The 72,089-nt window shown below is 32.8% G+C and overlaps 3 protein-coding genes and 1 long non-coding RNA gene across 8 annotated transcripts; 1 reads left to right on the forward strand and 3 right to left on the reverse strand.

The window, feature by feature from the left end:
• Positions 1–930: 930 nt before the first annotated feature.
• Positions 931–3,832, reverse strand: LOC148550075 (uncharacterized). Its single transcript, XM_088495924.1, has 2 exons — positions 3,378–3,832; positions 931–3,310 (listed from the first exon to the last, which is right to left on the reverse strand). Exons 1-2 carry the CDS (start codon positions 3,830–3,832, stop codon positions 931–933), a joined length of 2,835 nt encoding a protein of 944 aa, XP_088352050.1.
• A 4,361-nt stretch (positions 3,833–8,193) lies between these two features.
• Positions 8,194–11,705, forward strand: LOC107613603 (patellin-3). Its single transcript, XM_016315684.3, has 4 exons — positions 8,194–9,538; positions 9,945–10,069; positions 10,177–10,312; positions 11,236–11,705. The coding sequence occupies exons 1-4, from the start codon at positions 8,327–8,329 to the stop codon at positions 11,482–11,484; spliced, it is 1,722 nt and encodes a 573-aa protein (XP_016171170.1). The 5' UTR covers positions 8,194–8,326; the 3' UTR covers positions 11,485–11,705.
• A 4,034-nt stretch (positions 11,706–15,739) lies between these two features.
• Positions 15,740–18,944, reverse strand: LOC107613067 (uncharacterized). Of its 5 annotated transcripts, none has more exons than XR_002353121.2 (5): positions 18,654–18,944; positions 18,421–18,455; positions 18,132–18,236; positions 16,354–16,568; positions 15,740–16,053 (listed from the first exon to the last, which is right to left on the reverse strand). It is a non-coding gene; the product is annotated as an uncharacterized LOC107613067 (long non-coding RNA). The 5 variants fall into 5 exon arrangements; XR_002353123.2 differs by lacking the exon at positions 15,740–16,053 and adding an exon at positions 17,395–17,506 and having other exon boundaries at positions 16,109–16,568; XR_001613916.3 differs by lacking the exon at positions 15,740–16,053 and adding an exon at positions 17,342–17,506 and having other exon boundaries at positions 16,109–16,568.
• A 1,136-nt stretch (positions 18,945–20,080) lies between these two features.
• On the reverse strand, positions 20,081–24,971 carry LOC107611755 (amino acid permease 3-like). Its single transcript, XM_088497623.1, has 6 exons — positions 24,941–24,971; positions 24,037–24,270; positions 23,280–23,373; positions 22,820–23,034; positions 21,963–22,096; positions 20,081–20,716 (listed from the first exon to the last, which is right to left on the reverse strand). Exons 2-6 carry the CDS (start codon positions 24,158–24,160, stop codon positions 20,081–20,083), a joined length of 1,203 nt encoding a protein of 400 aa, XP_088353749.1. The 5' UTR covers positions 24,161–24,270; positions 24,941–24,971.
• Positions 24,972–72,089: the final 47,118 nt, after the last annotated feature.

The following is a 72,089-nucleotide window of genomic DNA, read 5'->3' on the forward strand; positions in this document are numbered from 1 at the left end:
ATAACTCACAACCAATAACAAGACACTTCATTGTAATTCCTAGGGAGAACGACCCGAGGTTTGAATACTTCGGTTTATAGATTTTAGGGGTTTGTACTTGTGACAAACAATCTTTTGTATGAAAGGATTATTGTTTGGTTTAGGAACTATACTTGCAACGAGAATTCATTTGTGAAATTCTAAACCATCAAAAATCCAATCGTCAGTTCTCCTCATGTTGAGGTTGAAGCTTAACAATATTCTGGACATCACCCGCCTCATGATGTCTCTTCATATTCTCCGATCCACTTCATTCGTACGTTAATACCTAACTTCTCCTACTGAAACAACCTTCCCTCGTAGCCTCATTTTGTTCATCTCCGCAATAGCCTTCATACCTCTACCCTTCGTTGTATACCAGATGAACGCAAAAATGTATATATTACCATTTTTTTATTTTTGTGAGAGATAGATATCATTTATACATCCAGTCCAGTTGAACAAGTGGTATAACTCCCTCTTTGATATATCTTTAGGAAGATGATCTACAAAAATAGAGAACTAGTTGTTTTCCAAACGACAGTACTCTTCTCAATTCCAAACCCTCGGATCTCTACTAAATTTCCTACTTCTATCCCTCCCGTTGTTTTCCACCCCCTCTCGCTCTCTCGCTCTCATTTTTTGGTTACTATAAATTTTTGACTACACAATTCTATTCTATCATTAAAAAGATAAGGCGCTGTTAATGAATCACAAATATCAAAATAGAGGACCAAATTGAATAAATCAAATATTTGGAAACGAGATTGAAGTTTTTTTTTGAAGTAAACAAGAGCTCAACACAACAGGGTGGAGCAACAGAAAGACAAGTAACGAAGACAACTCAAAGTACAACCCGTCATCGAACAACGCATAAAATAAAGCACCTTCTAGTCATTTTCGGCATTGCCATCAACAACCAAAAGGTTCACCACCACTCCACTCGTCAGAGAGCATAAAGGATCTGTTAGTAATATCCCCCACACCTGAGCCTTGATTATTGAAAACTCTATCATTTCTCTCTAGCCAAACTGCCCAGATGACAGCAAAGAATCCAATCAACCACCGCTTCCTCTCATTCTTTCGTTGTGAAGCATTCGTCCAACTCTCAAAGTGCTGCTTTAATGTGCCTGGCACAGTCCAAGCCTTTCCAAGAGCGAACAACCAAGCGCACCACACCTGCCAAGTGATCTCACAACTAATAAATAGATGGAAGGCAGACTCAACATCCTTACAGCATAAAACATAGATATTATCCAGCTGGTCAATGACACCTAATCTGCACAGTCTTTCCTTAGTATTTACCCTTTCAACCAATACAAACCAGGCAAATAACTCAACCCGTGGCGGAACGAAACCCCTCCAAATAGCACTAGTGAAGCTATAACTTGTTATTTCCTCTGGGAGAACAGCTGCATGCATCACCTGCACAAAGGAGTTAGTCGTAAAAATACCAGTTTTATCAAATTTCCAGATCACCCTGTCCTCTCTCTCATGTGTTAGGCTGATTGACTGCAGGACTTCATGGAGCTGGTTTAAAAGTTCCAACTCCCATTGAAATAACTCTCTCCTCCATTGGAAATTCCATATCCAAGCTAAGCCATCCCAAAACCCGCAGTCGCCTATAACCGATCCTTTCAGGTTTGAAACCGAGAAGAGTCTTGGAAAAGTATCTTGCAACCTACCACTAGGCAACCAGACGTCCTCCCAGAACCGGATTGTTCTACCATTCCCAACATCCATAGCCAAACCTCTGATTATCATTTCCCTAATTTGTGGCTCCCTTATTTGAAGCTGACAGATATCCTTCCACGGACCCCCCCTTGGGGGAATAGGCTGACCGCACAGCATCTGAGAAGGATTCATGCTATTACAAGAGCACACAACTCTCTTCCACAAGGGACAGTCTTCTTTCGAAAATCTCCACCACCACTTAAATAGAAGAGCGGTATTCCTGATCACTGCATCTCCCACTCCCAATCCACCCGCCTTCCGAGGAGCCATCACAACCTCCCATCTCACTAGTGGCATGCCCACCTTGCCATCCTCCTTACTCCACAAGAACCGTCTTTGTAATGAGATCAACTTCTCCGCTACTGCCTTCGGCATCTTATACAAGCTGAGATAGTATATAGGCAAGCTATTGAGGACAGATTTAATGAGTACTAACTTACCCACTTTATTGAGCGTCCTAGCTTTCGACAGACTCAACTTTTCTTCCACCTTCTCAATCACTGGTTTCCAAGTCTTCACTAATCTCGGATTCGCTCCCAAAGAAATGCCAAGGTATCGGACTGGTAAAGCGTCTTCCTTGCATCCCAACAAATAACACATCTGCTGCGTCCATCCCTGGTCACAATTAATTGGAATGAAACTTGACTTCTCAAAATTAATACGCAACCCCGACATCACCTCGAAGCAGCGCAGCAGCCGCTGGTAGTTCCTAATAGTCTCTTCCTCCGGAGGGCAGAAGAGTATAGTATCATCCGCAAACTGCAAGTGCGACAGTTCAATGTTATCCCGTCCAACCAACAGTGGAGAAATGCGCCCATTCCTTACTGCCTCCCCGATCATTCGATGAAGAACATCAACAACTAGCACAAACAGAAAGGGAGACAGAGGGTCTCCTTGCCGTAGACCCCTCTCCATGTTGAATGGCTTAGAGGGGGACCCGTTTATAAGCACCGACATAGACGCAGAGCAAACACACTCCTTGATCCACCCCCGCCATGTCTGGCCAAATCCCATCTTCTGCAAGACTATGTCCACAAAACTCCATTTGACCCGATCATAAGCTTTTTGGAAGTCCAGTTTAATTATGGCCGATCTCCTTTTTCTTGACTTAACCCACTGCACAGTTTCACAGGCGATCAATGCCCCATCATGAATTCTTCTGCCCTGCACAAAAGCACTCTGGGTCTCACCTACTAAACCTGGCATCACATTCCGCATCCTCCAAACTAACACCTTCGAAATGACCTTGTATACACAACCCACCATGCTAATTGGGCGCAAATCTTTTATTTCTGTTGCCCCAACAAACTTTGGCGCCAACGCCACCCAAGTCACATTCGAATCCCTAGGCAGCACAGTTGAACGGAAAAATCCCATCACTGCTTCAATGAATTCCTTGCCAAGTGTGTCCCAACACTTCTTAATGAAGTTCATGTTATATCCATCACACCCGGGTGCTTTTGATGATTCACAATCCCACACAGCACGCTTTATTTCTTCAGCAGTTGGCATCAATTCCAGCCCTGTTGCTTCTTCCTCAGTTATTAGGAGAAGGCTCCTGATGGTACAAGTCCTTATAGAAGTCTCGTATAGCAACCTTGATCCTGGATTGATTCCTCACTAACCTTCCATGAATCCTCAATGCATCAATCCGATTGTTCCTCCTCCTTGCCGAGGCTATATTGTGGAAGTACCTAGTATTTTTGTCCATCTCCTTAGCATGTCTGGATCGGGACATCTGCTTCCAGTGAATCTCCTTCCTGATATACCATGTCTTACAGGAGCTCACAAGCGCCTTCCTCCGAGCTTCCACTGTTCCATCATACACTCCATTACTCACCAATTCATCCACTTTTCTAATCTCCTCTTCAAGCCGATTAATCCTCATGTCCATATCTCTAAAATTTTCTCTGTGCCATTTGCTTAACGGGCCCTTCATCGTCTTCAGCTTTCCAAAGAATTGAGCTTCCCCTAAGTTCCTCCACTCCTCCTTCACCATCCTCAAAAAGCCACCATGAGTAAACCAAGAATCCAGACTCCGAAACGGCCTTGGGCCCCCTCCCATCCTCGCAACATCCATAATCAGGGGACAATGATCTGACAAGCCTCTTGGTCCTCCTCGTAGCCTTGTTTCAGGAAACTCTTCCAACTACTCCAAACTCACCAGAACTCTGTCGATACGACTACATGACTGGCCCCTGAACCATGTGAATCTACGATCAGACAAGGCTAGATCCACTAACTCCATATCTTGAATCCAAAATTTAAAGTCTGCCGCAGACACTGGCAGAGAAGTAGTCCCTTTCCTGTCCTCTATCTGTACAATCTCATTGAAATCTCCCATAAAGCAAACAGGAACTTGACACAATCCAGAGATGAAACTCAACTCTTCCCATAGAACAAGCTTTTCCTCCCTAACATGCTCGCCATACACTAAACAGAAAGCACACCGAAAATTGGTTTTTACCAACACTCCTTCCACACATAACCACCTCACCCCTTTATAACAGTTACTTAAATTAAACACCGTTGCATCCCACATCAACAATAAACCACCAGAAGCCCCCTCTGCTTCCACAAACTCCCAGGCCATTCCATCATTACCCCACAGTTGCATAACATCAAATTTAGTCAGGACCTCTTTTTTTGTCTCTAGCAAACCTAACATATGCAAATTAAACTTCCGCCTAAAGTTCTTCACCATACTAACCTTTCCAACTCCCGCCAACCCCCTGACATTCCAAGATGAAAATTTCATTTTAAACTAGATGTACACACCTTTTTTCGATTTTTTGGACGACTTCTTCTGACTTTCTCCTTATGCTTCGCCTGTTTTTTCCTCAATGCTATTGCTTCATTCTGTTCCTGAAGAATCAACATAATATCATCTTCCTCGTCGTATGGCACAGCTCCAGATTCCATAGCTAGGTTCCAAGCCTTCCTGTTCTCATCCATGTCTTTCGCCCGTTTAATGGTAGACGTTTCAGAGCCAGCCTCACTCTCAGCATCAATTCGGGATTCCCCCAGTTCGGCTAGCACTCCTCCCGTCCCTTCGTTCTCCACTGCCACTGTCTTCTTCAAACCGGAATCATCCCTTGTCCGCTGCCTATCCGCAACCCCCAATTCACCAGTTACAGTACACCACGCCTCACCTTCATCCACGGTTGCCTCTGCTACAACCATCTCACCTTCCCTCCCGAGGTTAATAAGTCCCACCCCCAACGTAAGCGGCCGTCCATCAACAGTCAAAGGGACCAGTGGCGATGAAGTCCACGCCCCACCGTCAGCGTGGTTCATGGCCGAACTACCCTCTTCCCCTGAATCCTTCCGGCGCCCTGGTCCCCCGCATTCTCCCGTAGCATCGACGACAGCCCCTTGCTCCAAGAATGCTCCCTTTCGAATTTCCTGCCCAGCCCTGCCATCAATGGCGTGCACACCGTCTCGAGGGGTCACTCTGATTTCAGTCCTCGTAACCCCTATCGCCCATTCACTGGGTCGGGTTCTGCAAGGCCGCTGCTCCAAGCCACCCACAGGTTGGGCCACCTCCTGCCTTCCCTCTAAGACACCGTGTGGGCTAGAAAGCTTTGAGCCCAAAAGAAGTCCCTCACCGTTGGAGAAATCGTTTTGGGCCTCAAACCCATTAGGATAGGAACAGACCACACTAAGGCCCCCATTCCTCTTAGCATTACTTGTTACTTCTCCTTCATCAGCTCTCTGCCCACCAAGAAGTTCCCATGTAACCGTTCTTTCTGAATCAGCCACCGCACCGTTATCAGGGGATCCCGCAATATCCGCGTGTGACACATTATGATCAACCTCCTTAATTATAGGCTCTACCGTTTTAGAATTTAAAAGTTCGGTACTCCACTCATTTAATTCTTCCAATGATATTACAACTCTACCCTCACTCTGCGCATCCTCCCTTTCCGGCGTCATCAAGACCTCCGCCGCTGCATCTCCCCTGTCCCGCTGCCCATGAGCACAACTATCATCAACAAAAGTTGATCGACCCATAAAATTAGAGCTCTCTCCGATGAAGATTCCCCGATTCCATTCTACCATACCATTCATAGTACAGTCCAAAGAAGTAGAACCCCCGCTCCCTACCTCTGAAACAATCACGTGAAATCTAGCCGTACCTACACAGACGCAAATCTTTTCACGAATGACATCAAACCCGCTTGTATCAATCAAAACCCGGCCAGCATTGAACGATGAGCATGAAGTAGTGCCTTGATCACATCCCACTACGTCTCCCCACTGTGCACCAATCAACCGGAACGTAGCTTCTGACCAGACATGTAGCGGGACACCAATGCACTCAAGCCATACCCTTCTCTTGTCAATTCGAGTATTCTCACTCCATCGTTCTACTTGGGAGAAGACCTTCAACAGACCATCAATGTTAAGAGTGAGCGCCTCGGCCGCACTGTGCGCACTATCAAACACTAACAATGCTTTGTAAGCCCCCAACTCACACACCTTTACTACGTTATGCCATTCTGTTCGAGCTATGGTGTTCAATAATCGGAAGTCAATAGCCTGCACGGTGCTCCCAACAATACTCCTCTGCAACCAGTCCCAGTTCTTCTCTGCCACCAATGCATGTATTTCCTTCATCCCCAATCTCTCTGTATCATTCAAAACACAATTACCGTGAGTAGCAGGCTCCACTTCCAAAGCTTTGCTCCCAGCCGGTTGATCCTGGATCTTAGCAAAACGTCTTCCTTGATCATCCATCCTTGCTTTCCACGGATTCCCATCGACACCATGAGACTTCCCACTATCAACTTTATTAGTCTCAGAGTCCCTCCTTGTGCCTTCGCTTTCTAGTGCCTTCTTCCCCGTGGAGATATCCCTCCTGTATTTAGCCTCTCCTACAAAAATTTCCTTCCCCCGTAAGCATAGTTGATTCATCTCTGAAATGGCTTTTAGAGCTCCTCCCTTTGTGGTATATCTAATGAAAGCAAACAGATAGACTGCTCCACCCCTCATCTTCCTGGCCAGGTAAATGTCATTGATCCTCCCCGTCCATGCAAACAAACGAAACAATTCCTGCTTCGAGATGTCCCCCGGTAGCCTGTCTACAAAAACGGTAAAAGAATCTTGTTCCAAACGAAAAAACTTGTCTCGGTTCCAAACCCTTGGATCGTTGCCATGATACTGCATCTGCCTAAACCCATCTCGGCTGGTGGTTCCCCACCCCTCGCTCACTCTCCCTCCCATGTTTTTAGATCATTTTTAAGTTGCTCTCTGATGAAACCACTTTAGAAAGAAAACAAAACTAACGTTAGTCACCAACATTAAGTTAAAGAACTAAATTGAATAAATCAAAACTTTAGAAACAAAATTCAGGAACTAATATAAGGAGTACTCATATTTTTCATAAAACTTTCTACTAATAATATTATTTGCTAGTAAAATCCTTATTAATTACTTTGAAAAAAAAATGGGGAAGCATTAAATTCAAAATTTTAAACCACAAGGGTTGTCAATCACCATGAAAATAAAATGTTAGAGTGGCCTGTGATAGTTGGAAATTGTAATAATCGTCCTTGTAATCCGTTTGGTAGGGCCTAAACCAAAGACTGTTCAACGGCTTAGCTGCAATTTAAAGCAAACGGTACATAAATCCATAATCATAATCAGAACCAAAAAGAGAAACATTGTGGGGTAGGGGGTCACTCTCTATCTCTCTCTCCCTCTCTCAAATCTCATCATAAATTGCCAAATATGCCATTAACGTACTCAAATAGTCAAACATGTGTTTTCCCCCCTAAGTTAACAGAAATTTTGGTTACTCATCAGTCATCAAGACATGAACTTTCTCCACATGGTTACTCAATTGCCAATTATTACCTCTTACCCTAACTAATTTAAACTCTCGTCTTAAAATAACAATTTCAAGAGTTTTTTTTTTCTTCGAAGAAGATTAATCCTTAAATCATGAGTAAACACATGTTTTCTCACGACAATAACGTCACTTTTTTTTGTTCTCACGGTATTTTCTACTTTTAATCCGATAGATTAAGAACTAATTCGTTGCAGATCAGAGTTCTATTTAAGGATTTACCCGATCAATAGAGTGCTACATGTACCAAAAAAAAATAAATCCTTAACACTTACTTAAATAAACTAATGAACTATAATCACTAGAACAACTCAACTTGGTTAACAATAACATCACTTTACCACCACAATCAACACAAGTTGGAGAATGAAAAGAAGTGTGAATGATAGTATGATACCGTTGGGCTGTGTAAACTTGCAGGCAGTAAGGCCCACAGTTTTGGGCCCATTAATTTCGGTAAACAATAACACCGTTACATCCAGGCCATTGGGGCCACAATATTGGGCCCACTGGCCCATATTCCAAGTTGGCACAGTCTGTCCCCCCTGTCTTTCTTGTTTCTTTATAACTTGCTTCTCCCCACTTACCCCCTCTCCATTCACGGTTCACACCACTATCTCCATTCTCTCCCTTTCTCTCTCTACTAACAAATTTTGAATTTGAGTTTGTTGTAACTTGTAACTGTCATTTTCATTCACACTTAGCTTAAAATTGAATTCAACAATGGCAGAGGAAGCTCCAAAGACATCACCATCACCACCACAAGAGGAAGCAGTGTTGCATGTGGAACAAGTTATGGTCACTGACGTTGACGAGAAAGAACACTCCACCAACGCCATTGTTGAGAATGAGAAGGAGACAGAGAAAGAGCATGTTGTTGAAGATGAAAAGAAAGAAGAAGAAGCTTCTGTAGCTGCAAATGAAAATAATGCTGGCGAGGATTCAAAAGCATGTGATGATGAGAAGGTTCCAGAATCAGGTTCGTTCAAGGAAGAGAGCACGAAGGTTTCTGAACTTGCTGAGACTGAGAAGAAGGCACTTCAAGAGCTCAAAACCCTAATCCAAACTGCACTCAACAATCGTGAATTCTCTGCACCAAAAGAAGAAAAGCCTGCAGTTGAATCTGATGTAGCAGAAGAAAAGAAGAAGGAAGAAGAAGAAGAAGAAGAAGAAGCAGAGGAAAACCACCTAATTGAGGAGAACAAGGATTCATCAGAAGAAAAAGAAGCTGCAGCAGAAGTGAAAGAAGCAACAACAACAGCAGAAGCTTTATCTTCTTCTGTGGATGATGACGAAGCAAAAACCGTTGAGGCCATTGAAGAAACCGTGGTGGCAGTTTCTTCCACAACTGAAGCTGAAGAACTAGCTCCAAAGAAGGAAGAAGAGTGTTCGCCATTGTTGGCGCCAGAAGAAGTCTCAATCTGGGGAGTGCCGCTCCTCGCCGACGAAAGAACAGACGTGATCCTCTTGAAGTTCCTCCGCGCACGTGATTTCAGGGTAAAAGAAGCGTTCACCATGATCAGGAACACGATCAAGTGGCGAAAGGAGTTCAAGATCGACGAATTACTGGAACAAGAAGAAGAAGATAATATTTTCATTAATACAATGGATTTTGAAAAGGCGGTATACATGCACGGATACGACAAAGAAGGGCACCCCGTGTGTTACAACATCTATGGCGAGTTCCAGAACAAGGAGCTGTATAAGAAGGCATTCTCTGATGAGGAGAAGAGGGAGAGGTTCTTGAAATGGAGGATTAGGTTCCTTGAGAGGAGTATTAGGAAGCTTGATTTCTGGCCTGGTGGGATATCCACCATTGTTCAGGTTAATGATCTCAAGAATTCACCTGGTCCTGCTAAGTGGGAACTTAGACAAGCAACCAAACAGGCCCTTCAATTGCTTCAAGATAATTACCCTGAATTTGTTGCCAAACAGGTATACACCATTGCTCTTCTTAGATCTTTTCTTTTAATTCTTTATCTTAGAAATTGTATGCATAGGAATCTACAAAATTTCCTGTGTGTTATCGGAACAAATGCACCATTTATTTTGGGGGTTCGATTCAACTCATTTGCCAGCTGCAAACTCTTAAATGGAGTTCTAATTCATGACGGATTAGTCCTTTGGGAATCCAAAAGATCTATAATTATGACTTAGAAGACAAAACAATTAATGAATAAGTGAAGTTGCTCCCGGAGCAATTAAGAATTTCTTGTCTTGTCTATTTTCTACTTATGCTAAAATTATATGTTTATTTTAAGAAATGTGACTAATAAAGATCAAATTCTATGATCTATAATCAAAGATTATAAAAGTTTTGATGTGTGTTTGTGGTTTGTAGGTGTTTATCAATGTGCCATGGTGGTACTTGGCAGTGAACAGGATGATAAGTCCATTTCTGACACAGAGAACAAAGAGCAAGTTTGTGTTTGCTGGTCCTTCCAAAACAGCCGAGACCCTTCTAAGGTGGGAAGCCATGCATAATAAACACTATTCAATCTTTTCCTTCTTCCTTAGTTACTATGGTTTTGCTATGTTTGTATATCTGATTTAATTCTTTGTATTATTTTCAGGTACATTGCAGCTGAGCAACTTTCTGTGAAGTATGGAGGACTAAGTAAAGATGGGGAATTCGGAAATAACGATGCTGTTACCGAGATAACTGTGAGACCAGCTGCTAAACATTCTGTGGAGTTTCCAGTTACTGAGGTGGGTCTCATGCATTGTTATTGTCCTTTCTTTCTGTCTTTTGTTTTTCGTTCAGAACATGAGAATCCAAAGCATTGTACCATTGGAATGCGTTACCTCTCTTGGCCTAGGATTCCTCTTTTCTCAACACTTTTATGTTCAAACATCTCATGTGAAAATAAATGTATGTGCATTCAACCCCTCTTTAGACTCAAAATTCATATTTGTGGCATTTAAAATTGGCTTTTCATTTTTGTATATATACTTGGATAAAATGGGGACACCAATTTTAAGATACAAATGAATACTTTTAGTGAATGAAATATATTAATACCAATTTAAATGTGCAATTATTGTTACTCTTTTAAATTTATTTTGAGGGTTTGAATTTGCATTCTTAATTCTCATATTTTATGCAACAAAGGGTGCAGACAGAGTAGGCCCATGCTCTAGGAACAAAAAAGTGTAAAGCAATACCCCCATAGAATACTAAACTATGAATAATTGAATAGTCATTTAATATAGTAAGTATAGGATTTGGATTCATGAAAAATACAATAATCTTTTATTATCTTTTTGTCTGTATTAGAAGGCAATAATTGGATTTTTTTAGATCTTGATCTCTAATACTAGCCATGTTTTGTTGTCTTGGTCCATGTCTGTAGCTACCCAATAAAATACAATAGGATCTATGTGTTGTGATACTATTAATTTGTTAGGTTGATAAAATGATGAAATTACCTCCAATATAAACTTTGTCATGTATTATATATTATATTACTAACTAAGAAAATATTATTGTTGAATCAAGATCATGCAGCATTTAAATTTTAAACCAATTATTTAGTTTTATTATTAAACACATTGTTATTATTAGATGATCATAGTACTATGTATAGAAATACATTAATTAATTATGACTTGGAATTTTGTAAAAAATGCAGAATTGTGTATTGTCTTGGGAGATGAGAGTAATAGGGTGGGATATAAGTTATGGTGCTGAATTTGTGCCAAACTCAGAAGGAAGCTACACAGTAATAATTCAAAAAGCTAGAAAGGTTGCACCATCAGAAGAACCTGTTCTTTGCAACAGTTTCAAGATTGGTGAACCTGGCAAAGTGGTTCTCACCATTGAAAACCAAAGCTCCAAGAAGAAGAAGCTCTTGTACCGCTTGAAGACCAAACCTGAATGAGAACAAACTTTTCAGTTTTCAGCTCTTTATATGAATAGGAAAAGTGCTACTTTCATTTTGATAATTATTATTTTTACTATTATTAATTATGTGTTCTTCTTTTCTCTTTTTCCATTATTACTATTATTGGAGGGCATCTTTTTGTTTTTTGAATTCTTATTATTCACATTGATGGAGAGACATATATTAATTACATGTGTAAATTTTGTTTTAATTATTTTGTAAATTTTGGTGGGGACGTGGGGTCTATTTTTATTTATTTATTTATATACTGTTCTATATCTTAGCTGTTTATGGTGGCTGTGTCATAAAAGTGTTGGACATTACATGATCTGTGTTTTCTTGCAATGAAAAAGGAAAAAAGGTTGATATGAATATGTAATGGCTTTAACATATCTGCCTTGGAATTTTCCTGCACTTATTCTTTGAACAACTTGAAAGACAGCTAGTTACATAATTACATTACATGGCCAATTTCTACTTGAAATAAAATAAAAATAAATAAATAAACTATTAAAATGGTACGTCATTAACAAAAACAAATTCTTAAAAGATGTTAACGATAAAATATATGGCCTAGTTACATATTACCATAGAATTAAAATATTTTTATTACTCATATTAAAATATATGCTAGGATATATAAATATCTTGACCAAAATATAATTTTTATTTATTTATCTTTTAATACATTCATTTTGACAGAGGGAGGGGACAATGTCAATGGCAATGTTATTTGAAGGATTTTACAAAAGGAATTTCTTACTATTTACTATTTAGAGGAACTAAGTAGTAATAATTTGAAAGATAATTTTAGGGATAATTACTGTTTGATTCTTAAGGTTTAGAGTCAAAATCAAAATTGTTTCTAATCTTATTTTGAATTTAAAATCGTTCTAAACATTTTATTTAATATTAAAATCGTCTGTAAAACAATTATACCCTCAAATCTTCGTCTGCATCACAACCTCTTCTTCTCACTCACATCTTTAAAAGAGAGAGAAACAGAGATAAATATCTATCTATTTAAAATAAATATCTATCTATTTATAAGAATGAATCTTTATCTCGTTATCTTTTTTTTTTTTCTCACTATAACATGCACTTAATTTAGATATGCTAAATATATATGTCTGCCATTTCTTGAGAAGACCATGAATTCACAAATTATTAGTATTAAGACATTAAAGGGACCATAACTTATTCAATGTTTCACTTTTAACTTTTTGCACCCAAACCCCACTCATTACTCTCGGGTGTCTTTCAACACAACTTTTGAGCCTTTTAAGGCATGAACATCATTTTAGACCAACAATAAGGCTTTGCCTTAATAAATAATAATTGAAATTTCAAATTACAGTAAACATGTAAAATTAACTCTTAAAAAATTTTACTTAGATATTTTGTTTATTTCAAAGGATTTTTATTGTTTAAAAATTTTCAAAAATTATTTTCATCAGAAAGATTTTTCCATTATTTGAAATAGATTAATTTATCGTATAGTGATATTTTTTAGAATATAATTATTTTATAATAAACTCAGTAAAAACTTATTTATCCAATATAATATATTAAAAATTTAATTTGAAATCAAAACTTGGAAATTTTGTTTAAAATTAAAGCATTCGATTTAAAATTCGTTTGGAACTAACTCCAATGTTTACTCTTGAAATTAACTCAAGGTAGTCCACATGTCCGAATATATGTTTATTTGGAAGCAATTTCCAACTAGTTAGGAAAACAAGACCAATGTTTGTCAAGGGCATGGGTTAATTACTTAATTGTAAGGTAAGCATTAATTTAGGGAGTTCAAATTAATCATTACTCTATTTATTAGTATTTATTCTTAGAGATGAGGGATCAAATCATTGTTGGAATCTTTGAAAAATTTAACAATTTAGTAATGATCTAATATTTATTCGAATTATTATTGTGGAGGTTTAGCCAACATGTGTTCTAAAAATATATAATAAATTTATTATTAATAAAAAAGTTTTAAATGTTTTTATATTTTTAATTAAAAAATTTTTAATTTATAAATTTAACATGTATACTTAAGACACAAAATAAATAAATTTTTATTATATGTTTTTTATTTGTATCAATTAAGTACTTATATTACATATATTCTATATTCTGACCATCCTCGTGAAAATAGAGATAGAAACAAAAGAGAAAAGACAAGACATAATGAGATTTGAGAGGAATTGAGTTTTATTCAACGTATTTGGCAATGGAAATTGGAATATCTGAAATATGAAAAAGAAATGTGACATGCCCCCCACCATTCATATTTAGAGTAATTGACAATTGTTGACTTGGAATGTATGTAGTGCCAGCTTGATTGTAGGGTCAATAGTCAAGAGCACTTTTTAATTTAGTTTCACTTTAACTTTAAATTAAAATACTTATTTTATTTTAAACTATAAATTATAAAATCAAATTAATATTTTAAAATTATATTAATTTTTAATAATATTTTTAAATAACTTTTATAATTGAATAATTATTGGATAATATTTTATTTATTTGAGAATAAAATTTTCTAATTATTCAATTTTATAAAAATTTATTTAATTAGTGTTTTTCTAAAGGCGGTTATTTTAGGAGAAAAAGAAACAAAAGTATCTAGATATATACCAGTAAAAAATAAGCACATTATTATATGCTCTTGAACTTTGAATCATAATATAAAATCTAGTATCTAAGGTAGAAACTAGAAACAAATATTTAACTGATATTTTTGCTCACCATATGTTTAAGTCTAAGCCCTAAAACGGTACTAGATGTGGAAAAAAACACATCAAAAATAGTATCTCATTTTTTTATTATTATGTATAATTTAAAATTTTGAAAAGATGTTGAAGTGATAATGTTTGACACCTAAATTCTTAAAAGTCTGTAGAGTTGAAAAAACTTTCAAGTGTACTGGTATATTTACGTTTCAGTAAATTTTAAATATTAATCTTAATTATAAAAAATATAATATAATATATATATAATTAAAATTGATGGTTAAAAATTATTGAAACACCGATATACTGATATATTTAAAAACTTTTCGGTTGTATATATGATTTTGTCCAAAATCTTAGTGCCTAACCAGTACTTTGCTATACTTTGTACCTATGGATTATTTTAGTCATAAATTAGTATAGCAGTTTTGCTTTTAGACATTAAACAATCAACAAAATCAATATGAACAAAGATCAACATAGAGTAAAATGATAATTTCATGTATCCTATTTGCTTTCTGATTTACTAGACAAAAAAAAAAAAAAAAAGTAGGAGTTATTGTAAAGTGGCTGGTATTGGTGGAAGTAAAGTTCAATCCCTCTCTGTGATGATCTAAAAATAAAATCCAAAAGAGATTACCTTAGTTTTTTTTATCTAATTTTGGTGCTTTCATTTGGGAAACGTAACACTCAATTTCTTTCTAATCATTTGCTTTAGGAGTTATTTTACGCAAAGATGACCTTAGCTTTACCTAATTTTGGTGCTTTAATTGTATTCTTTTTTAATATTTGTTGAAATGATTAGGGTTACTATTTTCCACTTTGCATTGATCTAAAATCTAAATCATATCTTTAATATGACATTTATTTTTTATGCAATGTGCAAATTTTCTCTCTATAAGAAATCGTATTTAATTAGTCCCTTATAAAGAAGAAAATGAAAGTAATAACAAGAAATTACCCACACTACAAAAAAAAAAGGCCTATGGTCACGGTAAAAAACCGTGACCATAGCTAGTGAAAAGGGTGACCATAGATCTATGGTCACGGTTTTGGACCTATGGTCACGGTTTTTTACCGTGGCCTATTCTGCCGTGGCCATAGGTCTATGGTCACGGTTTTTTTACCTATGGTCACGGTTTCTATGGTCACAGTTATAATTTTCAAATTCCGACACTTTAGGCCACGGTTTTTAACCGTGACCATAGGGAAATCTATGGTCACGCATAAAAACCGTGACCATAGCCATATCTATGGTCACGGTTTTGGCCGTGACCATAGCCTCTATGGTCACCCTTTCTTAAAACCATGACCATAGCCTTATCTATGGTCACGGTTTTGGCCGTGACCATAGCCTCTATGGTCACCCTTCCTCAAAACCGTGACCATAGCCTTATGTATGGTCACGGTTTTGGCCGTGACCATAGAGCCTATGGTCACCCCTACGCAAAACCGTGACCATAGCCATATCTATGGTCACGGTTTTGGCCGTGACCATAGCCTCTATGGTCACCCTTACTCAAAACCGTGACCATAGCCATATCTATGGTCACGGTTTTGGCCGTGACCATAGCCTCTATGGTCACCCTTTGTTAAAACCGTGACCATAGCCTTATCTATGGTCACGGTTTTGGCCGTGAGCATAGCCTCTATGGTCACCCTTCCTCAAAACCGTGACCATAGCCTTATCTATGGTCACGGTTTTGGCCGTGAGCATAGCCTCTATGGTCACCCTTACGCAACACATAAGAAAAATTACATTTAGATAACTAAAGTGTGAGACCCATTCCATGTGATATTTGTATAGAACATATTTTCTTCACATCATGTCTTCCTGCTAGCAAAAGAAATAAACATGTTAAAACAGAGAAAAATTGCTTATGATAATGCAATACATATGTAGCAAACTTTAATAAGTCAGTTAACTTAAAAATTTCAACTACTAAACAGCAAGGAGTATTTGCTAGGGTTTTGATGAGCCACATAACAAGAAAATCTTAGCCAAAACTTATACATACATGTCCCTTTTTTTTAAAAAACAAAGTCCAATTGATATAAACCTACCTATAACACAAGCGACAAACCTAAATAATAATTGTTGAAAAAAAATTCTAAATTATATGCGGTACCAAACTTGTTAGCCTTCAACTTGTTAAACAAAAAATGCTTATTTGCTTTACTGTAGCGCATCATTCAACGGTTAAATATTGCATGCACTTAGCCCATCTTATCAAGCTCCATTACCAGTGCAGCTAAAAAATTAACGCTTGCTGTCAACTTGGTCTTCACCTTTCTCTTCTCCACTTGAAATCCATCTCCACCCTTATTACAAAGTGTAGAACTATTTTCCTGAAAGAAATTTAAGAGCTAGTGATATTTGAAGAGGAAGTAATGAATAAGAATTTAAATATGAATTTTGTCCTATATATGCTTGTCATATGATTCAAATTAGGAAGTCAGGCTATAAGTCTCTCTTTATGATTAACGGTTTTCTTTTTTTAATTCTGGAATCAATTTATTAATTGGAACATTTATTTTATTATAATAATTAATTATCATGGTGTTTAAAAGATAATCTTTAACTTACTAAAAAAATAAAAAAATTAATATTTACTTTTTAAAATACGAATATACATAATTTAAAAGAAATTAAAATTTATTATAAAACATAAATTAGACAAAAATTAAATACTAATTCATAAATATTATAAAATTTGCCTTGATTATGTCAATAACAGATATTTATCGTCTTATTTATTATTTTAGTGATGATTTTAATATTTATACGAAATTAATTTCTAGTGATGAAAAAATATGTGAGGGAGAGGGAGAGAGGAAAGGGTTGAACATGCTTTTTTGTGCTATAAAGATCCAAAGCTGGGGCCTGATGGGTAAAGAGGGAACAAGCGACGTGGATGCCACTTGAAAATGTTATCCTATATTAAAAATGTTATCAGCAACTTTACTTCATATTTTTCAGTAGAAAATAATAATTAGATATTTATAAACTGTAAATGCTTCTCAATAACAATCATGCAACTTGAACCAATAGAAAGCAAATGCATTGCAGAGGGCTTAGAAAACAAGTGATTCGATTTTAATATGCTTCACAAAACCTGTACCAATTTCTGTTACAGCAGAATATTAGACAATGCTAATTTTCTACTCATAATACTTGTAGGGGTGTTTTACTGCCGGATGCCAGTGTTAGCAACGGAGTTAAAGAAGCTATCACTTGAGATAAGCCACAACACAACTACACGTTTCAACATTCACAACGAGTATTCCTGAAATGCGGAATAATATTTAAACAACTTTAATTCATTTTTCTGTACTTATCAATTAAATGATTCAAAGGGGAAATTGAGAAATATTATGAAAATAATGTCATTTGCGTAACTAAGGTAAAAAACTAAAAATATAGTAATAAGCAAAAACAGAACATTTCATTGAACCAGGTCCAATTTTCCAAATTCCAACAAAGTTTCTTAGGAGCATAACAAATTCCAGCATTGTGAAGAAACCATGTGAAGGGTCATGCAATTCACACACAGCACAGTTGGAAGAACAAGATTCAAGATGCAAGAATTCAGCGTAAAAGTTAAAGAACACACAGCACCAGACAAATCTGAAAAGCATGATACTACTCAATTTCCAAACATATTATAGAGTTCAAAACATCAAGAAGAACAAGATTCAAGATGCAAGAATTCAGCGTAAAAGCTAAAGAACACACAGCACCAGACAAATCTGAAAAGCATGATACTACTCAATTTCCAAACATATTATGGAACACATTCCAAGGACTCCAAAGTCAAACAGGTTCATGCAGCCATGGCAGTTAAGGACCACCCGTAATCTCACCTATCCATAACAAGTTAACAACACACAACTACATAAATTAACACCAACCTAGTTAAGCAATAAAGCTACTGGGTCCATCAAAAACAACAATGACAACACGAACAGTTCTCGCAGTTACAGCAGCAGCCATAATCTTTAAAGGAAACCGGAAATCTACAAAAAATTATAATTGTGTTACCTAATTGAAAAAGAGCACAGGTATTAAATTGAAAAAAGAGCACAGCCCAAAACTCACAGTGTCAAAAATAAGAGCACAAACAATTGAAAAAACTTACCTAATTGCAAAAACTAAGCTACTTAAATTGAAAAGAAAAGAAAAGCAAGAAAAGAAACTCACTTGGAATGAGTAACTGGGTTCAGCATTGAGGGCTCCTGGAAAAACAGAAAAGGACAAAAGAAACCACGCATGAAACCACGCATGAAATCGTGAAATCGTGAAAAAAAAAATGAACCTTAAAAAACAAAAGAAATCGTGAAACCACGCATGAATTTGAACAAAAGAAAACCACACAGGTATTATCAATATAAAAAAATACTGAAACAATTGAAAACCCATGAAAAGAGCTTAACCTTTTTTTGTAGGTATCTGAACGCAATAGAGGTGAGGGATGCGACAGTGAGGGGTTGACAGAGTGAGAGGTTGAGAGAGTGAGAGGCACAGATGAGTGAGGGTTTGGGAGAGTGGGGGTTGAGAGAGTGACAGATCACAGACTGCGGCTGCGATTACGGTGGAGAGGGAGAGAGGATGAAGAGTGAAAGAAAGGGGTTACGTCGGATAGTGAGGGTTCAGAGCTGAGAGGGAGAGAGAGCCGAGAGTGGAACTTACAAGAGGGAAAGGAGAATTTTGGGAGCGGGAATGGGGATTTGGGGGGGGGGGGGGCGACGTCGTTCTGGGCTTCTGGGGAAAGGAATTAAAAAAAAAATTACAAAAAATTGATTTTCGAAAAGGGGGAGGGGAAAACGACGCCGTTTTGGACAGGGTACTCTATGGTCACCCTTTTTCAAAAAACCGTGACCATAGACCCTTTTTGGTCACTGTAAAAAACCGTGACCATAGACCCTTTTAGGCCACCCCCAAAACCGTGACCATAGACCCCTTTAGGTCACCCCCTAAAACCGTGACCATAGACCCTTTTTGGTCACCCTTTTTTGAAAAACCGTGACCATAGCCCCTTTTTGGTCACTGTAAAAAACCGTGACCATAGACCCCTTTAGGTCACCCCCAAAACCGTGACCATAGACCCTTTTAGGCCACCCCCCAAAACCGTGACCATAGACCCCTTTAGGTCACCCCCCAAAACCGTGACCATAGACCCTTTTTGGTCACCCTTTTTTGAAAAATCGTGACCATAGCCCCTTTTTGGTCACTGTAAAAAACCGTGACCATAGACACCTTTAGATCACCCCCAAAACCGTGACCATAGACCGTTTTAGGCCACCCCCCAAAACCGTGACCATAGACCCTTTTAGGCCACCCCCCAAAACCGTGACCATAGACCCTTTTAGGTCACCCTTTTTTGAAAAACCGTGACCATAGACCCTTTTTGGTCACTGTAAAAAACCGTGACCATAGACCTCTTTAGGTCACCCCTCAAAACCGTGACCATAGACCCTTTTAGGCCACCCTTTTTAAAAAAACCGTGACCATAGGTACTCTATGGTCACCCTTTCCAAAAAAACCGTGACCGTAGCTTTTTTTTTTTGGTCACCCTAAAAAACCGTGACCATAGAGGGTCTATGGTCACGGTTTTTTACCGTGACCAAAAAAACCGTGGCCATAGACCCAAAATGTTGTAGTGCCAACACAAAACATTATACAGAGGAAGAAGATATAATTCAATTTAAGTTCTATTGTATCATTTAATTATTTCAATAGCATTAACATACATACAATGTGATAATAATAACAAAATCACTGAATGAGTAAATGAATGAATAATTAAACAAGTAATACAAAAACCAAAGGCATATATAGAGAGAGAGCTTTAATTTGAGTACTATAATTGTGAGCTGAATGGCTTGAATTTGGAAAGGTCAAGCAAGACACCAACCACTGATCCAACAAGAGCAGCAATTGTTACTAAGAGACAAAACATGCTCAAACATTGCAAACCAATCCATTTCCCACTCCATTTTTCGATCTTCATTTGTTTGATATACATCTCCACAGGAAAATAAACTGTCAAGGGCCAAAATCCTAATGCTCCAATCACTCCCAATATGTCATTAAAGAATGGAATCAACATTGATATAAAAGTTGTTACCACCACAAAAATTGATCTCCAAATTAGTCTAAAATTGTTTAGCTTGAAAGAGGGTAAAAAGGGCATTTCCACCGTGCGTTCAATTTCAAGACTTGGCCATCTTTTAGATGCTTGTTGTTCAACAAAGGCAAAGAGGGGTTGGGAATAAACTTGGTATGCTCCCACAAGGTGAATGACTATTGCTAAATTTGCAATGATAATGGGCCAAATTGGTTTATCAAATGCTGTGAGTAAATTTCCTGGTGCTGAATCTCCAAATGCACCATAACCTATGCATCCACATAGGACATAGAATATTGTTGTTGTTGCAACACTTATCTTTGAAGCAACCTTCATTGTTTTTAGTTCATTTGGAGATTTTATGGTGTCCTGTTTAGTCACACCCATATTATTATTAGTATATACTAATAAATTTATAGAGAATAATCAAAAGACATATTAAAATTTGTCCTATAAATTTAGTTAGATCGCTAGTGTTCATAAAAAAATTTGATTATACTGTTTGATTATTCTATTATAATAGATTTTATTATTATTCTATTATCTTTAGTTTGATTATTTTAATAATTAATTATTTTATTAAAAAATATATAAAATAATATATTTATAAATATATACAAATATATAATAAATAATTAAAAATATTTTTTAAAACCATAAATTTTGCATGGCAAAACTAATTCTCTTTGGTTTCAAATATTCTTCCGAAATTATTCTTGTCTTTGTAAATAAACACCACATTAATATATTTAAATATAATTTCACGTAAGATGAAAATTCAGATGCAGTTGGTTTCACATAAAGTTGATACTTAAGAGGCATTAACTTCAGGAAAGGAGCTTAGGAATATTTTTGAATTACAATGTATGTCCCTTCCCTCTACTCTAAATGGTTTTTGGAATCCCCCATCCATTGGTACTTTTAAGATTAATTGTGATGCTAGTTATGTTGGTTCGGGTGATAGTGTTGGTTTTGCTTGTGTTATTAGAGATTGTAATGGAAGCTGGCAAAGGGGGTGTTTGGGAATGATTGAGAGTAATAGTATTCTTCAAGGAGAATTGTTTGCTATTTGGAGAGGATATCTCTTAGCTTGGGATGTGGGTCAACGAGATGTTATTTGTGAGACGGATTGTGTAGAAGCATTTAATCTTGTTACTCAAGATGGTTTTGGGTTTAGTGATTCACTGGTGCTCAAAATAAGAGATATCATGCATTGGAATTGGCGTGTTGACTTTCGTTTGATTATGAGAGATGCAAACACGGTGGCAGATACTATGGCAAAGATGGCGATGAAGTTACAACTTTCGCATGTGGAGCTTCTTTCACCTTGGGAGGAGTTTAAGAGTAGTCTTAAACGGGACTGTCCCTCTATTTAAGCAGTTCCTTGTTTTGTTTGTTTTGTTTTTCTTTGTTTAATTTATTTCAGTCACAAAAAAAGTTGATACTTAAGAGCCGTTAGATGATTTGATTGAATTGACTAAATTTTCATTTAACGACTCTCAGATATCAACTTCACATGAAGTCGACTTCACCTGAAGTCGACTTCACCTGAATTTTCACGTAAAAAAAGACCTTTATTTTAAAAGCGGAGAATAAGAAATTAAAAATGATGTACCTGAATTTCAATGAGAATAGTAGAAAATGCATATGCAAAGGCAATGTTTCCAAGAGCTAGGAATATCCCCCTCACTCTATCCATCGGTGATTCTCCTTTAGCTCCTGTTATGCTACCCATTATGGTGCCATTTCCTGTTTCAAGAACCAACCATAAAAAATTATTAGACAACAATATAATTTTACTATGCTCAGCCAATTTTATTTTTTATGCTATATTATTCATAAACTATATAAACGTTCCAATTCAAGATTTATAAAATTGTAAATATATTTTTATAAAAAAGTAAAGCATCCGGTGACGAATTTAAAAAATTTTAACAGTAATATATATATATAACATAAAATAAAATAAGAGAGATAAAATAATGGGTCAACTTTAATAATATAACGGAGATAATTATAAATTATAAATAATTTTTATTTATTTTTAAAATATTTTTTAATTTTAATAAGAACACTTACTCCCATAATTATATAAGTGTATTAGTTCCTAAAAGTATCAATTTAATTTTTAAAATAATATATTTTTAATCTTTATTTATCAATTTATTATTAATATTTTTCTAATATATCATCTTTAATAATATATTAGTACGCCACGTAAAGTTGACAGATGATATAACATGTTATTCTCAGATAGTAAAATAAAAAATAATTTGGCAAACAAAATTAATACTTTTAAAATTTAAAAAATTCAAATTAATGGCATCTTTCCAAATCAAACCGTATTTTTATTTTTCTTTAAACACAGTTTTTAGTTTAATTTAAGTTTAAATACACCGTGCATTTAATATCATAAGTATATAAAAAAAATAAGGAGAAAAACTTGATGTAGGAAGAAGAGACATATATAACCTGCCATTTTGATAATTCCAAGAATGAGACCAATTATGGAATATGTGAAAGACATGACTGCAGCAAGTACTGAGAGCCATGAAATATTATGAAAATCAGGAAGTTGAGAGAAACCAAGTTGGATTATCCCAAACCCTATTAAGTAACGGTTGCCAGAAATAATGCATGGGTCTTCTCCTTCAGATGAGTATATGCATTGAATCTTTGTTATTGCCCTGCCAACCAAACCAAGTTAAATTTCATTTAAAAAATATTAATTGAAATGATTTTGAAACTACTTACAGCTTTTATATAGTAAAGATTTGATTCCAAAAGAACTCAATAGAGCTATTATGAGCAAGAGCTTCTATGACTAATTGATTTGAGTTGACATAGTAAGTTCAATTTAAATAATTCCAAATCAAAATATTCAAACAATATCAACTCAAAATGAAAAGTTAGGGTTAATAACTGAACTTACATCATGCTAAGAGCAGCCCCAATTGTATATCCTATTGTAATTCCATAAAGATTTGCGTATTGTATTATTCCACAAAAAATAGAATTTTTTCCTCCTGCAATGTTATGGCATATACAACATTTATATATATAACGCATTTCATTAACTTTTTTAATTTAAAAATAACATGAATATAAAAGGAGTGACTATATACAGAGTTTTTAAATTACTCACTCAATATACTCTAAAAAGATGAAAATATTTTTCATATAATCCACTCAAACAAGTAATAAATAATTAATAAAATAATTAATGTGAACTTCATATATAACTATTAGGATAAAATACTATTTTAGTATCTAATATCTGAATCAAGTTTTAAGAGTTCTATTTTAATCCGAAAGTTTTATACATGTTTAATATTAACTCATCGTTAAATTTGACACAAAAATTTAGTAAATTAAACGGTCAATAAAATTTAATTTTAGTACATAAGTAAAATTAATTCACTAATAATTATCATTGTAAAAATTCTTTTTTATTCTGTAACGCTACTCATTTTATTGACTATTTGTGTTAAATTTAACAATGAGATAATATTGAATTTGTTAAAAATATTATTTTTAAATAGAAATAAAATGTTTTAGATATTAGACACCAAATTAGAATTTAATACAAAAATTGAAAATCTAATAGTATTTGATCCTAACTATTATTTTAACATAAAAAATTGTTAAAGTAACTATCATGTATCTAACCTAGTTTTGTTTGTGCTTACCTAGAATGTTGTCAATGGCTTCCATGTAAGTGTAGCTCCTCTTGCCAGTGATGGGGTCTCCAGCACGATAACAATTAGCAAGAAAATATGAAGTATACAAAGTGACGAGACTGAAGAAGATCATAACAATAGGGCCACCAATCCAACCTAATTGTGCTATCGACCATGCTAACGACAAAACTCCAGATCCAATCACTGCTGTTATTATATGAGAACTTGTTGTCCATACAGTTCCTGCATAACAACATTCACATAATGGTGTGTATATATATATACGTATGAAAATATTTTATACTGATGTTTTAGTCGTTTTAACAGTTGATTTCAATTAATATATATTATATATATTTTTTATAATTAAAATCAACAATAAAAACTTTTGGAACATTTAAAAATAGTGAAAACTCAGGTGCAGTCGACTTCACGTAAAGTTGATACCTGAGAATTGTTAGATGATTTGACTAAATTTTTATCTAACGATTCTGAGGTATCAACTTTACGTAAAGTCGACTTCACCTGAGTTTTCACCTTAAAAATAGTGAAAACTCAGGTGCAGTCGACTTCACGTAAAGTTGATACCTGAGAACTGTTACATGATTTGATTGATTTGACTAAATTTTTATCTAACAATTCTGAGGTATCAACTCTATGTAAAGTCGACTTCACCTGAGTTTTCACCTTAAAAATAGTAAAAACTCAGGTGCAGTCGACTTCACGTGAAGTTGATACCTGAGAACTATTAAATAATTTGATTGATTTGACTAAATTTTCATCTAACAATTATGAGGTATCAACTTCACGTAAAGTCGACTTCACCTGAGTTTTCACCTTAAAAAATACTTAGAATTCTTCCTATACATATAAAGATTAGATTTGAAACATGAATTGCGGGATCAATGTGTACCGGTTCGTTGTGGCCGGCCGTCGTCGTCGCAGAGTTCTTTAGCAATGCCAAGGGTGGTGGAAGTGTTTTCCGAAGATTCTACTTTTTCAATCATCGTTGGATGATGATGTATAGAAATAAAGATCAAAATTGACAAGAATCTAAATTCTAAGTCTTCTGTATTGCTTTTGAACAGATGATTCGTAAATTGTAAGTATTGCACTCCTTATTTTATCTGAAATATATTAGCACTCCTTAGGTGTTTAGACTTTCAACAAAAATAAAAATATTTGATAACTTAGAAATATTGAAAAAAGTGAAAACTCAGGTGCAGTCGACTCCACGTGAAGTTGATAGTTGAGAGTCGTTTCAGTTATTAACTTCACATAAAGTCGACTGCACCTGAGTTTTTACCTATTGAAAAAACAAGTTCACATATTTATTCATCACATTTATTATTTAGCAACTGATACTAAAATTTTAAGTATATATTGGTGAATGTATAAGCATGGAAATAGAAATATGAACAATGAATCAGTATGGAACTATAGCTAAGAAGATAAAAAAAAAACCAAAATAAATGAAAAAAAAATAGAAAGAACCTTATTTTGACATATTTATTAATGAGTAAAGTATTTAAAAACTTTTCTCTTTAAATAGAAATAAAATGTTGGCTCTTAAATAAATTTTTAGTCTGTAAAAACTATTACTTTTTGGCTTTAGTGCTTATAATTTTTTTTCATTTGGCTCTTATAAAATTTAAAATTTGTCTGTATTAATCCTTGTTATTAATTCATTTTCTTTTCGGGTAGTGCTAGGGAGCCAATGGCCTAAGTGTACAATGTGTACAATGGGTTAAATATGGCCTAAGTGTACAATGGGTTAAATCTTTAGTCTATGAATAAAATGAACATCACCCGATTTTGGGGTTCACCAAGGATCAAACTCTTAACCTTTCGGATCTAGAATGCTAATACCATATCTGAAACCACTCATCCCAAAAGCGTAACCTGACAGGACAATGTAACACTAATGGTCATATCTCTAATACTTCCTAAACCTCCATTGTACACATTGTACGCTTAGATCATTGGCTCCCTATACTTTCTCTTTTCTTAAATGCTAATGAAATAAATTGAAATGTTAATGTGATAAAATGTGTCACATGAGCATTTAAACTAAAACAGATCACTTTTACATTATACTTGATCAAATTCAAAACCAAACAAATTTTTTTATAAGTATTAAAACAAAAAAAAAAAACACATTTATAATAGAATAATACGCACATAAATTAAAGTACTTGAACATAATACATTTGATCTAAGTTCACACAAATATAATACGTAACAAAAAAAAAACATTGTATAACAAATCCGCAAAAAGTCTTGAATATTAATATAGTTAAAGTCTACAAATTCACAAAGTATATATAATAACAAGAACAATAATATAGTTGTGTACCAATTCCGGAGTTCGTGTTTCTTCATTCCCAATTATTTGATCTTTGCGTGGTTATAGAAATGCAGTAATGGATTGAAATGGCAATAAATTGTAGTTTGGACACAAATGTTGTGTTTGGAACAACGCAAAACTCTTTAGGAATTTATGAATCCCTTTTAATTGATGGAAATTTCAATCAATGAAGCACGTCTTCAATCTTAGCGAAAGAAAGAAAGAAAGAAACACAGTTTCAAAGGAACATTATTAAGTGTTATTTGAAAAAATATATAAGGTGATAATCTTTTGACCAAAGTAAAACTTTATTGTAATTATTTTTTTCAGTGCAATTTCTTGTAATTAAGATGCTAGTTTTTCCTTGCTTTTAGTTTACAGTAGTAGTGGAGTTGCTGATTTTACTCCTTTCCCTTCTTTGTTCCGTTGAGTAGAATAAATTAGTGAAAATAAGTTTATCAACTTAACTATATTTTTGGTTGGCCGAGTCAAGCATTTGAAAACTGTTTTTTTCTTTCTTTAGTAAATAATTATTCTTTGAAGGAAGAGACGTCCTTAATCTGATGCAAAACAACTCTAAAACTATATACTAATTAAAATTACAATTCCGCTACGTTATCAACACCATTTCTGCCAACTTCTACCAACTCTTACTTATAATTGTATTTAATAGAAATATCTTTGTGAATATGTCTAATAAAAATATTTTTTTATGTCTATATTTAATAAAAATGTCTTTATAGATATATTTTTTGGATATATCTCTTTATATATGTGTTTAAAATATAATAATTAATTATTATCGATAATAAGTTGACAGAAAATATGTCATATACTTTTCCTTAAAATTAACATTTGTTTTCTTTAATTTGTTACATGCACAAACAACGTAAACATAAACTATATACTAATTAGAAATGTTATTACAACATTGTATTATTAAGGCTCATCACTTATTTTAGAATATACTATATAATAGAGTATATTAGGTTGCATTTGTTTACTGTCTTGTGTGAGAACAATGAAGATACATCTACGTAAAGGCATACATATATATAAATACATAGATGTATATACATAAAATACATATAATCTATATATTTATTGTTAGCATTGATAAGAAAATATAAGAGTAAATAACTATTTCGATATTCGAAAAATTTTAGTTTGGTTTTTCGGTAAGTCAGAATTTCGTAATTGATTGTGAGTTCAAAATCAACTATACAATAGGTAAAAAGTATTTATAGACATTTATTTTATTTTTCAGCCCTTTGCAATTTAAATTTCAAGCTCCTTTACATTTACAAATAAGAATTTAACAGTCGTGAAGATACTTTTACACTTGACAGCAATGATTTTTTTTTTTATAAATGGTTAAATATAAGTTCGACCTGAAAAGGATAAAAAAAAAAACAACCAATGAGTACTATACCAATTTCCTTTAGCATTGCCATCAGGAATTAGCGGTCTCCAAAGCAAAACATATAATTATATCATGAAACATCCAATTAGCAAAAGATTTTTAATCAAGACCCAGCACATATTCCTAATATATCACATTAACCCCACATGAATCACTTATTAAGTTAGTAATTTTGAAATTTTAGTGACTAAAATACCATCAAACTAAAGCTTTACTCATTAATGCATATAAGGATTTATGTGTTCAACAATAGAGAGTGTTAGTTGTATCAAACAAATTTAAATAGAAAAACAAGTTAAACATAACCTAAAATTTGAGCAGTTCTAAGAGCTAGAGCAATTAAGAAGTAGATAAAGGACAATATGACTGAAACAAGTATTGATGAGAGTCATTCCATTTTATGAAACTGTACCAAATTAAAATAAATTGAAATGAAAGAGAAAAGCTTAGTATACAAGCGATTAGGGCTTGTAACTATTACAAGTTCATTAACGCCTAATCCACTAAAACGCGCTGCAACTTCTACGTCACTTACACGCGTTATACAAAGATCTCGCGTTTGTATAACTACCAAATTTAAAAGATTTGTTTCCTTCTTTGTTTTCTTTCTTTTCAAATTTCATCGTTCTTCTTCTCGCATGTCTTCCCCTGATTTTTCGATCGTTCTTTTCCTCTCCTTTCTCATTGGTTTGTTCTTCGTCATTGACGTTAGTTTTTCTCTCTGTAACTCCAGTTTCGTTTTGACATGGTGTATTTATAGTTTTTGACATGGTGTATTCTGCAACCTCTCTGTTGTTGATGACCAATTTATTCTGAAGGTTGGAATGACCTTTACCACCCTTGAAGATGCTGGAAAATTTTACAGGAACTATACCAAGGTTGTAGGTTTTTCTACAAGAGTTCGGAGCACAAATAGAAAGGAAAACGAGATTAAGAATCAATTGATTACATGTAGCAGAGAGGGAAAATGAAATTCTCATAGCAAAGACTCATTTGATAGGAATTGGAATGATTTTCTGTTAAACTTTGGTCTTGTGGACAACAAGTGGCTTTCATGTAGTGTTGGGTTAAAATCTGCAGCAGAGGTATAAATTTAATTTTTTATCAGGTGTATTTATAGTCTGTGTTTGGGTGTATTATGCAGATCTCTATGCAGACCGTCATATATTGGTTTCAATCTATCTGATCACCACTTCATATTATAGTACCTGTAAATCAGACATTTTGAATACACCAGAGAGAGTTTAATTAATTTTGGACTTGTGGACAACAAGTGGCTTTCAGGTAGTGTTGGGTTAAAATCTGCAGCAGGGGTGTAAATTTAATTTTTTATCGGGTGTATTTATAGTCTGTGTTTGGGTGTATTATGCAGATCTCTATGCAGACCGTCATATATGGGTTCCAATCTATCTGGATCACCACTTCATATTATAGTACCTGTAAATCAGACATTTTGAATACACCAGAGAGAGTTTAATTAATTTTGGTCTTGTGGACAACAAGTGGCTTTCAGGTAGTGTTGGGTTAAAATCTGCAGCAGAGGTGTAAATTTAATTTTTTATCGGGTGTATTTATAGTCTGTGTTTGGGTGTATTATGCAGATCTCTATGCAGACCGTCATATATGGGTTCCAATCTATCTGGATCACCACTTCATATTATAGTACCTGTAAATCAGAAATTTTAAATACACCAGAGAGAGTTTAATTAATTTTGGTCTTGTGGACAACAAGTGGCTTTCAGGTAGTGTTGGGTTAAAATCTGCAGCAGAGGTGTAAATTTAATTTTTTATCGGGTGTATTTATAGTCTGTGTTTGGGTGTATTATGCAGATCTCTATGCAGACCGTCATATATGGGTTCCAATCTATCTGGATCACCACTTCATATTATAGTACCTGTAAATCAGAAATTTTGAATACACTAGAGAGAGTTTAATTAATTTTGGTCTTGTGGACAACAAGTGGCTTTCAGGTAGTGTTGGGTTAAAATCTGCAGCAGAGGTGTAAATTTAATTTTTTATCGGGTGTATTTATAGTCTGTGTTTGGGTGTATTATGCAGATCTCTATGCACACCGTCCTATATGGGTTTCAATCTATCTGATCACCACTTCATATTATAGTACCTATAAATCAGACATTTTGAATACACCAGAGAGAGTTTAATTAATTTTGGACTTGTGGACAACAAGTGACTTTCAGGTAGTGTTGGGTTAAAATCTGCAGCAGGGGTGTAAATTTAATTTTTTATCGGGTGTATTTATAGTCTGTGTTTGGGTGTATTATGCAGATCTCTATGTAGACCGTCATATATGGGTTCCAATCTATCTGGATCACCACTTCATATTATAGTACCTGTAAATCAGACATTTTGAATACACTAGAGAGAGTTTAATTAATTTTGGACTTGTGGACAACAAGTAGCTTTCAGGTAGTGTTGGGCTAAAATCTGCAGCAGAGGTGTAAATTTAATTTTTTATCGGGTGTATTTATAGTCTGTGTTTGGGTGTATTATGCAGATCTCTATGCAGACCGTCATATATGGGTTCCAATCTATCTGGATCATCACTTCATATTATAGTACCTGTAAATCAGACATTTTGAATACACCAGAGAGAGTTTAATTATGGAAAAAAAAATTTACTTATAATTGGATCAAATATATTTACACCATGTGTTCAATTTCTTAGAACAAGAAGATCAATAAAACCTAGAAGAACATAGAAGAACAGTAAAACATAGTTCTTCGATTTCGAAATCAGAAACAGAAATGTGGAAAATGTACAAGATGAGTAAAACAATAACGTACCTTGAATAATATTTTGTTGATGGTTTCTGCTATTATTCGCGACGAGTTCAAATGTCTCTTCAGTTTGGAATGTTGCTCGAAACTTGAGGATTTGTGTTATCTTTAAAGGAGAAGAGGAAGAGTGAGCCATAACGAGCGGTTTTTTCGAAGCGTAATCGTTCGAGTGACGCGCGTGAAATTGACGCTCCATTTAAAGGGAGGGAGTGCGCGTGGATTAAACCTGAGTTGGGCCAACTTGTAAGGATTGTATGCATTATTTGCTTGTATGTGTAGCGGGGCCCAAATTGAAACTCAAGAGTTGAGTTCTTTGACCCGTTAAAATGAATAAGTCGAGTCTTTATTCTAATAAAAATAAAAACTATATTAATTCGTCATTGTTTGAATGATTTTGGTTGAATTCAAATTAAATTATATGCATGTCATTGTTTAACATTAAAGATTAATTTGATTTAAAAATTTATATAAAAATAAAACTAAATATATTGTATTTATAACCAAAATATATTTATTTTAACAAAAATACGTTATGAATAAAGTAGGGGTTTAGTATATTTTGGTTTTTGAAGTTTACCAAAAATTTTAAAAAATACACTTAAGTTTTATATTTTGTTTTAAACTTGTCCTAAAAAAAATTTATTTGCATCAAATTTATTTTTAACAGTTAAATTTTTTAGAAGATTAGGACCAATATAGTAATAATTTTGAGAAAAGGAAGTATAGGGAGCCAATAGAGTATCTATACAATGTGTACAATGGGGTTTAGGGATCTTTAATTTAGTAAAATATCAGATGTTTATTATCCCTGGTATCCGGATGGTTATTCTGGATAGTATAGGTGTATTGTATTTGAGAAATTGGTAGTATTTTATCCTAGATGTCTATTTTTTAACTCATATTGAGGCAAATAAATAGCCCATTGTATACATTGCACAAATATTTCATTGGCTCCCTAGCGGGATTCGAGAAGAGAATTAAAAGTCAATGACAAAACTTTATATTAGTCCTAAATTTCTCGAAAAATTAGTTGTCAGAACAACATTTGATGCAAATAAAAAATTTTTGTGATAAAATTAAAACAAAATAAAATTTAAATTTTTTTTTAAATTTTTGACAAACTTCAAAAAAAAAAAACTTTTAAGTTTTTTTTGACAAAATCATCAACTACTAAAAGAATAAAAAAGTTTACATTAAAAAGCCTCTTTAAAATAGAATAATCAAATATTTTAAAATATCATAATCAAACTTTTTAAGAACACTAAAAATAGCGATCATAACATATATAAACTTTTATTTGTTATGATTATAAATTTTAATATAGATTAATTATGTTATTTGTGAAATTTGATTATATGTGTAAATCAAGTTTGATAGTATTATTTATTAAATTTGATTATAAACGTAAATGTAGTCAATACATATATATTTCAGAATCTATTCCTATAAACAAGTATGGGATAAGTATGATTTTGGTTTCCAACGTAGAGGTCGAAAATTTATTGTCTTCAGTTTTTTTTTTCGCTCTAAAATAATCCCCAAAGTTTCATTTTATTTTAAAATCGTCTTTTTTATCAATTTTATTTTTTTTAATTACCAAATTATTCTTCATTCAAAAAATAATAAAATAAAATAAATATAAAATAAATAAAAAAAGAAAAGAAAGGGGATAGACAGAATCGGGGGAGGAAAGAAAGGGGGGTGGGGCAGTGGCGGAGCCAGGTATAAGAAGAGGGGGGCAACGGCCCCCCCTAATTTTAATTTTTTACATGTAAATTATATGTAAATTTCAGTTTAGCCCCCCCTTAAAATTTTATTTTAGTCTTATTTTATTGTGTAAATATTTTTTGCCCCCCTCTAATATTTCATTTAGCTCCGCCCCTGGGGTGGGGGGCGAGAAGGGGGGGTAGGGGGAAGGGAGAGAGCACCACCGCACCGCCATCCTGCCGCTCCGCCGATCCCGCCACTGCTCGCTTCTTTTTCTTCCTTGCCGTCCCACCGTCTTGCCGCCCTGTATCACCGCACCACCACCATGCAATGTCTTCTTCTTCTGGATTTTTTTGTGAAATTTCTGGATTCTTTGAAAAATTTGTTGTGAAATATTATTGTTGTTGCTGAAATTTGAATTTGGAATATTATTATTGCTGAATTTGTTGATTATTATTTAAAGTTTATGTTGCTTGATTTTTCTGATGATGATGATGATGACCATGATGATAATGATGGTGATTTTTCTGGATTTTTTTATGAAATTTATGGATTCTTTGGAAAATTTTTGGTTGGTTTTGGTTGTTTTTGGAAAAAGTTATGAGGATGATGATGATGACTATGATGATACTGGTGGTGGTGGTGGTTCTGGTTAGGCGTTTCTGTTCTGGTGGTGGTGGTGGTTAATTTTGGTTGATTTTGGGTGAAGGGAGAAGGGTATTTTCGTCCGAAGGACGATTTTAAAACAAACTGAAACCTTGGAGACCATTTTGGAGTGAAAAAAGGCTGAAAACGAAATAAATTTTCAGCCTCTACGTTTGGATCAAAATCATATTTATTCCAACAGATATTGATTAGCTTTTGTATTCATGTAGTCTTTTTATGGTCAGTCCAATAATTCATTTAACGTTTTTGTTTTTCTTTTTTAATGAAAAAAAAAATTAGGTGAATAATTTAAAAAAATATATTTTTAGCTAAAAAATACTTTTTAAGTTAATTGTGTTACTTTTGTTAGAGGGTGGCTTAAATTTCGGGTTGGGTCCATAAAAAAAAGTGTCCAAGTTTATTTTGAAAAAAAAAAAACATCCGTTTAGTTCCAAAATCAATCCGCATAACTCGTTTTTTTTGTTAATCGAACTAAGTCATTTAAGTTAGTTTTTTTACGAGTATAATTTTAGAGACAAAAAATTTATATATTTAAGTCAAATAAACGAGTTGATTCAATAAATTTAGTCCATTTTAACGGTCCTAATAATTAATTTAAGAGTTAATTAACTTAATTTAATCATTATTGAATAAATTTTTAAATAATTCTAATTAATAATAAAACTTATACGATCGTATGTAAATAAATTCTCATGGCAATTTAATTATCTTATTTATTATATATTTTTTAATAAATTTTGTAATTGAGAATTATCTACCTTATGCCCCCATTTTTTAAAATATTGAATTCTTAGACTTATGTTTAAATTATACTAGTTTTAAACTCCAATTCAAATGATTAACAATAGCCTTGCCACTATTTTTCTTTGACTTGCGAGTATTAAGCAATTAATAATATTTATTATATTTTTATTTCGAACACCTAATATCTTAGAGTACTAATTGAACAAATATTGAGTATAATTTAAATATTTGTAGAATTAATAATTAGTTAATAAAAAATTTATTAACTTCTAATAAAAAATTTAAATTCTATAATTATAATAATTGAAATAAATAAAATCTTAATTAAGAAGATTGAATAAATAAAATAATAAATCTTTTTAGGTCATTCACAATTTTTTTTTTTTAATTGTGAACGAGACTTAAATTTTGAAAAAGCAAAAATAACTACATCACTAAGGCTGCATTTGTTTATAGAAATAGAATATTGGGACAGGGATACAGAGACATAAAATTGTGTTTGACAGAGGAGATATGGATAGAGACAATGTGTCAAGAGACACTGAATTTATGTATTTTGTGTCCATCCTGACAAAAAAGACACGGAGACACTAACAAGAGACACAACTTATTTTTATTTTTTCTTTCATTATTCTTGTTAATTTTTCATAATTATATTTTTTATTATTATATTTTTTATCTCAAATTTTTTGAATGAAAAAAAAATGAGAATAAATTGGATTTTCATAATTTGTTCTAGTTTATCACTGTTACGGTGGGTAACCGGAGATTAAATAGATGGATGGCGTTGGGTGGCCCAAATGTATGAAGGAGGAGGACTCCGGATGGATCTGCAACTCGAGAGGCTCCGTCCGACTTGTTCGCGTGGATGAATGGGGGGTGGTACCTGCAAAGACACTCCGATGCCTAAGTTAGCAAGGGTGTGAGCAGGTCTAGAGAGTATTGGGCTTAGAGATACCTGAGGGGTGTCAGTGTACTTATAGTGGTGAGCCAATAACCACCGTTGGTGTAGTGCCGTATCTTTAGGATATTAACCGTCCCATTATCTTGGGGAGGTTAAGATATGGCTTTAGGAAGCGGTTAGAGAGATTTTAGGGGCGGTTACTCATTTGAATGAGTGTTTATCTGCCAGCTAATCTCATACTCGACTTCTTTTAGGCAAGTCGTGGTCGACACCGACTTCTTATGTGAAGGTCGGTACTTAACTAGGCTTAATCCTTTGGATTAGGCCTTTGACTTGGACCTGGGCCTTTGACATTGGGCCAGGGTATGAACAGTGCCCCTACTTGAGCCCGAAGCTTCTTTAGAGCTTGGGTTCAAGTATTTAACTCGGGTTCGTAGCCGACTTATGTGGAGGAAATGCGGGTCTTATAAACCGACGTGATTTTCGCGACCCTTCGCTTCTGACAGTTACGTCAATTCAAGCGTCGTATCCGTTGGGGAAGTGTTGAGGGCTTTGGTAACGGTGCAATCTCATTAATGACTTGCTCCGTTTTTACCATTATGCCCCTTGGCATATTTATAAATATTTTCCCTCTCTTTCCTTTTTTCGTTTCTGCAATCTTTCAAACTTCCTCTTTCTCTGTTCGTGCTGTGTTTAGACGTACTATACTTTCGGGCTTCGGAGACTTCTGCTTCCTCATTTTCGGAAAGAGGTTAGTTTCTTCTCTTCGTCTTTGCATGACTTGACTTCGTAGAGGAGTAGTTTTGTAGATTTTGCTTGGCCCTAGAGACCCTTTTGATTTTTTCTTTTCTTTTTCCTTTTGTAGGTTTTCTTCATTTATCTTTAGAGAAAGAAAATAGCCTCCGTAGATTGGGTTGATGTTACAGTTCTGGGGGAAGAGCCGTTGGTGGATGCGGAGTTTATTACTCACCTTCGCACTCATCATCGGCTCTGTACGTCGGAGGAAGACGAACCTAAATATGAGTTGGTTGTTCCCGGTTTAGAGGACCGGGTTTGTCATGGGAGGGCCAACGACACGGCCCCCCACTTCTTTTTTATGTATGAGTGCATGATCACCCGTCTGGGCGTCTTTCTGCCCTTTTCGGATTTTGAGATGTCTGTTCTACAGCATTGTCGTGTTGCCCCTACCCAGCTTCATCCCAACTCCTGGGGTTTCTTGAAAATTTACCAATTTATTAGCCTTGCTCTGGATTTCCCGACTACTCTGAGGATCTTTTTCCATCTTTTTCATATGACCAAGCCTTTTAGCGGGCTGAATAATAAACAACAATGGGTTTCCTTCCGAGCCATACAAGGTCGGAGGATTTTTACCCTTTTTGATGAGTCCTTCCATGACTTTAAAAATTTCTTTTTCAAAGTGCAAGCCGTAGAGGGTCACCATCCCTTTTTCTTGGACGATAACTCTTTTCCCCGCTTTCCTTTATACTGGCTGGAGGCCACCCCTTGCGAGAAATATAGTTTGGAGGATCTGGATGAGGTAGAGGCTGCTGTCGTGGGGTTCCTCCGAGAAGTTTGGGGGAGGGCCCCCTATTTGGATACCAAAAAGTTTCTTCAAGGGTCTCCGACCTTTGTCCAATCACAACTAGGTAGTTTCTTATAGTATGTTGAATTCCCGACTTGTTGACCTAATATTCCGACTTGTTTGATTCTTTAGCTATCTGTTTTCCTTTTCAGAAATGGCCAAGAAAAACGCTCAAGAATCTTTTCAAAGGGTCCAGGAGGCTAAGGCTAAGTCTCGCGCCCGAGCTGGTGATGCCAGGGTTATCTCTCCTCCTCCTCCTCCTCGTAATATTGGGACTTCCTCCAAGCCTATTGTAATTTCTTCTTCAGCTCCCCCTCAGTCGCTTCCCGCCGTCCGACCTTCCCCCGATCCGAAGAAGCGCAAGACTTTGGAGTCTGGTGCTTCTGAGGCTAGGGGGGATGCCCTTGAGTTTGTCCGGAAGAATATCTATCCCCATGTTCGTATAGGCATGGATGATATATCTGTTCGGAGCCACCTCACCACCATGGTCGAGGAAAGTCTCAAGGCGGCGGGGGTATGTGGTAAGCTCTTGGATATTTTTGAGAAGGCTCCCCTCAGCTCTTTAGGGACGACCTCGAAGGTCGAGGAGCTGGAAGGGAGGCTTCGCTCTTATCATGAGCATGAGGGAGAGTTGAAGAAAGAAATTGCTAAGTTGAGGGAGGAGAGAGATACCTTTCGAGAGAAGGGGAAGGCTTTACAGGCCCAGTACAACATGGAGGTGGAGCTGAGGAAAACGGCGCAGGCCAGTTATCAAAGCTTATTCAAGGACCTTGTGTCTGTGAAGAACGATCTGTTGAACTCTCGGAAGGCATACGATGAGTTGGAGGACTCAATTGCCGATGGCGCCGAGGAGTCTTGGAGGATTTTCTTGGAGCAGGTCAGAGTTATCGCTCCTGACTTGGATCTGTCTCTTTTGCATCCTGATAAAGTTGTTATTGACGGTACCATCGTTGATCCTCCTGTCCCCGAGGTCATTTCTGAGTCAGACCTGAAGACTCGGGGTCAGAGAATTATTGAGTCTCCTCCTCGTTCCAAAGATGCTCCGAGTTCTTCAGATGTTCCTCCAATTCCTTCATCTCCCATGGATGCTTCTGGTGCTCCTCCCGACTCTGGCAGTGGTGGCCCGTCCTTGAAAAAATGATCTTTGGCTATTTTGGGGGCCCGGCCTGTGGGCCCCCTATTTTTTAAACACTTTATTTATGTTTGTGTGATCTGAACAATTTCTTTTGGCCTTTTAAGGCCATTAACAAAATATTTTGGCGAGCGCCCTTTTTGGATAAGGGCTTTAGATTAACAAAATAAATACCCTTTTTTGGATAAGGGTTTTAAGTTACCTTGTGCGTGTATGCTTTTCTGAATTCCCCTTAGCTTTTTCTTGAAAACCTTTCTTTTTGGCTTGTTTTTCGTTTTTAAGGATTTTTGGGAAATCCTTTAAACTTCTTCCTAGGTTTTCCTATCTCTTTTTGTTATCCCTTATACTCAACTTTGTTTTAGCGAGTTCTTATGACTTAGGTTATTTTTGCGATGCGTTTTTCTTCTACTCGGTATTACACTCCGATTTATGAATCGAAGTGTTTCCGAGTTTGGTACTCGGGATCTCGTTTCGACTTATGAGTCGGATTGGTTCCGAGTTTTTACGATCGACTTATATAACCTCTTTACACCGACTTGTACCTCGTCGTTTTATCCTGACGACCATCTAGGTCGGTTCATGGGATTTTTACGTTTTGTCGAGCTTAAGTCGGCGCGTTTCGTAGAAAGACTTAAAAGAATAAAGAAGTATATTATAAGAGATATTATGAATGAAAAAGATCTTTATTGATTGGGGAGGTACCTTCTTTTGCTACTAAGGGTCTTGATAGCCTAGTTTTCCCTTAGTCTCTACTATGATGCCTCTTTAAAAACCCTTCTCCAGAAAAAACCCTTTTTTGGGAAAAAATCGTGAAGTTGGGAAAAGAGTACATCAGGGAGTAGAGTTCACTTTTAACTGTAGTACCTTTTCATATTACAAGCATGCCACGACCTTGGTAGCTCAGTGCCGTTCAGGTCGGTTACTTTATAATAACCTTTCCCTAACACTTCTTTGATTTTGTATGGCCCCTTCCAATTTGCGGCGAGCTTTCCTTCTCCTGATTTGTTGACTCCAATGTCGTTTCTGATTAGGACCAAGTCATCTAGGGCAAATGTTCTTCGAATGACTTTCTTGTTGTACCTGGCAGTCATCCTTTGTTTCAATGCCGCTTCTTTTATTTGGGCACTTTCTTGGATTTCGGGGAGTAAGTCGAGCTCCTCTTTGCGCCCCTGTATGTTTCCGATCTCGTCATGGAGAATTACCCTTGGGCTTTGCTCATTGATTTCTATTGGAATCATGGCTTCTACGCCATAGACTAATCTGAAGGGTGTTTCTCCTGTGGCGGATTGGGGAGTTGTCCTATAAGCCCATAGTACCTGAGGGAGCTCTTCAGCCCAAGCTCCCTTTGCTTCCTGTAGTCTCTTTTTTAATCCTGCCAGTATGACCTTGTTGGCTGCCTCGGCTTGCCCATTGGCTTGTGGGTGTTCCACCGAGGTGAATTGGTGCTTGATTTTCAGACTGGCTACTAGATTTCTGAAGGTGGCATCGGTAAATTGGGTACCATTGTCTGTAGTGATGGAATAAGGTATCCCATACCTTGTGATGATGTTTTTGTAGAGGAATCTGCGACTTCTTTGAGCGGTGATAGTGGCTAATGGTTCTGCTTCTATCCACTTTGTGAAATAATCTATTCCCACGATCAGGTATTTGACTTGTCCTGGTGCTTGGGGAAAAGGACCTAGCAAATCCATTCCCCATTTTGCAAAAGGCCATGGAGAAGTAATACTGATAAGCTCTTCGGGTGGAGCTACGTGGAAATTTGCATGCATCTGACACGGTTGGCATCTTTTCACAAATTCTGTGGCATCTCTCTGCAAGGTCGGCCAATAGAATCCTGCTCGGATTACTTTCCTGGCTAGTGACCTTGCTCCCAGGTGGTTTCCGCAGATCCCACTATGTACTTCCTCCAACACCTCGGTGGTTCTTGAGGTCGGTACGCACTTTAGTAATGGCGTTGATATCCCTCTTCTGTAATTATAATGTTGTGCTTCCCTTCGGATCTTTTTAGCTTCTTTTTCCTCTTTAGGGAGGATGTCGAATTTCAGGTATTCGACTAAGGGATTCATCCATCCGAGGTTTAAACCGACTACCTCAAGCGTCTCTTGTTTATCTTCTGTTTTTGCTACCGAGGGTTCTTGGAGGGTTTCTTGAATCAGGCTTCTATTGTTCCCTCCTGGTTTGGTACTTGCTAATTTGGATAGGGCATCCGCTCTGCTATTTAGGTCCCTAGTTATGTGTTTGACCTCGGTTTCCGCAAAGTGCCCAAGGTGTTCCAAGGTTTTTTCCAAGTACCTCTTCATATTGGGGTCCTTTGCCTGATACTCTCCGCTTATTTGGGAGGTCACCACCTGTGAGTCGCTGTAGATCGTCACCTTTGTAGCACCAACTTCTTCTGCTAACTTTAATCCGGCAATCAAGGCTTCATATTCTGCCTGATTGTTTGAAGCCGGAAATTCAAATTTTAAGGAGACCTCTATCTGGGTTCCTTTTTCATCTACCAATATTATGCCTGCGCCGCTCCCTGTTTTGTTGGAGGATCCGTCTACATAGAGTTCCCATGTAGTCGGCTTTTCCTCTTGTTCTCCTGCATATTCTGCAACGAAGTCGGCGAGACATTGGGCTTTAATTGCTGTCCGAGTTTCATATCTCAAATCAAACTCGGAGAGCTCTATCGCCCACTGAACCATTCTCCCTGCAACATCCGTTTTTTGGAGGATTTGCTTCATGGGTTGGTTTGTGCAGACTCTTATTGTATGAGCCTGAAAGTAAGGTCGTAACCTTCGTGAGGCTATCACTAAGGAGTAGGCAAACTTCTCTAGTTTGTGGTACCTTAGTTCAGGGCCTTGTAGGACCTTACTGATGAAGTAGACCGGGTGTTGTCCGTCCTCGTCTTCTCTTATCAGGGCTGACGAGACAGCCCTGTTTGCTACGGATAGGTATAGGACGAGGTCTTTTCCCGGTATTGGTCGGGTCAAGATAGGAGGTTGGCTTAAGAATTTTTTGAACTCTTGGAACGCCTCCTCGCATTTCAGAGTCCATTCGAATTGGCATCCCTTCCTTAATAAGGAAAATAGTGGAAGGGATTTTAGTGCCGAGCCTGCCAAAAATCTGGAGAGGGCTGCAAGTCGGCCATTGAGCTGTTGAACCTCTCTCAAACAAGTCGGGCTTTTCATTTCTAAGACGGCTTTGCATTTATCGGGATTGGCCTCAATTCCCCTCTGTGTTAGCATGAACCCTAGAAATTTCCCTGCCTCGACCGCGAAGGCGCACTTTGCAGGATTTAGCCTCATCCCATGCGACCTTATAGTGTCAAAGACTTGTGAGAGGTCGGTTAAGAGGTCGACTTCTTCCTTGGTTTTTACTAGCATGTCGTCGACATATACTTTCATCAAGCTCCCTAGGTGGGGAGAAAACACTTTATTCATCAATCTTTGATACGTGGCTCCTGCATTCTTTAGTCCGAATGGCATGACCACGTAGCAATAATTGGCTCTCGGCGTGATGAAAGATGTTTTCTCCTGGTCGGGTTCATACATCGGGATTTGGTTATATCCCGAGTAGGCGTCCATGAATGATAAGTATTGATACCCCGAGCTGGAGTCCACCAGGGTATCAATACTTGGTAGGGGATAAGGGTCCTTAGGACATGCCTTATTCAAGTCGGTATAGTCGACGCACATTCTCCATTTACCATTCTGTTTTTTGACTAGCACTACATTGGCTAGCCATGTTGGGTATTTGACCTCTCTAATAAAGCCGGCTTCCAGGAGCGCCTGTACTTGCTCTTCTACTATTAGGGCTCGTTCCGGGCCGAGCTTGCGTCTTCTTTGTTGCACAGGTCGGGACCCTGGGTAAACCGAGAGCTTGTGGGACATGAGCTCGGGATCAATCCCGGGCATGTCGGAAGCCTTCCATGCGAAGAGGTTAGAATTAACTCTCAGGAGTTCACCCAACCTTTGTTTTAGGGTTTTCCCTAGGTTGGCTCCTATGTAAGTGTTTTTTCCTTCCTCCTCTCCGACTTGTATCTCCTCGGTTTTTCCTCCTGGTTGGGGTCGCAGCTCTTCTCTGGTCCTTGTGCCGCCTAACTCTATGGTGTGGACTTCTTTGCCCTTTCCTCTCAGATTTAGGCTTTCGTTGTAGCACTTTCTTGCCAATTTTTGATCTCCCCTCACCGTTGCTATTCCTCCTGGGGTTGGGAATTTCATGCAAAGGTGGGGAGTAGATACCACTGCTCCAAGGCGATTAAGGGTAGTCCTGCCGATTAAGGCATTGTAGGCTGACCCTTCATCGATGACTATGAAGTCTATGCTCAGAGTCCTTGATTTTTCCCCTTTCCCAAAAGTGGTGTGAAGGGGTAAGAATCCCAGTGGTTTTATTGGCGTATCCCCTAATCCATATAGGGTGTCGGGGTAGGCTCTCAATTCTTTTTCATCTAACCCTAGCTTGTCGAAGGCAGGCTTGAAAAGGATGTCCGCCGAGCTTCCTTGGTCTACTAAGGTTCTGTGGAGATGGGCATTGGCTAGGATCATAGTTATCACCACGGGATCATCATGCCCGGGGATTATCCCTTGTCCATCTTCTTTTGTGAACGAGATAGTGGGGAGGTCGGGTGTCTCTTCCCCGACTTGATAGACTCTTTTGAGATGTCTTTTGCGAGAGGATTTAGTGAGCCCTCCTCCCGCAAATCCTCCTGAGATCATATGGATATGTCTCTCTGGAGTCTGCGGCGGTGGATCTCTTCTATCCATATCATCTCGCTTTCTTTTTCCATGGGTGTCCGACCTTTCCATGAGATATCTATCAAGCTGACCTTCTCTGGCCAGCTTTTCTATCACATTTTTGAGGTCGTAACAGTCGTTGGTGGAGTGACCATATATTTTATGGTACTCGCAATAATCGTTGCGGCTTCCCCCTTTTTATTTTTAATAGGTCTCGGGGGTGGCAGCCTTTCGGTGTGGCAAATCTCTCTGTATACATCCACTATAGAAGCTTTTAGAGGAGTATAAGAGTGATACTTCCTGGGCCTCTCGAAACCGAGTTCTTCCTTCTTCTTGGCTTCCCTTTCCCTCTCCTTAGATGAGGGAGGGGGTCCAGGTCGCCAACTCAAGTCTCTTAATTTTGCATTCTCTTCCATGTTGATGTACTTTTCGGCCCTTTCTTGTACATCACTTAGAGAAACGGGGTGCCTTTTAGATATGGACTGTGAGAAGGGACCTTCTCTGAGCCCATTGACTAGCCCCATTATGACTGCCTCTGTGGGCAGGTCTTGGATCTCCAAACATGCCTTATTGAACCTTTCCATATAGGCTCGTAAAGACTCTCCGACCTCCTGTTTTATTCCCAGGAGGCTCGGTGCATGTTTTACTTTATCTTTCTGAATTGAGAACCTCATCAAAAACTTCCTTGAGAGGTCTTCAAAGCTAGTGATTGATCTCGGGGGGAGGCTATCGAACCACTTCATCGCTGCTTTCGATAAAGTGGTCGGGAAAGCCTTGCATCTCGTAGCGTCGGAGGCATCAGCTAGATACATCCGACTTTTAAAGTTACTTAGGTGATGCTTAGGATCTGTGGTTCCATCATAGAGGTCCATATCAGGGCTTTTAAAGTTTCTCGGAACTTTTGCCCTCATTATGTCCTCGCTGAAAGGATCCTCTTCACCTAAGGGTGACTCTTTTTGGTCGTCGCGGGAATTATGACTCTTGAGGGAGGATTCCAGCTTTGAGAGTTTCCTTTCTAACTATTTTAGTAGTTTGTGTACTAAGTTAATTTTCGAGGACGAAAATTTTTATAAGTGTGGTAAGATGTAAGACCCAAGACTTTTGAAAAGGCTTATTTTGAGTCGATCTCAAATTATATATTTATTTATGGTTTTAATTTCGAAAAATATTTTTATTAAAAATAATTAAAGGTAATTAATTGGATTTGAAATAAATTAAGGTTTTTATCCAAACTCTATATCTATGAATTATTTTCCTATTTATGATTTAAAGTTCTGGAAATTCGAAAATAATGAGGTTTGGTAATTTAAATTAGAATTTTTGTCTGATTTTATAATTATGAATTATTTTCTATATTTAAATTATAAAATTGGTGGTTATAAAATAATAAGAATTTTATATGATTTGATTTTAGATAATTTAATTTATATCATTTAATACTTTAAGTTAAAGATAAAGAAAAAAATTAATTATATTACCATGAATTTTTAATTAGGGTAATTTATTGAAAATCAATTAGTATTTTCAAATAATATTTTTTAGAATAATTTTAAAGATCAAATTAGATTTCAAATTAATATTCTATATCCTAATTTGATTAAATTAAAAACAAAACCCTAACTTTCCTAATACTACCCGCCGCCAGTAACCTTCCTTCCCCAAAACCCACTACTTAGCAGCTTCAGGAAAATCAAAGAAAGAAATAAAGAAAAGAAAGGAAAGAAAGGGAAGAGGGAAACAGATCCACAGAGGAAGAGGAACGGGGAAGAGAGAGAGATCTGAGGGGAGAGGGAGACCGTGACTGGCGCCGCCGCTGCCTCGCCCAGTTGCCGTGCTTCTCATCGTCGCCGCCGAAGGGAAGAGGGAGAGAGAGCGCCGTCGAACAGAACGCGAGAAGGGAGAGGAGCTGTGTTCTATTGTTGACGTTGCACCACCGCCACGCCGTCGTTTGTGCTCGTTGCCGTCGAGGGTCCATCCACGCCGTCGCTGGAGCCTGAACACCACTGCAACCACCGCGTGTTATTATCTTCAGATCCGCCGCCGTTTGAGTCGCGAACAGGGGAACGCGCGCGAAGGAAACCGTCGCAGAGCTACCGTCGCCGCCGCGTTGATGGGCTCGCCGTTGTTCTGCTCGCGTGGCTGCTGCGTTGCCGAAGCTCCTCGTCGCTGCTGCTGGCGTCAGAAATCGCCTTTCAAGCCAATATCTGTTGCTGAGCCCTAACTCTACTTCAGCTTTTTCATCCGTTAAGTTTACCTTTATCGTGAGAGTTGTTGCTGCTGTTGGGTTCGCCGCAGGGAGGAGTCCGAGCAAGAAAAGGAAGAAGGTGGCGATGGATACCTCCACTGCTGCTGTTGTTACTATCGGTGTTCTGGAGCTTGTAGTTACTGCCATTTTTGGGTGATGAACCTAGCTGTGTCCTTGCTGCTGATTGATTGTAGTGAGAGACGTTGTAGCCATTACTTTTTATCTTGGTAAGTTCATGGGTAAGATCGCTTTGGTTATTCTTTGTGCCATTTTATTTACGCAGCTAGTTCTGATCCGTTTAATTTACCAGAGTCACCATTGTCATATCTCGGTGCTGCTGCCCTTGTTTGGAACTACAGAATGTTGTCTCCGGTAGCACTATTCTTCCCATTTTAATTTTAACTCCTTTAATTCTGAAATTTATAATGTTTCTGCCTTTATCCTACTGCTATTTGGTTTCCTTGTGCCACCCTTACTCTAATTATAGAAATACGTTTCCATTTTAGCCACTGTCGATTTATCTATTGCAAAGTCATAATTGATAATGGAGCTGCTAAGATTGCTGCTACTGCCATGAACTGGGGATAAAAGGGGTTATTGAGTTAAATTCTGTGATTGAGACATTGAGGTAGGGGTTTTTCTTAAAATCTAATTTATATTACAGAGTTGTGATAAATAGATATTAATGTGAGAGAACATATGTCTGTGATTAAAATTTCCTTCTAAATGTGGTTGTTTGCTGGACTGAATGACTGATTGCTTGACTGCTTGAGTAGTTTGTGATTGCTGAAAAGAAATTAGTTTGAAAGGTTATTTAGTTGATTATTATGAGAAATGGCTTTTCTTGGTTTTGAAGTTATTTTTGATTATGTAAAGGAATTGGCTTTGGAAATGGTTTAATTTTGAGTTAGTGACTTTATAAATGATTTAGTATTTGAGCTGGTTTGATTTTAAAAAGAGATTTATTACGGGCACTGATTCACTTTGAAAATTATTTGATATTGGAACTAGCCGAATCTGGGAAAATGATCGAGGTTTTGAAAAGGTTTGAGAAATGTTTGGATGGGACCCGAAAAGGGTGGCAGAATCCGAGTTTTAGAGGAGATGCTGCCGAAATTTTATAAAATTAGAAGTTTCATTTGAAGTAGTTATTTTAAAAGGTTTAGTTTTAAGCATTATATGATTTAAGAATACTTCATTTATCAAAGAAAAAGTTATGTTTTGGATTGAGAATTGTTAATGAACGAAACAGAAAGAAGAATGACGAGGATTGATTTGAAATATGATTTTTGAATGAATTTGGAAATGGGTGTGGATTGACGAATGATGATGATATTGAGAATGGTTTAGATATTGATGAATGATGAATGAATTATTTATATGGCTTATGAATTTGAAATATCTGAGATACGAGGTTCCCTGGATTAAGTGCCGTGGCTTGCCACCACGTGTACCAGGTTGAAAACTCGATACTCTGTTGACCCTACGATGTAAGTGTGTGACCGGGCACTATATAAATTCCCGGGAATGTTACCCCCATTGAGTAATATTGATTATTTGAGAAAAAGCTATGCATAGACTCTTGGGGATGCACGTCGGGGGACAGTCTAAGTACAATTCAAACTTGTCGGGTTGGCTGGATAACCGACAGATGAGCCTCATCAGCCATAGGACAGGCATGCATCATATGCATTTGTATGCTTTGCTTGGGTTTGAACTTGTTTTGGTTTGCCTAATTGTTAAACTGTTCTTAACTGCTACTTGAACTATTTGCTGTAACTGCTACCTACTTGTGCTTTCCTTGTTTGTCTTGCCTGTGTTTGTCCTGGTGTGCTACATTTGAGAATGAACCTTGGTGCTGAATTAATGACTATGTTGTTTGATTGTGTGGTTGGTTTCTGATTGAGATTTGCTTATGAGAAAGGAAAGACTTTGAATTTCTGAAAATGCTAAACACTGCCTCTTTGAAAAGGTTTTAAACGATTAGCTATTGAATTTTAGAAGTATTTATAAGACAATGATAATCACAGAATCTGAAAACAGTTTTCTTATTGAATATCCTCTTATGACAACTTTGAAACTCCGTGGTGAGACCGTGTGGTTAGGTTCTCATCCCCCTACAGCTTTACCTTTTCAGGAATCGGATGAAGAAGCGTTAAGAAGAGTTATACTGCGTTTGGTTGATATGTTGTTGTATTAATTAGATTATTTTATTCCCTCGTCTTTGTTATTACAAATTTGTAAGAGGGATAGGAATTGTATGTTTTATATGTATATTATATTATGAGTTATTATGTAAGGAGTCTTGTATATGAATCTATGCCTGTTTGTATTTCTATTAAGATAAAGTGTTTATTTCCCGTTTTCAAGGAAATCAGCGATACAATGTCGAGTCACAGGCTCCTATTTTAGTATTTAGTATGTAAAGTAGTCGTAATACTCCTTGCTATCAGAGTAGCGCAGCCGGAAGCGTGACTTCTGATAGTGAGGGTGTTACAACAAACGCAGCCTAAGGACTTGTTTAGGTGAGCTTTTAAGAAAATATCTTTTTTTGAGTTATCTTTTTTTAAAAGATCTTATCAAAAAAGTAAAAGTAATTTTATGTTTGGGTATCTCATCCAAAAAGATCTTTTTGTCTATCAATTATGTTTAGGTATAACAATATAAAAATACTTTTTTGTTTATTTATTATAGAAAAATAACTTTTTTTTAAAAGAAAAAAGATCTTTAAAAAAAATATGTAAATTACAACTTCTCAAAAAAAATATTTTTTATTTTTCTAATGCTTTTATTTTTACTACTAAAAATTTACAAACATACTAACAAATAAAAAAGATCTTTTTTTATTTTTTTTATCAAAATAATATCCAAACAAACATTAAAACTCTTGAAAAAATAGTACCCTGAACATAAGCTCGCAGAGCATGACTCAAAGAGGAAATTGGCACACTTGGAATCTGACTGGATGGTGAGATTGGGAATTTTCAGCTCAACCGCTATTTCGCACCCACATACAATTCCCATAACTCTGCCATTCTGATTAGGGGTGTTTATAAAAAAATCAAAATATGGTTAATCGGTTAAAAAATTATAACTACATTTTGGTTAATCAGTTTAATAAAACAATTTTTAAAACTATATTCATATTTTTTAGAATTGGTTAACTAAAACCAAATTAAAAAAACGATTTTTAACTGGTTAACCAAAACCAAAACCAAATTAAAATCAAAACCTAATGTCAAAACTAAATTACATACTCTTTCTCTCTCTTTCTCTCTTTCTCTCTCTCTCTCTTTCTTTTCTTTCTCTCTCTCTCCCTCCCTCTCCCCTTTCCTCTCTCTTTCTCTCTCCCTCCCTTCTTTCTCTTCTTCTCTCTCTCTCTCCTCTTTCTCTCCCTTCTCTCTCTCCTCATATCGCTCTTTTTCCTTCTCTCCCTCCTCTCTCTCTCTCTCTCTCTCTCTCTCCCACTCCTCTCTCTATTATCTCTCTTCTTTTCCCCTATTTCTCTCCCCTCTCCCTCTCTCTCCCCCTTCCTTCCCCCCTCTCTCTCACTCATTTTTCTCTTTCTCTCTCTCCTTTCTCTCTCTCTCTCTCTCTCTCTGCTTCTCTCTCCCTCTTTCTCCCCTTCTCTCTCTCTCTCTCTCTCCCCTTCCCTTCCATCATCTCTTCCTCCTCTCCTTTTTATCTCTCTCTCTCTCTCTCTCTCTCTCTCCTTTTTCTCTCTTTCTCTCCTCCTATCTCTCCCCTATCTCTCTCTTTTCCTTTCTTCCTCTCTTTCTCTCTCTCTCTCCCCTCTCCCCCCTCTCTCTCTCTCTCCTTCTCCTCTTTCTCCACCTTGTCTTTCTTTCTCTATCCCTTGTCTCTATATCCTTCTCTCCCTCTCTCTCCCCTTCCCTCTCTCCTTCTCTCATTCTCTCCCTCTCTTTCTGTCTCTCTCTCCTTCTCTCTGCTCTCTCACTTCCTCTGTCTCTCTCTCTCTCTCTCTCCTTGCCCTCTTTCTCCCCTCCTTTCTCCCCCTTCCTCTCTCTCCTCCCATTCCTCTCTCTAATCATCTCTCCCCTCTTATCTCTCTCTCTCCTCTCGTTCTCTCTCTCTCTCTCTCTTGTATCTCTCTCCTTTCTCCTCTCTCTCTCCTTTTTCTTTCCTCTCTCTCTCTCTCTTTTTTTCTTTTCTCTCTTTCTCTCTCGCTCCTCTCTCTTTCTCTTTCTTTTTTTTCTCTCTCTCATTTTCTCTCTCTCCTCCTCTTCCTCTCTTCCTTTTTTCTCCTTCTCCACTTTCTTTTCTTATTCTCTATTTTCTCTTTCTCTCTCAACCTTTTCTCAATATCTATCCATCTTCTATCTCTTCTCTCCTATTCTCTCTAAAGTGAGAGAGAAGAGAGAGGAGGAGAAAGAAAAAAAGAAGAGAGATAAGAAGAGAGAAGAAGGATAGGAGAGAGATAAAAAGAGATATAAAGAGGACAAAGAGAGAGAACGAGAGAGGAGAGAGAGGATGGGTAGAGAGAAGGAGAGAGACAAAAAAAAGAGAAGGAGAAAGAGAAAAGAGAGGAGGGGAGAAAGAAAGAGGGAAGGGGAGAGAGAGAGCATGGAGAGAGAGAGAGAAGGATAGAGAGAAAGAAAGGAGAATGGGAGAAATAGAGGAAGGGGAGAGAGAGATAGATAGAGAGAAGGGGGAGAGAGAGAGAAAAGAAAGAGAGGAGGAGAGAGAAAAATGGGAGAAAGAGAGAGAGAAAAGGAAGAGAAGAGGGGGAGAGAGAGATAAATGGGTGAGAGGGGAGAGACTGAGGAAGAGAAAGAGAAGAGAGGGAGAGAAAGAGGGGAAGCGGAGAAAGAGAGAGAGAAGGAAGAGAGAAGAGGAGGGGGAGAGAAAAGGAGAGAGATGGAAAGAAGGAGATAAGAAAAAGTTACTTGTATCATTTAAAAAGAAAATTATTTATATTAGAAAAAACTATTTATAGAAAATGCTGAAAAGAGTTAAGAAAGAAAAAGGAACAAAGCAATGGAAGGAATTTCATTATTTACAAATGTTACTCGTATCATTTAAAAAGAAAAAAAAATTTAGATTAAAAAAATTCAATTAAAAAAATGTTTAAAAATTTGGATTTTTGTATGTAAAAATATTAACTTTTGTGTAAAAATTTATTTTTACATGTAAAAATCAATTTTATGGTATAAAAACTAATTTTTTACTATAAAAATTGGTTTTTGGTGTAAAAACCGATTTTTACTATAAAACCGATTTTTGCTTTAATAACCGGTTTTAAATTTCACTAGCCGGTTAATAACCGGTTTCATCATGTAAAATTAATTTGGTTAATTAATTAATACTATATTTTTGGTTAACAAAAAAATTGGTTTGACTTTTGGATTAACCAAATCATGAACACCCTAATTTTACTTTTATAATTCAATTAATCAACAAATATATAACAAAATATTCTTTATTTTTACGTACTTCTTATGTACTCTTTCAATCTTAATAAAATCTTTTGCTAATTAGATATTTCATGATATAATTTTTTTATTTTTATAAAAACAACTTTAGAGTTGGCAATTCTTAATGGCAACACTGAAAGATATTTCATGATATAGTTTTTTTGTTTTTATAAAAACAACTTTAGAGTTGGCAATTCTTAATGGCAACGCTGAAAGAGATTGACAGCATTTATTAGTTGTTTTTTTCCTCTCTTTCCGATTGAATTTGTATTAAACCATAAAAAAAATCATTACCGTCAACTATGAAATTATCTTTACCTTTTTCATTATAGAAATTTCGATATTATCTCATCGTTTTCATATAGAACAATTCTTATGTCCAATATGGTCCTGCTTAGATTTGTAAGATAAGAAAGTGAAAATATTCTCACTTGCTTAAATTTATATATTTTTTATAATTTTTATCTTAATAAATAAACATCATATATATATTTCTGTGTACTATTGTATACTTCCGTATTTATATTTTGATGGACATGTATACTAAAAATAAGCGCTGTTTAATTACATGTGACACTTTCTAAACCAAGTCTTGTTCCGACCAATCCCGGACAAGTCTATATATACAATTTCGATCATCACTTTGCGTTGCATTTAGTAAAGTTGTTAAGAAGCTCATACGTATTAGTGAAGCAGCTGGCAGGTAGGTAAAAGATTTAGACTGTATTTAATTGTTGTCTCAATATAAATAAGATATAAACATAAATATACAAGAGTACATAGACATAAAAAATTTGTGTTTGATAAATTAGACAGAGCAAAAAATTATAAAAAAATTAATGTTTCGAGTTAGAAATTTGTATCTCAACCTTTTAGAGAAATACAAAATATATTTTTTTTAATGGATGTTTATCTGTGACAGTATCTTTTATAATTCTGTCTCAATAAATAAGCTAGCACTATATATATACTCCTATGTACTCCTATGTACTCCCATATATATACCAAAAATTTAATTGCATGTGACACTTTTAAACCCCACCGATCTACGTACAAGTCTATATAAACTCCTCCATCTTCACTTTACATTGCATTTAATTTTATCTCAGTTAATTTAGATGTGTGAGGATAAAATTAGTAAAACATCTAACTAGGACAGCAGATATAAAAGATAGATATGTAGTGAAAAATAAAAAAATCCAAAAATATTATATATAAAATAGTAAAAAAAAATCTATTTTAAAAAATTAATATTAAAAATATAATATATGATAAAGTTTAATAGATTTATTTTATCCATATAATTACTTTTATTTATGGTATAAAAACTTTGTTGATGTTATTTATAACTATTCAAAACTAATTCTATTTAATAAATTAAAACTTCTTTTATAGATTTAATAATAAATTAAAAAGCAATATATATTTTTTGTTTTTAATATTTACGATATTTTTTAAAAATATTTATAACGTTTAATTTTATTTAATTTTATTTTTAATATTTTCAATTCGTTCAATTTAACATTTTCAATTTATGACGCAGAAAAATTGGAATATTGATTTAGTGAAGTTGTTAAGAAGTTAATACGTATGAGTGAAACAAGGTAGACAGGTGAAACATTAAGGTTGTATTTGATTGTTGTCTCAATGTAAGACATAAACATTAGTATACAAAAGTATATAAACATAAGAAATTTGTGTATGGTAAGTAGATAGGACAAAAAATTATAAAAAAATTAATGTCTTAGGTTATAAATTTATGTCTCAACATCTTAGAGAGACAAAATACATATTTTTAATGGGTGTTTAGATATGACAATATCTTTTATAATTTTGTCTCATTAAATAAATCCCGTACATGTATTTCCATATACTTCAATGTACTCTAGTATCTATATTTTGATGAACATGTATATCAAAAATCTAATTGCATGTGACACTTTTGAAACCAAGTCTTGTTCCGACAAGTCTATATAAATAATTTCGATCATCACTTTGCATTGCATTTAATTTTATCTCATTTAATCTAGATATATGAGGTGAAAATCAGTAAAATATCTAACTAAGACAGTAGATCAGATAAAAGATAGATATGTGATGAAAAATAAAAAAATCTATCTTTAAAGATTAATACTGTAAATATAATATGTGATAAAGTTTAATAAATTTGTTTTATCCATATAGTTAATTTTGTTTGTGGGATAAAAACTTTGTTGATGTTATTTATAACCATTCAAAATTAAATCTACTTAATAAATCAAAACTTCTCTTATAGATTTAATAATAATAAAAAAAAGCAATATATACCTTTTGTTTTTAATATTTACGATATTTTTAAAAAATATTTATAACGCTTAATTTTATTTAATTTTATTTTTAATATTTTTAATTCATTTAATTTTATCTTTTAACATTTTCAATTTATGTCAAAAGAAATTGAAATGGTGATTTAGTGAAGTTGTTAAGAAGTTAATATAGTATGAGTGAAGCAGTGGACAATCAGGTGAAATCTTAAGGTTAGGCTTGGTTGTTGTCTCAATATAAATAAAATATAGATATAAATACATAAAAATACATAGACATAAGAAATTTGTATTTGGTAAGTTAGATAGGATAAAAAATTATAAAAAAATTAATATTTTAAGTTAAAAATTGGTGTCTCAGCATTTTAGAAAGATAAAAAGAGTGAAAGTTAAGATCAGAAAGAGAAAAATTGGATCGTTTTATTTTAAAAATTTCAAAATGAAATGAAAACAGAAAACTGAAAAAAATATTTTGTAGTTAACCTTATGCACTTCTTATGTACTCTTACTATAATTAATTACTATCAATATTAAACTAATAAAAAAATAACGCAAGTTAAAATTGTATAAATCTAACCATTCTAACTTGAAAATATTAGTAAGAAAAGGAACTGGTAGCATAATTTTGGTGAAAAAATCAGCAAATTCGTCTTTAGAACAAATTAGCATAAAATGAATGAGATCAGATAAATGTTTTTTACGAACTATGTAGCTGTGTAATTCAATGTGTTTGGTTCTTTTTTATGAAAGATGGAATTATTAGTCCTATCAATACTGACTAGTTGTCACAGTGATAAACTTTTGAAACGGCAAACCAATAAAATTCATGACAAAAGATAATCAACCAGCTTCATAAGTAACAACATTAAAAAACCTGTATTTAACAATGGTGGTTTGTTTCTTACTCTTCTAACTGACGAAAAAATTCTCAAGTATGAAACAGAAACGGAGCGACCCTAAACTTGACTGTTAATTTTAATGAATTAAATCGTGAACTAAATTTAAGTTCGCTTAACTTGGCTCACTAATTTCCACTCCTAATTGTTATTAGAATAGTTGCTGTCAGTAATAAACAACAACACGTCGTAGACAAATTAGAGTAAATAATAAGTAGTTCATGTGGTGTTAACGTAGCTGGTGTATTAATGTAGGACCATGCGTGAGGAATTGGTGAGAAAAATGTGATATATCAGGAAAGCATGCGGGATTATGATTAAAAATTTTTGCTAATTAGATATTTCATGGTATGGTTGTATGTTTTGTTTATATATTTTGTTGCTTTTATAAAAACAACTTTGGAATTGCCAATTTTTAATGACAATGTTAAAAGAGATTGGTAGCATTTATTAGTTGTTTCTTTTCTCTTTTTCGGATTGAATTTATATTTAAGCATAAAAAAATCATTACTATCAACTGTGAAATTATACTTACAACTATTAAATTTTCTATTTATAAATGTAAAGGAGTTTGAAATTTAAATTGCAAATAGCAGAAAAATAAAATAAATATCTTATAAAAACATCATCAAAGATGCACATAATTGATTATGTAACTTCCTATGCCAATCAAAACATGCACCGACAAGTGAGAACTGACCAAGCCGATCGATTAATACTGTCTAATTTGATTGGTGGTTGTTCATGTTGTTCAAGATAACATTGTTTTCCTAGTATTCTCCTTGTTATTATTGGAGGAAATGTTTTTGTTTTGTTGAACTCTTGTTATTCACATTGATAGAGAGACATACATTAATTATATGTCTACATTTTAATTTTTTTTTTTTTTTGTAAATTTTGGTGAGGACGTGGGGTCTATTTATTTATATGCTATTCTATATCTTAGCTATTTATGGTGGCTGTGTTATAAAAGTATTGGACATTGCATGATCTTTGTTAGGTTTTCTTGCATTGTTAGATCTGATATGGATCAGTTGAATTGCATGCTTAATTGTATATATAGTAGTAGTTCAGAATTTGTTATAATTAGCATATAAAGAGAGTGAGTTGCAGTTCTGCTTCTTGTTCTTTAATTTATTACCTTTTTTTTGCGGGCATTTTATTTGTGTGATGAGTTGATAGGTGACCTGCATTTTAATTAGCATATAAAGAGAGTGAGTTGCAGTTCTGCTTCTTGTTCTTTAATTTATTACCGTTCTTTTCGCAGGCATTTTCTTTGTGTGATGAGTTGATAGGTGACCTGCAAATGGTTCCAAATTGGGGTTTAATAACCACCAACCTTATTAATAAACTGTGTCCGAGATTCTGCAGAAACTGTGAATATGATTATGTTAGCATACTTGAGAGACAACCCTATAAAAGAATTGTGCGCCTTGCTCTTGCTCCATACCCTGCTACATCTCTTATTTCTTGCAATCATAAAAAAACTATATCTCTATCTTTTCTTTCTACTCTTTCCAAAGTTGGTCCATGTAATTTTCCTTTCTTCTAAACAGATTACCTTGTAGATGAGGGTACATAATGCAATGCTACATCTGATTTACTATTGGAACGTTATCGTGAGCTTAGCATAGTTGATCTTTTGGTTCCTTCTCTGGTGCTACTGATAGAATCGAACTCCTACAGAAATTACAGTGTGACTTTTAGATGTTCCATCTCTTTAAGGTGGAATATTCATATTTGAAGTCTCCAACATGCATAACACACCGAACATGATTGATGAAAATTCTTCAACCGCCGCAACAACCACCGTTAGCCACCGTCAAGATGACTCACCTTATGACGAAGACGGCCGCCCAAAACGAACGGGTAATAATAATACAAATCAAAATAAACCAATCCATGCATGTTATTGTTACAATTTCTTCCTTTTTTTTCTCTCTCTTTTTAGTTTTATAATAACGAGAGGTGAAAAAAATGAATTCCGAATCTTTTAAGATTTTTTTTTATAAAATAAGTTCTATTTTATTGTGTTGACTTGTTGATACCAAACAGAAATTAGGATAAGAAGAAAGTGAAAAAGAGTGACTTATTTTATGAAAAAATCTTACAAGAATAATTGAAGTCGTCACTGATTATATACGAAGAGATTTAATTTCAATGGAATTTTATCATAAGAAACTGTAAATAATGTTCTTAACTTACAGATTAATTATTCAAATGGATATAATTTTTTATGATATTTGAGGTACAGGAACTTTGTGGATGACAAGCTCTTATATAATAAGAACAGTGATTAGATCTAAAACTTATCATTAGTATGGTCGATAGCACGAATAGGTTGGATTGGTAGTCCTATTGTTATGATCTTCCATCTCTCTCACTTTATATACTTCACATTTTCTTTCTAAGTGTTGTGGTGCTAGGACCCATCATTTGTAAGAGGAGCTACGTTTATATGGAAGTAGTTGACAACATTTTAGGTAAGTACAAATAAAACTAAGTTATATAAAGATAACACAAAATAACATTTTAAGTAGGTCAATTTTTGTAATTACATGTTTAAAGTAATTTTAATTATTACTATTTAAACATTATTAATTTTTCAAACTATGTCGATATTAATTCTTTTTATAATAGACCTTATTATTCAGAATCTTATAAAACAGAAAAATGGCTAAACCAAAATAAATAAATAAATAATCAAAACAAAATAAGAATGAGAAGTGATAAAGGAAAAGATTAATATTTCAATAGAATTACAATGCCATAATAATAACAATTAGTGAGTGAATGAACAATTAAAAAATTCAACTAGCAAGTAATTAACATAGAATGTTGGATGAAGGGACTTAGGCTACAAACTTGCACCAAATACTTTATACGTATTAAGGTCAAATAAGACACCAACCATGGACTCATAATAGACAAAAGCATACTTAAACTTTGCAAAACAATCCAACTCCCACTCCATTTTGGGATCTTCTTCTGTTTGATATACATTTCCACTGGAAAATAAACTAATAAAGGCCAATCATTCCCAATATGTCATTAAAAAATGAAATCAACATTGCTATAAAAGTGCCTACTACAACATACAGTGATCTCCAAACTAGTCTAAATATGTTTAGATTGTAATGGGAATAAAAATGAGATTTAAATTTTGTGTTCTTTTCTAGTTATTTTTCATTTTTTAGTTGTCTGTTTTTCAACAAATGCAAAGAGGGGCTACGAATAAACTTGGTATGTTCCACAAGTTGAATGACTATTATTGCTAAATTTGCAATGTCAATGACTATTCACATTTGTAGTAATCTTTATTGACATTGCAAATTTAGCAATAATCATTCAACTTGTGGAACATACTAAGTTTATTCCTAATCCCACTTTGTATTTGTTGAAAAACAGACAACTAAAAAATGAAAAATAATTGGAAAAGAACACAAAGTTCAAATCCCATTTTTACCCTCATACAACCTAAATATATTTAGACTAGTGTAGAGATCATTGTATGTTGTGGTAAGCACTTTTATATAGAAATGTTAATTCCATTCTTTAATAACATATTGAAAGTGATTGGTCCTTAATAGTTTATTTTCCAATAGAGATGTATATCAAACGGAAGAGGATTCCAAAATGGATTGGGAGTTGGATTGTTTTGTAAAATTTAAGTATGTTTTGTCTGTTATTGGGTTCATGATTGGTGTCTTGCTTGACCTTGATACATATAAATCATTCAGTGCATGCTTGTAGTTAAGTCCCTTCACCCAACATCTATGTTAGTTACTTGTTAGTTGTATTTTTCAATTGTTCATTCAGTCACTAATTGTTATTATTCTCGCACTATAATTCTATTGAAATATAAATCTTTTTTTTATCATCACTTCTCATTCTTATCCTGTTTTGATTATTTATTTATTTTGATTTAGCCATTTTTCTCTTTGATAAGATACTGAATAATAAGGTCTATTGTAAGAAGAATTAATATTGATATAGTTTGACAAATCAATAATATTTAAATAATAATAATAAAAATTATTTTTAAATATGTAATTACCAAAATTGGCTTACTTAAAATGTTATTTTGTCTTATTTTTGTATAATTTAGTTTTATTTGTACTTACCTAAAATGTTGTCAACTACTTCCATGTAAGTGTAACTCCTCTTGTCAGTGATGGGGTCTTCAACAAGATAACAATTAGGAAAAAGATGTGAAGTATATAAAGTGAAGAGACCTAAGATCATAACAATAAGACCACCAATCCAACCTATTTGCGCTATCGACCATGCTAATCATAAATTCCAGATCCAATCATTGTTCTTATTATATAAGAGCTTGTCATCCACACAGTTACTACACTTCAAATATCATAAAAAATTATATCCATTTGAATAATTAATTTGCAAGTTAAGAACGTTATTTATAGTTTTTTATGATAAAATTCTATTGAAATAAAATCTCTTCATATATAATTAATAACGGCTTTAATTATTGTTTTATGATTTTTTTATAAAATAAGTCACTTTTTTTCATTTTTTTATCCTAATTTCTGTTCGATATCAAAACTCAACAGTAATAAAACTTATTTTATAAAAAATCATACAAAGCTTGAATTCATTTTTTTCACCTCCATTTATAAAACTAAAAAATAAAGAAAAGGAAGAGATTTTAACAATAACATGCATGGTTTGGTTTAATTTAATTTGTATTATTATTACCGGTTCGTCTTGGGCGGCCGTCATCGTCATAAAGGGAGTCATTTTGATGGTGGCTAACGGTGTTGTTGCGGGGCGGAAGAGTTTTCATCAATCATGTTTGGTGTGTTATGCGTTGGAGACTTTAAATATGACTACCAATCCAATCCGATAGATAAGTCCTCTTCTTCGGTAATTCTGATAATAATTGAAAATGTTGAGTATCTTCCGTTTCAAGCTCTAGCACCACCAGTTCGGTAGTCAACTTGGGGTCCCACGCCAGCGCCGCCGTTGCTCCCCCATTGCTCCGCCATCTCCAAGAGCCCCCGCCGGAACACAAGGGAGCACTCGGGCAGCTTCCCCATGGGCAGCACCACCGAGGTCGCCACATCCGCATCATCGTAGCCAGAGAATATATATGGGGCTGTCCAGTACGGCGGGCAAAGACGGGGTGGGATCCCCCGAGATGTCACGGAACCAGCCAAGGTCATGAATGATGGAGTCTTGGCCCTCAAGATCCGGAGGGCTGGAGCTTCTTATTAGACGATCTATTGTGCAATGATTTGGAAGGGCAGTTCGGTACATAACCATTTTCTCCTCTCTTAATGTAACATTTGGAAAAGTGCTGCCAAGAATGTAATGTATGATGACTACTTGACAATTATATCAGTAACTATTTTTACAGTTTAACTTCGTGATTTTGAAGTCACCGAGAAACAACTCATCAATAGTTGCTCAAAAGCTAATACAAAATATTTTTGTTTTGAGATAAAACATTATCAATATTTTCTTTGGACAAAGAAAAAGAGCTTGCAGCATAAAAAATGTTGTAGGAAGATGGAGATGAAAAGGGGAGAAAGAGAGAGTGAGTGAGAATGAATTGAAGAAGATAATGAATGAAGTGTTTTCTAGAGATATATATAACAAAATGATTACAGGAGAGGGTGGCGAAATATATGAGTGAGCTAGAAAGATCGAAATAAATTATTAAATATTAGAAAGAAAAAAAAAAGAAATATAATATTTTTAAAGATAGATTTTTTTATTATTTTATATATAATATTTTTGGATATATTTTTTTATTTTTTACCGCATATTTACCTTTTATCTGATTTATTGTCCTAATTAGATGCTCTACTAATCTTGACCTCACATATCCAAATTAACTGAGATAAAATTTTATAATTTTTTTAACAATAAACACTACTTATCTTAAATAATTGATACATTTAATTCTAGATTGATTGTCTATATAAATAATTTTAGTAAAAAATATTTAAATATTTTTTGTATAAACGTTCAAAGAATCTAAAAGTACGATTTAATTCAACTAAAATAATTGGCGTTGAATTTACCTAAATTTTAATATCTTTTAAATTGTTGAGTCAATAATTAATTTTGTAGTTTATGATGATAAACATAATTAATTATTTCCTATTATAACTAATCATTATAATGAGTATTATAAAAATCAATCAAAATGATATCAAGTCAAGTTAGAAAAAAAATATGCACAATCAAAACAACAAATAATGCACTCTAAAATTAGATCATATTCATAACAAGCTACTGTATTCAAACTTGAGGAATAAAGAAAGAAAGATCTGTTTCATAATGCCAACAACCATAAGTATAATTGGTGCAACCACTAGTTTTGTAAAAAAGGAAATTATATCAACTTTGAAGAAGAGTATATCAATCTCTATATAAGAAGAACAAAGACAAAAAAAAGACAACCATTAAAATAAAATCTAATTTGATATACAAACCTATTCCTTTATCATATTGAGTGTGTTTTTATTCTCTTGTGTTTAGAATTAAGATCAATTTGAAAGATAAAAATAAAAAATAAAAAAAAAGCAAAAAGAAGAGTTCATACAAAAATCAAAATTCAATCATTGTTTGAGTGTTTGTATTCAAAAGTTGTCGGTTAGATTATATTTAGTTACTGTTAATTAGATTGGGTTAATATCTAGGTGATTTAATAAGTTTGAAATAATTTAGGTGGTTTATAAGCAGTGACGGATCTAAAAAATTTTATGAGTGGGACAAATATTAGGGGTGGCAAAACGGGTCGAGCCCGCCGGGCCGATCCGCAAAACCCGCTAAAAAGGCGGGTCGGGCTAGGATTTCGAACCCGCCAAATTAAAAAAATCCGCCAAACCCGCACCGCCAAATTGGCGGGTTTTGGCGGGCGGGCGGGCCGGTCCGCCGGGCCGAAGCTTTATATTTTTCTTTTTTTTTATTAAATAAAATAGTGGTTACTATTATAAAATTAATAATTATAGAATTTTTAAACACTTTTTTTCATTTTTTGTTTTTATTCTTCTTTTAGTTATTAACTTTATTTATTTTATTTTACAATTTTGTATATATGCTCAAATTATGTGACTTATTTTTTAAAATAAAGATGATTTTATTGACAAATATTATTTTGAACAATTTTATTGAAGTTAAAAATTAAAAAAAATAGTAAATAAATTATATTAAAATTTGACTATTTTTTATTTGTATTTTATTTTTTAATTATTATTTTTTGGTTAATTTTAATGAATTTTATTTTTCAAAAAAAAAAGAAAAAAGAGTCAAGCGGGCTAGCCCGCCAACCCGCCAATCCGCCATAAAGCGGGACGGGCTAGCATTTTGAACCCATTTTAGTTGGCGGGGCGGGCCGGTCCGCCCCGTTTATGAGGCGGGCCTAGGCGGGGCGGGGCGGGTTGGGGCGGGCCAGCCCGCTTTGCCACCCCTAACAAATATACATAACATGATAATTATTTTTATAATTATACTTATTATTATAAAATATAATTAATTTTTAAATTATCTCACAAATAAATTAAAATAATAAATAATTATTTAAACAATAAACTGTTAATAATTCAACATCACAAAATTAAAATTAAAATTAAATTCACTAATCAAATATAATTTTAAAATCCATTCATAAAACAAAATAAAAAACCCTCGTGAAAGTAGTAGTGAAATCATATATACGCAATACACTAATGCTTTGGCTATAATTTTTCTTTAATTTTGTGGTAAAATTAATCACATGAATAAGAAAAAAAGAAACATGTAATAAGGCATGAGTTTAATTTTTTTTTCACATATATGAACTAATTCTCACTTCATTAAGAAGATCTTAAATAAAATCATATAAAAAGATGAATTAGAATTGGTAGTAAAATTAATAGTTAAGAACGGTTAAATAATTTAACTGATTTGACCAGATTTTTATCTAACGACTCTCAATTATCAACTTTACATCAAGTTAATTAAACCTGAATTTCCATCTTAATATATTTAAACGGAAGATATTATTCTTAAAAATGGAGACAACAATCGCGCATTCACGCAGTTGAGCAAAACAATGCTTAGGAGAAAAAATGGATGACAATATTAGATATCTAAATTACTTGAATAATTTTTAAACAACACTTTGAAAAATTGAAATAATTCAAATTGATTAGGTTACTATTATTAGTTCTTTTATTATTATTTATTTAATTATTTTAATTAAATAATTAATATAATATTTTATAATATAATAAAATCATTTAATCTCTTTTCTTTTTATTTGTATATAGATGTTGTGAACCAAAAAATAAATATGGATGGGGTCAAATTTATTTACTTTGTGGGGGCAAAAAAATATTTTTACTATATACTACATATAAAATTTTTAAAACTCAGTGGAGGCACTTGTCCCCACACTAACCAATATAAATCCGTCCTTGTTTATAAGAATGTGAGTTTATTAATACTAGTGATTGTAATTCAATTTGATTATAGTAAAAATTTAATTATTGTTGTGGTGAAGATTAGAAATAGGTCATTATAGCCGAACCAAGATATGTCAAAGCGTCACTATTCTCCTATCTTTTTTTTATCATTTTAATTTTGTTCTACACTTACGAGATAAAATCAGAAATTATTTTTTAAATCAGATTTTTGTATAATTTATTTGTTCAAATTTAAAAGCAGTTTTTTAATTCAATCTTTTTTTTTCAACTCACAAAAATAAAAAAATAAAACTAATCTGATTAATCCAATCATACAACCAAATTAATTAGTGAGAGATGGCAAACACCGACGAGATAATATTAAACTTCATATATTTTTATTACAAACCTATTTTATTCAATATTTAAGATTCTAGAAAGTGATTAAATAATAATTTCGTAACACCATTACTCTATATTAGAAACTTTGGCTCGAACTTATCATGTGTTGATGGGTAGAACCAATAATGCTGCCCATAAATAACACCAATACATGTAGAGGCTAGAAATTAAAGTATGTTGTTTGAAAATACGGAAAGTGAAAGCGTTTATTTTGAGATCAATAATTTGGAGAATGTGCAATCTTAGTGGCTGCTTTTTGCTTCCATAATAAATTTAGACGAAAGATGGAGCCATATGAAAATGATAGAAGTCCCTTCCAAATCTACCACTTGGGGTAACCAAATCATTCTGTTACAAATATAATCTTCTACATGTCGGCTTATTAACTTTTTGAAACACGCAGTTTTATCAAATGACATCAAAATTTTTATAATGAAAAATGTAAAGATAATTTCACAGTTGATAGCAATAATTTTTTTTAATGGTTAAATACAAATTCAATCCAAAGAGAGGAAAAGAAACAACCAAATGAATGCTAGCAATCTCTTTTAGCTTTGCCATTAAGAATTGGCAACTCCAAAGTTGTTTTCATAAAAACAAAACATACAACCATAAAATATAGAGAAAATTCCACTCCCCTCCCTTACGAGATACTAAAATAATACTTCCCTCCCCTCTATTTTATAAATGTGCATTTTCCTTCCTTCTAACTTTTAAAAAACCTCCTCTTTAATTCGTTTTAAATTTTTTATGTTAACTAATATTAACTTTATCTATTTTTTAAGAAAAAATAAATTATTTTTTGAAAAAATACCCATTAGCAAAAATTTTATTTTTTATCATTAAATTTTGCTTACCAAAATACCTTTTAATAAATTATTTTTTATTGATTAAATTATATTTTTATTAAAATACTTTTAAAAAAATAATAATTAAATTATTTTTTTCTAAGATACCTACCCTTCAATAATTTTTTAATTATTAAATTGTGATTTTACCAAAATTTTTTTTAACAATTATTTTTATATTTACTATTAATTTTTTGATATCAATATATATTATTTTCATATTAAATAAATAAATCTTACCACTATTAATATATATAACAATTAATATATATTGATATTGAAAAATAATTTTAGTAAAATTTTTTATTTAATGTTAAAATAATACATATAGATATTGAAAAATTAATAGTAAAATAAAAAAAAATTGTTAACAAAAATTTTGGTAAAATTATAATTTAATAATTAAAAAATTATTGAAGGATATTTTAGAAAAAAATAATTTTTAAATTTTTTTAAAAATACAATTTAATTAATAAAAGAATAATTTATTAAAGGATATTTTGGTAAACAAAATTTAATAATAAAAAATAAAATTTTTGTTAATATGGGTTTTTTTTTTAAAATAAATTTTTTTCTTAAAAAATGGTTAAAGTTAACATTCGTTAATACAAAAAAATTAAAATGGATTAAAGATGGGGTTTTTTAAAATTTAGAAGGGAGAGAAGTATACATTTATAAAATAGAGAGAAGATAAGTGTCATTTTAGCATCTCGCAGAGAAAGGGAGTGGAATTTTCTCTAAAATATATACATAAAAATAAATTAGATTAAATTTTTAATCTAGATTTCGCATGCACCAGCTCCGTTAACACCACATGAACCACTTATTATTTACTCTATTTTGTCTACGATGTATTGTTGTTTATTATTGTATATTTTGCTTTTATACTTTATTGTTTTTATAAAAACAATCTTCGGGCTAGAGGCGAATTTAGGGGGGACCAGCATGGGCTATGACCCCTAAATTTTCAAAACTTAAAATATATTTAATATAATATTTAAAAATTTTAATCATATATTTTCTAGTTCAATAGTTAAAGGGAGACATTTTTTAATTCAAAACATGGATTCAAATTCCTAGTTATGCATTTAAATTTATTTTCTTTGTTCTTTTAATTTTTTTGTAATTTTTTTATTTATTATTATATAAAAATACTTTAGTTTTTTAATAATTTCTAATTGAATGCAATAAAAAATATATACATAAAAATAAATTAGATCAAATTTTATTTTTTATAATATTAAAATCAAAATATATTAAGTGAATTAGTTATTAATATGAATATATCTTATATGTTATATTCATTAATTTATTTTAAATATATATATTAAAAATATTAAAAAAATAAATTTATATTATTTATGTTATATCTTTTACAATAAAAATAAAAATTTAAATTTTTTTTAAAATTTTTTTGTCTATTATTATATAAAAATACTTTAGTTTTTATAATAATTTCTAATTGAATATAATAAAAAAATATATACATAAAAATAAATTAGATTAAATTTTATTTTTTATAATATTAAAATCAAAATATATTAAGTGAATTATTTATTAATATGAATATATCTTATATATTATATTTATTAATTTATTTTAAATACATATATTAAAAATATTAGAGAAACAAATTTATATTATTTATGTTATATCTTTTATAATAAAGATAAAAATTAGAATTTTATAAAAAAAATTTGTATATAAATAATTTTTTTAAAATTAATTTTAATTTAAAATAATATTAAAATATATAATTTTTTTATTAAAATTTTTAGTTTTAATATGGCACTTTTAATTTTTTTTTATTTCCGGCACCTCTTTATAAGATTTTTATATCCGTCACTGTTGGGGGCTGCTAATTTTTTATGGCAATATTAAAGAAGATTGTTAGGTTTTATTGGTTGTTTTTTTTTTTTTCAAATCAAACTTGTATTTAATTATAAAAAAAAAGGAAAATCATCAGAACCAGAATTTTTATTAAAATTTGATCGGTATTTAACCAATAAAAATGAGTAATTTATATTATTGAATATAATCTTACACCATTAAAAATATTAACAAAGACTAATTAATAACTATAAATTATAAAAATTGTTAACTTCCTAACACTCCTCTAAAAAAAATTATTGCTAATCGAAATATGCACTGGGAACTGACCAAGCGAGTTGATTAATAGCGGTCATTGATTGAGCAATGAGCAAGTCTAATGGGCTTTTTCCTTTTTCCATTATTACTGTTATTGAAGGGCATCTTTTTGTTTTTCGAATTCTTTTATTCACATTGATGGAGAGACATATATTAATTGGCATGTGTTTTTCTTTTTCCATTATTAATTATTACTATTATTGGGGCATCTTTCTGTTTTTTGAACTCTTGTTATAGAGAGACATATTAATTATATGTCTAAATTTTAATTTAATTTTTTTGTAAATTTTGGTGAGAACGTGAGGTTTATTTATTTATAAGATTTAGTTAATATATTCTCTAAAAACATATAATAAATTTATTATTAGTGAAAAATTTTAAATATTTTATTTAATAAATATAAAATAAATATATTAAAAACTTAAATTTTGTATATGTTTAATAAAAACTGTTTTATTTTATAATCTTAACCTATGTTCTAAAACTACAAAATAAATAAACTCTTAGTTATTTGCTATTCTATATCTTAGCTGTTTATGGTGGCTGAGTCATATAAGTGTTGGACATTGCATATGGGTGTGTTTTTTACAATGAAAAAAAAAAAAAAAGGGCTGATACGAATATGTAATAGCTTTGAGGTTATATTTATTTATAGGAATAGGATACTAAGATAGAAACACAAAAATATTAAATTATGTTTGATAGATAAGATATGAATAAAAATATTGTGTTTAAAAATATTGAATTAATATATTTTGTGTCTATTCTGATAGAAATAATACAGAGATAGATACAACTTTTTTTATTTTTTTTATTATTCTTCTTAATTTTTTATAATTATATTTTTTATTATTATATTTTTCTTATCAACTTTTTTGAATGAAAAAGTGAGAATAAATTAGATTTTCATAATTTGTTCTAATTTATCACAAAAAAAAATATAAGAACACAAAATTTTGTGTTCTGTTTATTATGTATTATTCTCAGTATTTTATCTTGTCCTGTTTTCATAAACAAATGTAACTTAACATATTTCGTCTTGGAATTTTCCTGTACTTATTCATTGAACAACTTGAAAGACAGGTAGTTACATTACATGACCAATTTCCACTTAAAACAAAATAAAAGTAAATGAGTAACTTGTTAAAATGGTATTTGAGAGTTCCCATTGTTGACAAAAAAAATCGTCAAAAAAATATTAGCGACAAAATACATAGTCTAGTTATATATTACCATAAAATTAAAATATTTTTATTATTCATATTAAAATACATGTTAGGATGTATAAATATCTTGACCAAAATATAAATTTTTTTATTTATCTTTCAATACATTTATTTTGACAAAAGGAGGGGACAATGTCAATAGCAATGTTATTTGAAGGATTTTACAAATGAAATTTCTTACCATTTACTATTTAGAGAAATTAAGTAGTAATAATTTGAAAGATAATTTTATGATGAAAAGATTTTTATGTAACATTACAAAAAATCGTCCATTATCGTCAAATTTATTGTCGAATTATTGTTAAAGTTCTGGTGATTATAATATTACTGTCGAATTTACCGTAAAAAAAATGACACTGGTATAATGTTCGCTGGTAAACCGTTTTTGTTGGAGTTTTTTGGTCCGACGGTATTTAGCGACGGCTCTTCACGACCTCATGACGACGTATGATAACTCATTACCGGCAAAAAAAATTTAACGGTAAAATTGGCACCAACACAAAACCATGCCTGCGTCTTTTTGCGACGAGTTAATTCACTGGGAAATCTGATAGAATTTTTTCTTTAAATTATTCACTATCATCATTGCCTTTTTTTTTCGACGGTAAATCTAACGATAAAAAAAAATATTTTTTAAATTCATTCTACTAAGCTATGGTGTACCCTGATAACTACCATACCCAACAGTTAATTAACATGGAATCAATTAATATTTTATCTCAATTTAGTGATTTGTATACGATGTAAAATAAGAAATACACATAATGTAACGAAATAAAACGAAAGTTCGATAACATAATACAACTTACAGAGCTGTATATATTAACAATGATTTTATTCAGAGTCATCATATTCTTCCTATGCCGATTCATCATCCTCCTCTTTTGAGGTAATTTTCTAATCATCGAATTCGTCCTCTTCTCCATCGTCTGCATTGACTTCGTCTTCTTCTCCGTAATCATGTACCCGAATGTAGATAATGTCATCAACCATAATATTCGACCTAAGTGTCATTAAAATACCAGTATCAACCACTATATATTCGAAAGAATTGAGTCATGAATTTAAAAAGGTTCTTGATCGTCTGTTCCATCATCAGACTCAATATGACCTCTTGACTTAGTCTTAACCACAACAAACTAACTAGACTTGCATGACTTTGGATAAGACAAATAATATATATGCCATGCATTTTTGGATAGAATAAAAGGATTGTAATGCATATATCTTCTGGTCACATTTACTTTATTATGATTTAAAACACCCAGATTTAATTCTTATCTCTTGCTTTTATTGCATAATAATTTTTAGTTTTAACCATTAAAATATGTTAGATTTGAGCTAAACTGAATGAAGTTTGCTTCTCTATTTAATATTATTTTATTGCATAATAATTCGTGTCTATGATTTTTTTTATAAAATAAGTCTTATTTTATTGTGTTGAGTTTTTAATACTAAACATAAATTAGGATAAGAAGAAAAAAAAATTCATCTATCTCAATTTAATTTTTTAATACAACACTTAAAAGAATTATTCTAATTATCCTATTTATACCTAAATTTATCAGGAAAAAAAATTCATTTATCAAAATTAAAAAAAAAATAGTTATAAAGTTTAGAAATTTTTATACCTCTTAGCTTTAAAATTTTAATTTGTAAATTTACTAAAATAAAATGATTCAAATCATAGTTAAGCCTAAAGCAATAAAATAAAATAAAGTTAAATAAATTTTAAATTAAATACTAATAAAATAATATATATTTGACTCAATTTGAGTAATTAGATCCGTTAAATGTAATTTAAAAATAATAAAATATTTGATTTTTTATAATCGTTATTCACTATTTTAATTAATTTTTTATACATATTTTAAACAAATAATTTTATTCTATACAAATGATTTTATTTTATTTATAAAATTCTTTTTTAAATGTTATTCTTGTAATTAAACTAATTGACAAATAACCGTTTTTATTTGTCCAATAGAACTTTTGTTAAAAAGAAAATGAATTTGAGCTTGGAAGAGACACTGGAGCGTCTATCTCTTTGCTAGCGGCTCTCAAATTTTCCAGATTTGTATGGAAATAACAACATTAAAATAATATTTACTTAAATGAAACCGAATATCTTTTATAATAAAATAATCAATATTATACACAACATTCATATAGCTCAACAAATGTACATCGAAAATAACGAAATACAATTATGTTAGATAGATATATGATATAATGATATATTAGGCTAAAAATAATTGAAGCTGTCATTGATTATATATTAAAGGAAAAAGTTTGGTAACCAAACTTAGGAACCAAAATCAACCAAAACTTTCTATTTTTAACTTTATTTAATTAGATGAACTAAATTTAATTAGTATTCTTTCACGCGCCTAGCAATATTTATTGTGAACATTAATTATGTATATTAAATAGCATATTATAAATACATACCTTATCAATTTATATTCTTATTAAATGAATATATATAATTTATATTTATGGTTTTTAATTTATATTATAATAACAAAAGTATATTTTTTATTTACTATGTAACATCTATATATTTATACACTTAATTTTTATAATTAATATATTTTATAATTAATATATTTTTATAATTAATATTATACAATTTTAAACTATATTTTATTATATATTTCAAATTATTTCATATATGCACTAATAAATTATGATGCATGTTTTAATTTTTTTTGAAGATATTATACATTTAAATTAAGTATAATTTTTTAAATCATTGATAATTTAAAATTTTGTTTCATATTTTTCAAAGTGAAATTATTTATTTTGATTTACATATACTATAATTAGATTTGATGAAAAAATATCAAATACTTAAATTAATTTATTCAATTAGTAAATTTATTCATAAGTCATAACATCCATAAGTTCATATACATAACATTTATAGTTAGGTAAGGTACACATAACATCCAAAATTTTATATTAATAACATCCATAATTTCATACTCATAACATCCATAATTTCATATATATAATATCCATAATTAATAAATTTTTATAATTAATATTACTAAATTTTAAACTGTGTTTTGTTATATATTTCAAATTATCTTATATATACACCAAAGAGTCATAATTTTAATATTTTTTATTTACTATTTATACGTATTTTTATTTATTGATTTTAATATGACGAGTTAATAATTATTTTTAAAATTTTATTTCTTAATTTTTGTTTATATTTTATATTTTATTTTTTATTTTATAATAATCTATATGTAAAATATGAATTGTATAACAGAAGTTGTTAAATTCTATAATTTAATATCCATATTTTTATACGTATAATATTTATATTTTATATACATGATATCTATAATCAATAAATTGGTGCTAATTTATTATTATTTATTATTTCATTTTGCAGGTCATAAACTAATAATTTTGGATGTTTATAATTTTGAATAAATAAAAAGGATCAAATTTAAGAAGTTTTTATTTTTTTAAAATGTCTTGAGGTGATTTGAGATTTTTTAAAAATTAAAAATATAAGAATTTGAGATTTTTATTTGGAAGAAAAAAAATTATAGGATTATAAATGCATATAATAATAATAAGAGAGAAATTTTTGGAATTTGATTCACATTAAATTTAGAATTAACTTTTAGTATAATTAAATGTAATTTGAGACTTCTTTCTCTTAATGGATTTCAAATTGGAGGGTTGAGGTTTTTTTTATTTTCATAAAAAAAAACTAATTTCTTATAGTAGACCAACTCTGTTAAGCTGAAATCAACTAGTTATATTTCATTAGATTTTAAATGATTAACTTAAAAATCCCAGTAATCAACAGAGATTTAGTCAACAATAAGTTAATAAAAAATTTTTGAATTACATTTTATACTAATTAATTGTCATTAATTAGTAATTATTTAAATTTTACTTTTTAAAAAATACAAAATTAATTATTATTAATTGCAATTATTTAAAGATAGCTAATTAGAAGTTATTTACCTATACTTTTCTTTAACTTAATTTGTATTTATTATTAGTAAATAATATGATATATATCTAATCTAATATTTTCATTTATATTAATGTACATAAAAATTAAACTCAGATAATACTAGTGAAATAAATAAATATAATATAGTTAAAAAAAATTAATATATTGTCTTGTTATTAAAGTTGATTGAATCTTAGCATAACTTTTTAAAAATTATAAAAAATACAATTATATTTGAAATTGATTAAAATTTATTGGCTTTAATTGGCAAGGCAATCACAAAGACAAATTGTATACCTTCCTCGCATGAAAAAAATCCATGCCATGTTTCTGGCAACCGTTATATAATATGGTTTTGGACAATCTAATTTATATTTTCTCTAAGTTCCTAATTTTCATAAAATGAGATGGCTCTCAATACTTGCTTTAGTTATGTCCTTCACCTATTTTTTAATTAGTGTAGTTCTTGAAATTGTTCAAGTTTTAGATTATGTTTAACTTATTTTTCTACTTAAATTTGTTTGATATAATTGATACTTTCTATTGAACACATAAATCATTATATGCATAGAAAGTATGTTAGTTATATCAAGCAAATTTAAATAAAAAAATAAATTAAACATAATTAAAACTTGTAATTTTAAGAGTTAGATCAATTAAAAAATAGGTTAAGGACATAATTAAAGCAAATATTGAGAGCTATTTCATTTTATGAAAATTAGAAATTTGAAAAAAATACAAGTTGAATTGTTCTAAACCATATTATATAACGGTTACCAAAAACATGATATGGATTTTTTCCATGGGAAACATGTATGCAATTTGTCTTTGTGATTGTCCTGTCAACTAAAGCAAAAAAAATTTAATCACTCTTGAATATAATTATTTTTTTTATAATTATAATTTTTGAAAAGTTATGCTAAGATTCAAGCAATTTTAATAACAAGACAATACATGAATTTTCTTTTAATTAAATTATATTTATTTACTTCATCAGTATTATTTAAGAATTTAATTTTTATGTACTATTAGTATAAATAAGAATACTTGATTAAATATATATCATATTATTTACTAATAACAAATACAAATTAAATTAAAAAAATATATATGTAGACAATTCTTAATTATCCAACTTAAATAATTATAATTAATAATGATTAATTTTGTATTTTTAAAAAATAAAATTTAAATAATTATTAATTAATGACCATTAATTAATGTAGAATGTAGTTTAAAAATTTTTATTGATTTGTTGTTGGCTAAATTTCTGTTAGTTATCTAAAATTGCTAAATTAATTATTTAAAATATAATGAAATACGAATAGTTGACTTCAATTTAACGAGTTAGTTTATTATATAAAGTTAGTTTTTTGTTATGAAAGATATGATCAAAGAAAAGGTTCGGAAAAGAATCCAAGGGTGGAAGCGCAATCTTCTATCGTCAGGTGGTAGACACGTATTGCTTAAGGCAGTGGGAGAAGCTATTCCTATTTATACATTGTCTTGCTTCAAGTTGCCTGATGGTTTAATCTCAGAAATTCATTCTCTACTTTCTCAGTTCTGGTGGGGACAAAAAAGTTCTAAAAGGCGGATGACTTGGATTAGCTGGGACATTATGACTCGCCCACGAAAAGGAGGCCTTGGATTTAAAGATCTCAGAATCCAAAATCTGGCGCTTTTAGGCAAACAGTTTTGGCGACTTATAACACAGCCTACTTCCTTATTATCCAAAATCCTAAGAGGTAAATACTTTAACAATGGTAATGCTATAACGGCAGAAATTGGAGTCTTACCTTCTTGGGGATGGAGGAGTATACTGGAAGGCCGAAAGATTGTTGAAAAATGTCTTAATTGGGCTGTGGGTACTGGAGAGAATATCCGAACCTTTGAGGATCCTTGGCTGCCTCCTCCGTATCCTTTAATGATTTCTGACATGCCAAATAGACAAGCTATTGCTAAGTTGGTTCCAAGAGTTAAAGATCTAATTACTGAAGATAGGAATTGGAATCAGAATCTTATTCAAGAATTATTTTCCCAAGACGTTGCAAACATGATTTTGTCAGTTAAAATTCAGCAGAGTAGGGACAAATTGCAATGGAATTTGAACAAATCCAAACAATATGATACA

This window comes from Arachis ipaensis, chromosome B8 (assembly GCF_059453495.1).
Source record: "Arachis ipaensis isolate K30076 ecotype BB chromosome B8, ASM5945349v1, whole genome shotgun sequence".
Taxonomy (NCBI): domain Eukaryota; kingdom Viridiplantae; phylum Streptophyta; class Magnoliopsida; order Fabales; family Fabaceae; genus Arachis; species Arachis ipaensis.

What these genes read in the sequence shown, in the direction of transcription:
- LOC148550075 (XM_088495924.1), bottom strand. Translation starts at nt 3,832, where the DNA reads ATGGATGTTGCGAGGATGGGAGGGGGCCCAAGGCCGTTTCGGAGTCTG. An exon ending in GCATTGAGGATTCATGGAAG is followed by an intron (nt 3,311 to 3,377) that starts GTTAGTGAGGAA and finishes TTGTACCATCAG; the next exon opens with GAGCCTTCTCCTAATAACTG.
- LOC107613603 (XM_016315684.3), top strand. Translation starts at nt 8,327, where the DNA reads ATGGCAGAGGAAGCTCCAAAGACATCACCATCACCACCACAAGAGGAA. An exon ending in CTGAATTTGTTGCCAAACAG is followed by an intron (nt 9,539 to 9,944) that starts GTATACACCATT and finishes TGTGGTTTGTAG; the next exon opens with GTGTTTATCAATGTGCCATG. An exon ending in ACAGCCGAGACCCTTCTAAG is followed by an intron (nt 10,070 to 10,176) that starts GTGGGAAGCCAT and finishes TATTATTTTCAG; the next exon opens with GTACATTGCAGCTGAGCAAC.
- LOC107611755 (XM_088497623.1), bottom strand. Translation starts at nt 24,160, where the DNA reads ATGATCTTCTTCAGTCTCGTCACTTTGTATACTTCATATTTTCTTGCT. An exon ending in AGCCATTGACAACATTCTAG is followed by an intron (nt 23,374 to 24,036) that starts GTAAGCACAAAC and finishes ATAACATTGCAG; the next exon opens with GAGGAAAAAATTCTATTTTT. An exon ending in TGGAATTATCAAAATGGCAG is followed by an intron (nt 22,097 to 22,819) that starts GTTATATATGTC and finishes TTCTTGAAACAG; the next exon opens with GAAATGGCACCATAATGGGT.